This window comes from Lactuca sativa, chromosome 3 (genome assembly GCF_002870075.4).
Source record: "Lactuca sativa cultivar Salinas chromosome 3, Lsat_Salinas_v11, whole genome shotgun sequence".
NCBI classification, from domain to species: domain Eukaryota; kingdom Viridiplantae; phylum Streptophyta; class Magnoliopsida; order Asterales; family Asteraceae; genus Lactuca; species Lactuca sativa.
Window position 1 is genome coordinate 197,575,908 of NC_056625.2, and position 72,089 is coordinate 197,647,996.

General features: G+C 38.2%; 3 protein-coding genes across 3 annotated transcripts; all 3 read left to right on the forward strand.

The window, feature by feature from the left end:
- The first annotated feature begins 10,417 nt into the window (after nucleotides 1-10,417).
- On the forward strand, nucleotides 10,418-13,502 carry LOC111904289 (proline-rich extensin-like protein EPR1). The gene is made up of 3 exons (XM_023900059.3): nucleotides 10,418-10,671; nucleotides 11,305-13,057; nucleotides 13,155-13,502. Exons 1-3 carry the CDS (start codon nucleotides 10,621-10,623, stop codon nucleotides 13,337-13,339), a joined length of 1,989 nt encoding a protein of 662 aa, XP_023755827.1. The 5' UTR covers nucleotides 10,418-10,620; the 3' UTR covers nucleotides 13,340-13,502.
- A 3,211-nt stretch (nucleotides 13,503-16,713) lies between these two features.
- On the forward strand, nucleotides 16,714-20,222 carry LOC111904290 (peptidyl-prolyl cis-trans isomerase CYP38, chloroplastic). The gene is made up of 7 exons (XM_023900060.2): nucleotides 16,714-17,034; nucleotides 17,169-17,459; nucleotides 17,563-17,762; nucleotides 18,387-18,622; nucleotides 18,730-18,872; nucleotides 19,641-19,712; nucleotides 19,803-20,222. Exons 1-7 carry the CDS (start codon nucleotides 16,843-16,845, stop codon nucleotides 20,028-20,030), a joined length of 1,362 nt encoding a protein of 453 aa, XP_023755828.1. The 5' UTR covers nucleotides 16,714-16,842; the 3' UTR covers nucleotides 20,031-20,222.
- Nucleotides 20,223-21,059: 837 nt separating this feature from the next.
- LOC111904291 (photosystem I assembly factor PSA3, chloroplastic) lies at nucleotides 21,060-22,269 on the forward strand. The gene is made up of 3 exons (XM_023900061.3): nucleotides 21,060-21,507; nucleotides 21,624-21,788; nucleotides 21,882-22,269. Exons 1-3 carry the CDS (start codon nucleotides 21,130-21,132, stop codon nucleotides 22,200-22,202), a joined length of 864 nt encoding a protein of 287 aa, XP_023755829.1. The 5' UTR covers nucleotides 21,060-21,129; the 3' UTR covers nucleotides 22,203-22,269.
- Nucleotides 22,270-72,089: the final 49,820 nt, after the last annotated feature.

The window sequence follows — 72,089 nt, forward strand, 5'->3', positions numbered from 1 at the left end:
CATACACACTAAGTTAACTATAATAGGTATAGTTAAGGCCACTACTACTCGTTATTGCTACTACTTTACATACTATAATACATACTATTACGAGACGATACACAAATAGGAGAACACACTACGAACTACATAAAAGACCACTACACTATAATACTAGAGAAAGCACTAATCAGGAAGATAACACACTAACTCACTACAAGATACTCTACTCGCTACATACTATGCCCAGAGTTTTCTGATAGGAAGACGACGCTACATGTATAGATCTATACGGGGCAGACACTATTACATCCCGACTGTTAACTTCAGTCCGAGCCGTGCAAGCCCAGGGATGACACTATTTCACTACACTGTGCATGACTGGGAAGGTCATGGGGTCCTCTATTACTCACACTATCAGTCGCATACAAGGAATACACTATATCCACACTAAAATACTAAAACTAAAGTATAAGTTAATATCCCGAAGTAAATAAGTATCTATTACTAATGGGAGTTTGCACCACTATTACTTACGTCAGGCATAACCTTTTCTTATTTACACTACGTATTGGTAAATTACTAATATACTCTTACAATAAACGGTTTTCATCAATGAAACTTACTTGCAACTTGAAGATTTTCACTCACGATGTATTTTCTGGAAAATATAGGATTTTCTAGGGTTTTTCTACTACTTTCAAACTGTAAATCACAACTTTACACACTATATGTTCTAATGCATTTTATACAAAAACTCACACTAAACTCTTATGAACTCACCAGCTTTATGCTGATACTCGTTTTCAAAATAACTTGTATCCTCAGGTCAAAAATAGACAGGTACAGGTGCAGCATTTTGGAGAAGGTGGAGCATACAAGATCCATCTCTTATTTTTGTATTACTTTTGGTGTTTGTTGAACTTTACAGAACACACTTGTAATTAAACTTACTATGAAATGAAATGGTTGTATGTTTCTTGTGTTTACTATTATGCATTGTGATAACACTGTACATGACGTCCTCCACCCCAGAACGTTTTCCGCCGTTATCGGTTTTGGGGTGTGACAAATTTCATCATCGAAAGTCTCCTGTGCAGCAAATGGTAAGCAGAAGTGATTGAGTTTTTGAACTAATTTGCAGGTAGTAAAGTTGCTTGCCTACATCAGTGATAAAGATCTATTTGCTGAATTTTAGAGGTAAACTTTTTTCTAATTCCTTGTCTAATGAATTCATATGTTTGTTGCTTTGTTTATTTTGTCGTTTTATAATATATGATATGAAATTGACATTGTACTCTGGTTGTAGGAAAAAACTTGCTAGGAGGCCTTGTTTGTACTTTGTAAAATGTAGGATTGGGCACTTGAGCTGGAAGAAGTTTTCATAGTTGAAAGACAATGAGAGTTTGATAGAACTCGAGCACCTTGTTGCTACTCACAATGAGAAAGTAGAAAACCTTACTGTTGATAATGTGAAATTCTAGGTTAGTTTTCTATCCTGTTTTGACGATTATACCCTCTTGTATTATGATTTATTGTATTTCATGGTATCTGAACACTTGCAGGAAAAGGTTAGTACACTAGAACAGGAAATTAGTGAAACACAAACGAAATTGGAAGAAACCACAAAATTGAGGGAAGATAGGTTGAAGGAAGCCATGGAAGCAGAAAATCGGATAATTGATATAAAGATTGACATGCAAAGGTTTTATTCTGATATTATTTATGTTTTTCAAGTCTTTTATTATAATAGAAAATTACAGGAAATGGCAATGTAATTTATACTTTTTCCTCTTATTTCTTTAGTCTTCAAGAAAAGATTGCTGACATGGAAGCCGAGGAAGAGATTCTTCTTTGGAATGGTATTGTAGCTTCAAACCTTTTCTATTAAGTTATATCATTCATGCAAGATGAGAAGGGCATTAATGTATTTTGCATGGATGTTAATGAAATCTATTGTTCTTAATAGGTTCTCATTTGATAAACTATGTTGGTATTTTAAGCCAATGATTGCGAATAGCTCCCCCTGAAGCTTCTGCAACCGGCTACATGGTCCTCCTCTCTTTCTCTCTCTATTAATCAATCCATTAATCTATTATATATTGATTAAGAAAGTAATCTTTTCTATGTTTGTAGTTTGGAAAAGGGATTTATTTTGCTGATTTGGTGAGCAAAAGTGCTCAATATTGTTTTACTAACAAGAAAAATCTTGTTGGCCAAGATCAGTGACAAACCTCCAAAAGGGAAGGACTCGAGCAAAGGACTTGGGAAGAAGATCCCTAATGAGTCTGAACAGATCAAGTGGAAAGATGATGTTGTTGTGCCATGTGGAAAGCATGTATCATCAAATAAGAATTAATTTTAAAAATAGAATGAAAATGACAAGTGATTTTGTGTTGTGTTTACAGGGTTGATGAAAGAAAATAGCTCTGGAGTTAAAAGAGGAAAAGAAAGCTCAAGCTGAAAGAGATAAGATGCTGCAAATGCAAGTGTTGCATTCTTCATTCCAATTGTTAGTATGAAACACATAGTAGATTAGATGAATGCAAATTTATATATTATAAGAAATAGAATTGTATGACATTAAATTTTATGCAATGGATTGTATTTTTTGTATATGGTATTTTATTTCTATTATAAATATATAAATATATTTTTTTAAACATTTAAATTTACGATACGCAAAAATGTGTGTCATCTTCATTTATGACATGGCCTTTCTTGACAGGGGTTTTAATGATACGTATTGCGTGTCATAAATGGGCGTCGTAAATGCACGTCGTCTCTCGTTATGATATGACCTTTCTTGACACGAATTTGTGTGTCGTCTGAGCGTTTTACGACGCGCATTGCGTGTCGTAAAAGACTGTTTTTCTAGTAGTGTTGATTGTTTTGGTATATATTTGCTTACATATTTTTGTATTATGCGTAAATGAGTATCGTAAAGACACGTCGTAAATGCATATCGTAAATGGTTACTGAAGTTTATGATACGCAAATGCGTGTCATCTTCCTTTATGACAGGGGCTTCCTTAATACGCATTGCGTGTCATAAACACGCACGTCGTAAGGTTATGACACACAAATGTGTGTCGTCTTCCTTTATGACAGGGCCTTCCTTGATATGCATTGCGTGTCATAACTGCGCGGTGTAAATGCGTTCGTAAATGCGCGTCGTAAATAGACGGCGCCCAAAAGCGTGTCGTATCTCGTTATGACAGGGCCTTTCTTGACACGCATTTACGTGTCATCTGAGCGTTTTACGACACACATTGCGCGTCGTAAAAGGCTGTTTTTCTAGTAGTGATAATCACAACAAATTTAAACTTTTCAAAAACAATCCATTTGCTCAAAAATTGTTTGCATAAATATTGTTTTCCAAAAAGATTACTTAAAAGAGTCTCCAAATATCCAACAACATAAAACCAAGGATGTGTACGATCACGCCTTCACCTTGCCATGCTCCTTAGAAGTACCTAAAACAAAAATAAAACAATAAGCCAACTCTTAGTGAGTTCCCCCAAAGTACCACCCCATAAACATAACAAACAACAGCATGCATACAGAGCCTTCAATATGACTGGACCGCCTCACCATGCCTTCAACTTATGTGGACCACTCTCTGGGACTTCGGCTTGACTGGTCTGCCTCGCAGGCCTTTAGTCTATCCGAACCACCCTGGCTGTCTTGGCCTTCAGTCTCAGCTGGTCCGCCTCAACCCAGTAAACCATCATATATTACATACGTCATAACAATCAATGGCTAGCAGATACATGTAGTCACACAGATCTAACATATAACTATAGCATAACAACGTCTTATATACTAGAATACAGATCTAACAGATCACTATAATATAGAAACATCCTATATATCAAGATACATATCTAACCTATCACTACAGCATAGCAACATACATCAAACCAGGATATCAATCCAATGGGTCGGCCATGGTACCTTCAACCCATAAGTATAGTGAGGAAAACTCACCTCTCAATCTGAATACAGTATGAATAACCGGTACTACTCGACTCCTAATAATCAAAACATTTCTCATTCTATATTAATAACAATTCCCAAAATACCCTTGGTCAAACTTGGTCAAACATCAAATGTCAAGTCAAACCCCAGCCGAGTCAACCTAACCGAGTACGCTGGATGCACTCCTCTATACATGGGGCGTACTTGTTGGTTGACTAGGTGATGAGGCTCTGACCATGTACGCGCGGCGTACACCTTGGTATGCCCAGCCTACAAACCCGGCCTTGCATGGCCAAAAAGTGCTTAATACTAAAGATCTCATCTACTTAACCCATTATGACCTTGTAGCACTTGCATGGAAGGGAATGAATGATCAAGTCCACATTTTTATGCCTCTAGGCACCTCAAAACGACTGAAAGGACGACTTGAATGGATTGAAGTAGCTCATACTCAAAATACCCAACTACTGGGACCAAAAGGACACAAATTCAAGGCTAACTTAGATCTATGCTCATATTTCATCATGTTCAAAGCTTTTTGCCTCGAGGTGATGACAAACGATGATGAGATTCTGGATCCAAAGAGTCTTACTCTGCCAATATGATCTTCTCTTCTTCCTGTCTCCTTCAAGGTGACCAAAACACACACTTAAAGCTCAAAATGGCTCAAAGGTTGATTCGGGTTTGTTTAGGGATGAGGGTAAGCTGGAGGCTGATGAAAGAGGGTAAGTTGGGGGACTTCAGGATGTTTAAATAGGGTCCAAACCCTAAAAATTAGGGTTTGTAGCTCACCCACATACGCTCCGCGTACTCTAGGAGTACGCGCCGCATATGTTAGTCCGCCCCATTTATTACAAAAATGCCACTATGGGAAAATTTGCAAACTTTCTCATGCAGAAGGGCCAGAATGTAATATTTCTTCATACTAGGGCTAAAAATGAAAATGCCTCATCGTTGGTATATTGCAATTCTCCCCCACTTGAACTATACTTCATCCTTGAAGTCTGTTGTTGCGAACAACTCCGGGTAATGCTCCCACATCTCTAACGCGGGTTCCCAAGTCCATTCGGAACCCTTCCAGTGATGTCATTGGACCTTGACCCGAGATACAACCTTGTTGCGAAAGGCTTTCATCTTCCAATCTAAAATCTCCATTGGTCTCTCAATGTAATTAGACGATCATCAACCTGAACATCATCCAAAGGCATAACCATTGAATCATCAGTCAGACACTTTTGCAGCTGCGAAACATGGAAGCTGTAGTGAATCTGACTGAGCTCCTTAGGAAATCCAACCTATAAGCTACCTTGTCAACCTGGCAATCACCCAAAATGACCCGATATACTGGGTCCCCAATTTTCCCCTCTTCCTGAAGTGCATTACACTGTTCCAGGGTGATACCTTCAGCAAAACCATGTCACCGACATGAAACTCCAACTTAGATCTATGCTTGTTTGCATAACTCTTCTTTCGACTATGATTTGTCTGCAATCTCTGCCTAATATGTTGGATGAGCTCTGAAGTCTGAAGGACTACCTCAGTCCTTCCCAATACTCTGTGATCAATTTCTCCCCAACATACTGGGGTATGACACTTCCTCCCATAAAGAAGCTCGAAAGGTGGCACACCATACAAGAGTGATAGTTGTTGTTGTAAGAAAACTCAGCTAAGGGAAGGTAGGAGTCCCATCCCCTACCAAAATCTATGAAACAGGCTCTCAACATGTCCTCAAGTGTCTGAATGGTCCGTTTCCTATATCTATAAGTATGTAGATGATAAGCAGTGCTACGATGCAACCTCATACCCAACTCCTCATGGAACTTTTACCAAAAACGAGACATGAACCGAACATCTTGATCTGATATAATGAAGACTGGAATACTGTGCCAAGCAACAATCTCGCGTACATAAAAATCATACAATTTCTCGGCCGAAGAACTCTCTTGAATGGCTAGAGAGTACGCGCTCTTGGTTATACGGTCCATAATAACCCATATCGGGTCGAATCCTTTAGCCGTCTAAGGCAAATTGGTGATGAAATCCATAGTGATATGTTCCCATTTCCACATGGGAACCTCCAATGGTTGCAGCTTGCCATGCGGTGTAACATCCGAAAAATATAGCCCAAAATTTTCATTTTTAAAATCATTAATTAATCCAGAATTACTAAAAATCATTATACGAAATATAAACCATAATATCTCAAATGTCAAAACAGTGTATCCATATCTATCACATGTCAAACAAATCAGAGTAAAATATCTTAGGCTAAAAGTTATGGTGTGTGCCATGCAGTCATCTCGAGCTCTTCCGCTTGCTAGTAGATGTAACATCCGGTTTCCTAGGTATATTATTTACTTATTTATTTTTGAGGATTATTGAGAAACTCGACGAGTTGGTGCTACAACTCGTCGAGTAGAGTCGGTGTGGCCATGTGGGATTAATGACCTACTCGGCGAGTCAGAGAGTCGACTCGCCGAGTAGGCACTGTGAGATGAAACCCTAAATCCCTGGGTTTAGGGCCTATATAAGGACACTTATAGCCTCATTTGTGGCTCCCTGTCTGCTTTCCTTCATTGAGAGAAACCGTAATTTCCCCTTGATCTTTTGAGAGAGTGTTGAGCTAATATTGAGAACTTTGGTGCATTTTTGGAACAGAATAGGAGGATTTCAAGCAAGGAACGAGAAGAGGTTGATAGATTTGTTGCTAATCATCCATGAGCTTCTGTTTAAGGTATAAAGTCCGTACCTTTCTCATTAGTTTGGGTAGATCTCATGTTATTAGAGTTTAGGCTTCTTTTCCCTCTTATTTTTTGGACCTTGAAGGTATTGAGCACCTTTTGAGATATGGACATCAGACCTGGACCTTGTGAGGTCCCTAGAGTCTAAAGTTCCTTGCTTTATTCAGCCCTATTAGATCCTTGAATGAGAAACCTCTAATAAAGCATGTTCTTGGCATTTCAAGCCCTAAGTGTCATGCATGAACGTAAAGCTCGCGGCTTTACATGATATTCAAGCCTTGAGAGCTTAGATCAAGAGTGTGAGAGGGTTCTCTTCCTTGAAATCGTCTGAATACGAAGAGTCTAAATGGACTCGCCGAGTTGATGAGCCGACTCGACGAGTCGGTTAGGGTTTGTCCCAATGAGCTGGACCATGCGATAGCTCGGCGAGTTAGGGGTTAACTCAACGAGCTGGACCTTCATAAGATGTTGAGAAACGTCAGGACTCAACGAGTCGCATGAATACACTCGGCGAGTCGGGTCAACTTGGGCTGTTGACTCGAGTTTGACTTCTGTTGACTTTAGGGTTTGGTCAAAATGAGAATGGATACCAGGGAGGGGTAAAAGGGTCTTTTACCCATTCCTAGGGCTAGGGTAAAAGAGAACAACCTTTGGTGTATTTGATTATGAGTAGAAGAGAACAACCAGAGTTTTATATATATACAGTTTTTGATTATGGCATTGATGATTTGACATTGTGATATTTTGGGATTTTGTTATTGTGTTAAATGTGTTTTTAAATTGAAAAAAAAAATGGTTTGAAAATTTACGTCGTTACAGCGGAAGTACCTGAAACCAAAACTAAAAACTGTAAGCACGAAACTTAGTGAGTCTCCCCAAACTACCACATACTATACACATAATCACATAATAGCATACATTGGGCCTTGCCCGGAATCAGACAAATCCGGCATCGGGCCTCGCCTGGCATCGGACCAAAGTTCGGTATATATATAACATATCAACAAGCATATAACATAAACATATAAGCTAAATCCTTCCTCGGGCTTTCCCCGACATTGGACCGAAGTCCGGAACATACAACACATAACATATAACTACCCATTCCTAGGGCTTGCCTCGGCATCGGACCGAACTCCGGAACATATAAACAAAACACATGCAAGAACCACAAAGACATCAAACATACAAATTCCCAGGCATGCCCCAACATCAGATCGAAGTCCGAAAACATATAATCTACAACGGGCTAAAATCGGCATCGGACCTAAGTCCGGCATACGCTAACATACATAAACGGGCCGGCATCGGTGCCTTTGACATGTTTCTACCGGAGGAAAACTCACCTCTCAAGTTGGCTTCGTTTAAATATTTAAAAAAACACATACCGAGAGACTACTGATTTAATTCATAATCAATTACTTAACTAAACTCAAAAGTTATTTAAGGCCAATATTTTAATAGGCCCAAACGTGAATAGGCCCAATTCTTTTACATATCATGAGCGCATCATCTTATCTAAGTCCAAAATATATCAGTAAAGCCAATGATAATGTCAATAAGTCAATTCCATCGACATATTTTTAAATGTTAAGTTGTAAAACCTTTTTTATTTTTATTTTTCACAACCACCTTATATTAAAGCTTCCAAAATTAATTCAAATTATTCATAATTAATTTAATTACAGAAAACCTAAATTGCAGAGTTTAGAGTGTGTGTATATTTATGTATATAGGTGTGTGTATTTCTTTTTTGTTAAAATTGGCCCCTCTAACATATAAATATATAATAAACCATCATGTTTTGAAAATTGGCCCATTCTATACGTAGTTTGAATTAATAAACATTTCAAACACAAGTAATTGCTTTTTATGGATTATTATTGATTTTTTTAAACTTATAAAACAGCAACATTTTTCTATGTTTATAATGGTAAGAAGCTTTAACTTTTTTATATATTACATTACATATAAAATATAAAGATTTAGTTATGATGTGTGAAATAAAATCATATTTTACGTTTATCATTAACATGTTAAAGTTATAAAATATAGTAATATATTACCTAAAATAGACAAAACGAATACATTGCCTAATCAAAATCATATACAGATCAGGTATTTACATTATGCTATATATTTAAGCCTTAAAGGTTTCATGTTATTCATGTTATTCTATTTCTTGTGGCATTAATTAAGAAATGACCTAACATTATAGTTTATTACACGTCTTATTTCCATTTTTGTGACATTAAATTAAATAAAGCAGGGTCTAGCATTGTAATTTTTTTTACATGTCATGTAAAAATAAAAGAAAGAAATAAAGACTTTTGTGACCATACCCATACGACAATAGGAGGAACATATAAGGCAGTATGTATGCCACATGCATATGGTGCATGTGATGTGCATATGCATGTGACTTGTCTCTCGTTAATTTGGGGTAAATTTTCAAAGTGTGAGTAGAAATCCATCAAAATATGGCACTTGATTATTTATTCATGTATTGTTGTTAATTCTCTGAAAATATTATTTATTCAAATCAGCTAATATATTTGAAAATACAAAAATATATAATCTGAAATGAAAAATGTAAGATTCAGACCCAATAAATGAAACAAAATTTTTTTTTTTTTTAAATTAAGGAAAGTTTAATATACTCTGATTACCTTTTATATTGGTAAATATGATAGAAATCAACTTTTCTTAATATCTTAAACCAAATAGTCAAGACCTTATGGATTTTACCATGGAACTATTGAATTTGCCTAAATAAGAAAATAACCACATTAAATTTTTTGAAGTCAAGTGAATATAACCTTTTCTATTTAGTTCACATCAAAACTATAAATGCAAGGGTTAAATATAAAAATGAGTAATATTTTCTTTTTTGCTTGATATATATTATAGATTTATATATTTTTTATTATTATTTCCTATTATAACATTTTTATTTTTATTTAATTTATAATGTCATTCCAAGACAATCTACTCTTTTTGGTACATTTTGCTAGCTTTTTCAAAATATAACAACTTAATAAAAATAGTTATCACCACGTAAATTTAAAAATACAACACCTTCATAAAAATAAAATAAAATATAGTTTTATTATGTAAATTGAAAAATACAACACCTTCATAAAAATAAAATAAAATATAGTTTTATTATGTAAATTGAAAAATACAACACCTCAATAAAATTAAATAAAACATAGTTTTATTATGTAAATTGAAAAATACAACACCTTAATAAAATAAAATAAAATTTAGTTTTATTATAGAAATAACTAATAAAATTGTTTAATGTACAGACAAAGAAAATATATCTTTATTTTCCTCATCTAATCCTACACACAATACTTGAAATTGTTTGTCTAAACCACATATAAATACATTTTAACCTCATGATAGGTTTTTATCAAAATCGTTTTGATAGTTGTAAGCTAATTCACTCTAATAGAAGGATTTTTTTCCCCAATATCAATATTTAAATGTTTACTACGTCAATTTTATGCCAATTTTTTTCCTCTAAATTTATAACAATGTGTTTACACTATCATTACTAAAACGTAAATGATGCATACATCATAACTAGATATATTCTTTATTTTTCAATTTAATAATAGTATAAAAATCTATTATCAAGCTCTGATAATATTGTTTTCTGTCGAATAAACAAAATTCATATCTTAGACTGTAATTTTTTATCGTACATTTCTTTGGTAATAACTATAGGGTATGGGAGTCTAAAAGAAAGAAAGAAAAAAAAAAATGAAATTTCAAACTTTTAGAAGTTTTAACCATTTATAACCATAGTAAATGCATTTCATTCACTTTTTTCTTGTATATATACCATCACGAAATCTCCTTCATTCGAATCATCACCATCTTCACTCACTCAAGCTTTACTTTCAAAGCCATGGAGTCTCATCGCTTCCTTTTGGTCTTCTTTCTCTTGGTTGCAACTTCTGTAAGTTTGTTTTTCCCTCTTTAATCTTTTACATTTTGCACAATTCATTAAATGCTTAGCTTAATACTTTCATAATGTACAAGTTTCAATTGCATAACATACAAGGTTCAATGCATAACGTACAAGGTTAACTGTCAAGTTTTGTTGCATAATGTATAAGTTGATTTAAATCATCGCATATCATAAACGCTATTTTGTATAATGTACAAAAGTTTAAGTTGCTAAATTAAATGTTCGTATGGATATGAGAATGTTAAGTCACGTTTGGATATTTCATTCAATAACACTATTATAATGGACAATTTTCATGCACGATGTAGAATATTAAATGCACAATATCAAGTCACTTAAAAATGATGAATTGTCATAATTTGGGCACAATAGACAAAATGATAAATAAATTTTTACTATAATTTGTAGTTTCATACATTTGGCAAAACATATTGCATACTAGCATTATTATACTTAATATTAATTACATCATGTTTGCATAACTCCATATCCGATGTTTTTAGTATGCATGGATGTTTGTACGTTATCTACATTTATATCATGTTTGCATAATAACTTCATATACGATACATTATGAAAACATGTCTATTTAAATTAAAGGGACTACTTTTTTTCTTATAGGTTACAGATGTTGGTTTTGCTGCACCACTTTTCATACCACTTCCTTTGACGCCACCAACACCACCTGTCGGTTACCCACCACCCATCACCCCTTCACCCATCTTCGTTCCAGGTGTACCATGTTCCACCCCACCTCCGCCATCACCCACAGTTTCTCCGCCAGTTTATACACCTCCACCAGTTTCAAGCCCACCTGTACCTGCTCCAGCACCATCTATTTCACCCACCCCACCCCCATCGGTGGCAGTCTGCCCACCTACAGCAACACCACCTGCTAATCCACCGACACCCGTTCCAACTCCATCGATAATCTATCCGCCACACCCTCAGCCACCCATTGTCACTCCTACTCCGAGCAACCCGCCTAGTATTGCTCCAAGTATATGCAACAGCACAACTCCACCATTGCCAGCTCCAATTCTTCCATATCCACCAACCAATCCACCTTCTAACCCACCTGTTGTAACTCCACCACCTCCATTGACACCGATACTTCCACCTTCTCCATATTCACCCACCACCCCACCTCCTAACCCAACTCCTGGTGTAGCACCGCCACCTCCAATGACACCGGTAGTTCCACCATCTCCATATTCACCAATAACCCCACCTCCCAGCCCAACTCCTGGTGTACCACCACCACCTCCGGTGTCACCGATAGTTCCACCATCCCCTTATTCACCCATCACCCCACCTCCCAGCCCAACTCCTGGTGCAACACCACCGCCTCCAATGACACCGATCATTCCACCATCTCCTTATTCACCCATCACCCCACCTCCCAACCCAGTTCCCGGTGTAGCACCACCACCTCCAGGGACGCCGATAGTTCCACCGTCTCCTTATTCACCCATCACCCCACCTCCCAACCCAACTCCCGGTGTAGCACCACCACCTCCAAGGACACCGATAGTTCCACCGTCTCCTTATTCACCCATCATCCCACCTCCCAACCCAGCTCCTGGTGCACCACCACCTCCAGTGACACCTATAGTTCCACCATCTCCTTTTTCACCCATCATCCCACCTCCTAACCCATCTCCTTATGTAGCACCAACACCTCCAACGACACCGGTAGTTCCACCATCTCCTTATTCACCAATCACCCCACCGCCTAACCCAACTCCTCGTACAACACCACCACCTCCAGTGACACCAATAATTCCACCATCTCCTTATTCACCCATCACACCACCTCCTAACCCAGCTCCTGGTACAACACCACCACCTCCACTAACACCAACAGTTCCACCATCTCCATATACACCTAACCCTCCACCTTTTCCTACACCATCTCCTGGGACACCTAGAGTTCCACCACCTCCATATACACCCAACCCTCCATCTTCACCTTCACCAACTCCTCCTCCTGGTGTACCACCAAGTCCAATGACACCGACACCTGCACCACTTCCATATCCACCCAACACTCCACCTCCAACTATTCCACTAACACCACCTTGCATCACCACACCTCCACCACCTACTAATTCAACTCCATTATCTCCTAATTCACCCAAGACACCACCACCCTTTATCCCACTGCCAATCACTCCACCATCTCCAAATTCACCCAAGACGCCACCGCCACATTTCCCACCTACAATCATTACACCATCTCCCAGTCCATCCATCTTCCCTCCGTATATTCCCTCACCAAGTATTCCTCCGTATTACCCTATCGCGGCTAGCCCCCCACCACCTTGTACCAATGCTCCACCGTTGATCGGCAAGCCACCATTAAACTCGGAAGGTACGTACTAATATAATTAACGACTAAACATTTTCATTCAATCATGAGCTATAAAACATCTGTTTAATAATTTGTAATGATGGATCATATCTTGTAGAATGTTTTACATCATGTGAGTTAAGGTGCGAGTTAGACTTGAAGCAAGATAGATGCCATCGAAGTTGCATGGCGTGTTGCCATCGTTGCAATTGTGTTCCACCGGGACAATATGGAAACAAAGAGATGTGTGGTTCGTGCTACACTGATATGAAAACTCTTGCTGGAAGACCCATGTGTCCTTGAAGTTGAAGGCCTCCTACTTTATATAATTAGTTCCCCATTCACATGCATGAGGGAATCAATAAAGTTATGTTTGCTAATTATGGAAATTAAAAATAATCTGGTTTTGGATTTGTGATATCCACTTGCGGATCAATCAAAAGCATGGGCACTTATTTTGAATGAATGCATGCGTTATTATAACAATCTTTTATTTGGTTTGAACTCAAAAGCGTACAAAATCATAATATTAGAATCAACAGTGAATTTATATATCTATCTGATTATTAGCATGTCAAGTAACATTAATCAAGTTTGAAGTAAATGTATAACACGTAGACATTAGTTGTAACTCAAAAATTATGAGCTCATAATCAGCGTCGACTTGTGAACTACACAAAAGTAAAATAGTGTATGATGTGAAACATTTGCGTTCATGGGTTCACAAACCAAAGTTGTTATATATATATATATATATATATATATATATATATATATATATATATATATATATATATATATATATATATATATATATATATATATATATATATATATATATATATAAACTTATACAAATAAAAAATAAAGAACAAATGAACTGTCACTCAAAATTTTCGGCATGAAATAGAAGGTCGTCTTTGTAATTTAGACACGAAGGGCAATGTTGTACTTTAGTTAAAACTTAAAAGTAATTAGTTAATAGTTTGTTAGAATCGTTTTATCAGTTAGTTTCATTTTAATATAAAAAGTAAGTTTCTTTGTCATTGATTCACTAATGAGAAACAGACACTTAAATCTTTCTCTTCATTTTTACTCTGAAACATCACATATTTATATAAGAAAATTTTGCTCAGATCACCAACTCGATCAAATGAAACAAAAATCCAAAGAGTAAAACGAAGAATCTAAACTTATCAAAGATAATACATAATCCTTGAATGAGAAACAAACTAAGTAAATTATGAGAGTTTATCTTCATAAATGAGACGTTAAGTAAATTATGAGAGTTTATCTTCATAAGTATTCCACTTTATTCATTTACTCCAACTATGCACAAACACACCATCTTTTATTCCTATATTTAGTTAATATATTTGTTAAAAGTGTGGAAGGTTTTATGCCAAAAAGTCCTATTATTTTGATTTTTTTTTGATAAAGTCGAAAAAAAAATCTAAATAGAAAAATCTTATTATTTTGAGAAAATCACATAATCTGTCGTTTTATTGTTCAAATATAAAAAATGATTTTTTTCGTTAATTTTGACAAAATGTTAAATAATCGAGACTTTTCTATTAAAAAAAACTTTTAGAATTTTATTAATTTTTCCCCAAAGTGATGCGCATAAAACCCAAAGTGTGAATGTGTTAAAAACCTTTGTATTTCGTATATTTTAAGGTTAAATCATGTCTTTACCAATGACAAAAGGATGTCATATAGTCGTCCCGTAGACTTTTATAATTTTCACATTTTTTACCTACGAAATATGGTGTCGTATCTATGAGGGTTTTTTTTTTTTTTTTTTTTTTTTTTTTTTTTTTTTTTAATTTCATTTTAGAATAAGGTTATTTTTTTTAAAACCATACTAAAATTTAAAATAATCTAAACTTAAAAATTACAATTTAAAAATCCTACAAATTAAATAAAAACATGAAAGTTAAAATTACAATGAAAACCTAAAAATTAAAAATAAAACATGACATTAAAATCTAAAAACCTAGAAAAAAATAAAGCATCGAATTTTTAGTTGCGTTTTAGATTATATTTTTCCCGAATCGATGCTTTCATAATTTTTGTCTCTTCCTGATCTTTGGGGTCAAGATGTCTCACGTCTTGCATTAACAACATATACTCTGTGAGTCAGACAGTTTCAACCATATGCTTCTCTAAAGTTGAATTCAATTGGGTCATTTCTGTCATCATTTCTTCCGATCTGGCTGACCACTCGGTTCCGACCGAAGAATTTGAAGAAGTCGCTTTCCCTTTTCATTTTCCTTTTGCTCGAGCTTTTGTTTTGTCCCTTCCCATTGAACGAAGAGGCGGGCGTAATTCTTCAATGTCGTCGTCATCATCGTTAAGATTAACGCCTACGTGATCATCCGATGAGACTTGTTGCGAGCTTGAATATGAAGATGTCCGGCTTCTTTTTGGCAGATTTGCAATTTCTTAATGTGTTGCAAGTTCCTTCCACCTAACGCTTCTCCTGACAACTTCTCACACATAAATAAACTTAAAAGACTTTTGCATATCATCTTGGAACGCAGCGTGTGTTTTTTTCAACAAACTTGCTTCACTTTCTCCGCTAGCTCATTGCTTCTCAAAGTTTGTGTAAATTCTATTCCAATGTGTGACGACTTTGTTTATACGATTCTATTTAGAGAACATTGGTCGGAGGTCCGATAGTATGGACTTCGACCCATTCCCCTACAAAAGCGCTCCATGGTACGTAACCAAAACCGATCACGATTTTGACCCTTTCCTATGCCACCATCTTCAGATATGTCGACCCATGCCCTTGCTAACTCATCTTCATCTTTTTGTGTTCATCTTCTCGGATCAGCCTTCCCCTTCTTTTGTTGTTGAGGTTGTTGTTGGTGTTCTTCGTGTTTGGTTGAAGGTGTGAATGGCGGTTGGGATGAAACTTAGGGTTGAGAGGGTTGGGTTTGAGGTTGAGATTGGAAATGGAATTGATGGGGCATTTGGAATTGTGAATAATAGTTAGGAACACCATTAATTTGTGGCAGGTAAGATGGTGGTGATGACGGATCGTAGCCGAAAAATGCGTAGGCGTTAATATTTTGGTTGGAAAAGTTTGGGTTGTTGGAAGAAGACATTTTGAAATAAAGAATTGTGTATATTTAGAGTGTATTGTGTGGTAAATTTTTTAATATGTGATTAAACAAGAAAAAAAATTAAATATGTCAAAATTAGCCGTTGCCAACTTTCACAAGCTCAAATCACCACAAAATTCAAATTCTTCCCATCCGTAAACGTCCATCAGCGTGCCCTTCATGGCGTAGTGTTCACCGGCGGTGAAAGAGCGCCACGGACACCACCGGTAAACCCTTTATGACAAACAGAAAAACTATTCTAGAAAGGAATATATTTTTCATGAAATCCATGAGTTACAACTTTATTTAAATTTTAAATGCTAAAAACCTTTTACGTAACATTTAGATGATATTGTTGTTTTTAAGGGATTTCGAATTTATCAATAAAAAATTGCATTTTTTGATGTGTTTGATTGATTGGTAGGATTAGACATTTAAAAAAGTATTCATTTTTTGTGATGAGTATGTTTGAAAACTTGGAAATTATTGGTCAAAGTAAATTTGGGCATATGACTGTTGATAAACCAATTACCCACCTACCTACCTTCATAGAATCCAAATGGACAGTGAAGATGATGTTCTGATCTTATCTAGATAGCCTGAGGCTGAGCATTCATCCATGTCTTCTCCTTCAAAACCTTATCCCTCCGATTTCTAAACAAAACCCTACTCACACTTTCCTCTTTTGCTTAAAAAATGGCAGCGATTTTCTCTTGCCACTCCTGTTCTTCTCTCTTCACCAATTCCAAATCGTCTCTCTTCAACAACCATAAACATTCCATTAACTACATTCGTCTATCACATTCTCCCAACAATGCTTCGATTCGGCGATTCCGACCTATTTGTTCTTCGCAAAACCCTAATCGACTTCAATCTAGCGACAAACAGGTGCGTATCGGTTTTTACCTTTTTGTTTCTTCTAATCTCTACACCTTGATTCTCAATTACTCCATAGAGAACACGAATAAATTGCATTTGGATTTTGAATGTTAATGGAGCTTTCGTCTTTTCTCGTATGGCAGATAGATAGGTTTTCTGGGATAAAAGAATGTGTGTTATCTGTAGCTTTGACAATTGGATTGATAACCGGAGTGCCATCGTTGAGCTACGCTAGTAACGCCGGTGATGTTACTCCGGCGTTGCCGGATGTAGCGGTGTTGATATCCGGACCTCCGATCAAGGATCCCGGAGCTTTACTGAGATACGCTTTGCCGATTGATAATAAAGCTATCAGGGAGGTTCAGAAGCCTCTGGAAGACATTACTGATAGTCTTAAGGTTTCTGGAGTGAAGGCGCTTGATTCAGTCGAAAGAGTGAGCATTTAATTTGTTTATATTGTTTTACCACATCCAAAGAAGAATTTTATTGGAATGATTATCAAAAGATTATGAAATTTTGTTTTGTTGTGAATTGTAGAATTTGAAGCAAGCTTCTAGGGCTCTAAAACAGGGGAAGAGCATGATTATAGAAGGTTTAGCTGAATCAAAAAAAGACCATGGAATTGAATTGATTGGAAAGCTAGAAGTTGGAATGGAAGAGCTTCAAAAAATCACAGAAGATAGAAAACGAGATGCTGTAATACCTAAACAGAAAGAGCTTTTGCAGTATGTTGGAGGGTGAGTATCACTTTTACTTTTATTATTATTCTTTTTTTTTAATACTAATTAAGACAATGAGGCAATGACTATGCAATGCATCATACATAATCATTGCATAAAATGTTGTCAAGATAAATGATGTCTAAAAATACATGAGAAAATTACTCGGACAATGGAAGATAGTGTTGAATGTATAATGTTGTATATATAAAGACTGTTTCTTTTTAAGACCGAATAAACTGTCTGAATGTGAGTAAATGTCCTTTTTAGTATTTTACTCATATAAACTAGATTCCAATGTTAAATGACATAAATGGACATTTAGATATATAATTAAAAGATAAAAAAGAATAGACATAATAATTAAGGCATATTTGGAATATTTTTGAAAAAACTCCATAAGCTTACAAAAGCTATCTCAAAGTAGCTTATCAAAAGGTAGTTTATAAGCTTAGGCGTGACAAAAAAGTACAATTTTTGTTTCATTAACATCAGTCTCAGTCCAATGCACATGAAAAGCAGTAGTAGTAGTACTACCTAACAAACATAGAAAAAAACGCGGTCTGAAAATAGTTTTTTTTTTTTTTTTTCTCATTTATACCCTTGTTTATTGACTGCAGGGGCATTATTGGGTTTCTGCAGTGTTGAAGAGGACATGGTGAGCGCGTTCCCATATGAGATCCCAGAAGAGTATCAAAACATGCCACTTTTGAAAGGAAGAGCAACCGTTGACATGAAAGTCAAAGTCAAAGACAACCCTAACCTCGAAGAATGTGTATTCAGAATTGTTCTTGATGGCTATAATGCGCCTGTGACAGCTGGCAATTTTGTAGATTTGGTGGAAAGACACTTCTATGATGGCATGGAAATCCAACGAGGCATATGATTTTTTTTTTAATCATCTCTCACTCGATCTAAATATCTCTAATAAAACATTTTCTTTTTGTACCTTTTTTTTAATTATTTTAAAATTTTATTATTTTAGCGGATGGATTTGTTGTTCAAACTGGAGATCCGGAAGGTCCTGCCGAGGGTTTTATTGATCCGAGTACTGAGAAAACAAGGACAATTCCTTTGGAAATTATGGTGGAAGGTGAAAAAGCTCCTGTTTATGGAGCAACATTGGAAGTACGTTTTATTTATTTATTTATTTATTCTTACATTTAAGATTCAAAAGCTTTAAGCTTATATTTGGCGTAGCTAGCTATTAGCTAAAAATCTAGCTGTTATATAAAAAACTGATAGCTGAAAAGCTAGTCGATAAAATCTAATGTTTGGTAAAACTAGCTGAAAGATATTTAGGTTGTGTTTGGCAGATCACAGCTAGCTGATAAAACTAACTTACTTTTCTAGCTTTTTTAAGTTGTCGTGTTTGGCAAGCCAAAAAGTAGCTTAAAAAATAGTTTATAAGATAGCTTTTTAAAAAGCTACTTAGACTAGCTTTTTAGGAGTTTTTTTAAAAATTTTCAAATATACCCCTTGATTTACTATAAAAATACAGTATTTTAAATGTCCTTTTATGTCATTTCATATTTTTCAGTTAGCTTTTCAGCTAGTTTTACTGAACTTTATTTTTAATAGTTAGCTTTTCACCTATTAACCGGCTTTTGATTTAACAACTAGCTTTTTAGCTATCAGCTAGTACGCCAAACATAGCCTAAATGACATAAAAGGCCATTTAGAAGAATATGTTTTCTATAACTAATTAAGAGGTTTATTTGGAAAATTATAAAAAAGCTCTTGAAAAGCTAGTCTAAGTAGTTTTTTAAAAAGCTAGCTTATAAGCACTTTTTGGCATGCCAAAACATGACAACTTAAAAAAACTTGAAAAATAAGCTAGTTGTTTCATGCCAAACACAACCTGAGTTTAACTGATATCATCTGCATATCATGAAGGACATTGGTCTCTACAAAGCTCAAACAAAGCTACCCTTCAATGCATTTGGAACCATGGCAATGGCTAGAGAGGTAAGTTATTATCATTACAATTATTATTCTAATAATAATAAATAAATAAATAATAAGTTTGGTTTGTTTTTTTTTTTTTTTTTGTTACAGGAATTTGAAAACAACTCGGGGTCAAGCCAAGTGTTTTGGCTATTGAAAGAGAGTGAATTGACACCAAGTAATGCGAATATATTGGATGGAAGATATGCAGTGTTTGGATATGTGACAGAAAATGAGGATTTTTTGGCCGATTTAAAAGTGGGAGATGTGATAGAATCAGTTCAAGTGGTTGCAGGATTGGATAATCTTGTTAATCCGAGTTACAAGATTGTTGGCTAATTTATTCATTTTTCTTTATTTTATGAGGATTGGTTTGGGAAGTATGAGTGTAATGGATTACATTTCATTATGAGGGAATTGTTGTAAGGTGTAACAATACTTATATTTATTTATGTTGTTTTCATAAGTTATGTAATGAATTCTTGTACAAGTTTTTGGAATAAAATTTGGTTGTAATAATGGTTGAGATGATTTAAGTGTTTTTTGTGACAACTTTCTTAAAATGTAGCTATGAAAAATGGAATACCATTTTAAGTAAATGCAAATATTACTATCATCTTTGAAACTAGTCAAATTACGAACATGACCATTTTAAGAAAATGCAAATATTAATATCATCTTTGAAACTAGTTAAATTAAGAACATGTTTTTTGTCAGAGAAAAGCAAAACCATGTTTGATATGTTTTTGTTGACAAAAAGTACTACAAAGCTTGAAAGTTTTGAACAATTTTCGAATATGTTGAGTAGTTTCAAGCTTGTTCATTTGTATGTATAGTTTTTGTTTCCAACTTGTTCTTTCTGTTAGATCTCCGCTGAAAGGATACAAAAAGAAAGAAGTCTAAAGAGAAAAAAGAATGGAGGAGAGAATGAAAATGGATGATGGAAGAAGAGATAATGATAATGAATACTGATCATTGTATAAAGATAGAAAAATAAGTGATTAAACGTGTAAAAAAACATAAATGACTAAATATATACAAAAATAAATATAAGTGTACATATTAATTGTTGCAAGAAAACTTACTAGAATACCATAAAACTAAATAACTATTGATAACTTATTTTAGTTAGTATTTTGATTCAGATTATCACTTTACATACATCTAAAACTCACCCCAAAAATCAAATGTACCAGTTTCAAACTCAAAAAGTGTAAAAAGCTAGAAACTTAGGATGTTTAGAGCGTCACAGGGTATGAAATACAAAAGACAAGAAAGTGGGGGGAGCAAAATGTTTGAATGAAAAGTAGAGGGGGTTAAATGTAGAAAACTTAAAAGACAAATGCAGAGGATAAAACCGCCCAACCACTGATATCCAACGGATGAGGCAAGATATCAAAAGGAAATATTCAAACTCCGACACACTCCACCGTCAGACATGGTGGTTATCACCTCCATCACCACCACAACCAACACCAGTCTCACACATATCTACACCCTAACCTGCAACCCTTCAACAACCTCTCTTCGTTACTTCCGCCACCTCCCCAAAACAGCGAACTCCACCATTTCCAGATCATCCAATGGAGTCGTGGTTATTAAGTCTTACATGGAAGACTCCAACACCATCTCCGGCTTCGCCAACAAAGTCATCGGCGCCTTGCCTGTAATCGGCCTCGTCGCCAGAATTCTAACTGACACCGGTGGCGTCGGCGGCGATTTCATTGATTTCGCCGAGTTTCGGAGAAGAGTCGGGAGGAATGCTTCCGTGAATGATTCTAGAGCTTTCATCGATTTCCAGGATCGAAGAGGAAAGGTACCTACTTCTCCATCACTCCATTCCTAATCCATCGCGAACAAATAATTCAAAATTCATCGTAATCTAGGGTTTCTCGAACTTACGATTTTGTTTCTGATTTAATCGCGAAATAGGCAGGGGATCCTCTATACGTGTTGATGTGCTGTTGGCTAGCTGCATTAGGAGCAGGATTGCTAAAATCTGAAGAAATTCTCGAAGGAGTTACGAGACTTCGGATCTCGAACGACATTGAATTCGAAGAAGAAACTTTCATCGCGATGATGAATGAAGCAAGAGAGGTTCGTTTAATCGTTTATGATTTTCGAAAACTTATGAACATCAAATTAAACGTTTCATGAATCGTAAATTGTGATATAACTGTTGAAATACAGAGAAGATTGAAGTCAAAAGTACCTGCACCGACGATTCCAATGGAGGCGAGAGCTGAGAAGGCGTTGGATGCGATATACGTGTGTTGTTTTGGAAGAGATGTGATTGATGAAGAAGATGAGAGGCAATTGCGTATAATGTTGAAAGTAGTTTTTCCTTCTGTTGGACAAAATGAGATCGATAGGATTGTGAAGGCGAAGGCTAAAAAAGTAGCGGAAGGAGGGGAAGAAGACAGGTTCCCGGAGCCGAAGCCGTTGTCTAAAGAAGCTGTGCAGCTGCAAATGAAAGATCTCCAGTTTCTCCAACAAAATAACGATAGTTAAATTTGTAGTTTCGTTTACGTTATGGCACAGATCTGAGTTATATATATGAGTAATTATTTTTGTGACTTGATACGGAAAGAAAGGGTAAAATCTGGATAATTTAGTGTAAATTTTGGGGAAATCTTCATAAACTTCCAATATTATAGAATTTTTTTTAACAGAAAAACCAGGATATAGGATAAATTGAACATGTGGGCCCATTTCTTCCGGTGACCCTAAGCAACACTTGGTGATGTGGCATCAAGTGGCTTTTGTGGAATCATACTCAAAGTCGTCTCTTATTTCATCCTTACTCACTTTCTCATTTTCTCATTTCACCGTTCTCAATAAATTAGGGTTTTATCCTTCTTGAAGACCTACATATTGATGTGGAGTTTGATGAGTATTTTAAAAGGAAACCAATTTCTTGATGTGAAGACAAGTTTCTCAATATTCTTTGTGAAGAAGATGATGATGCAAATGATGGTGTTGAACCTCAAAACAATGAAAAAGAATCGGACAAAGACTATGTGGAAGGTAGTGACGATGAAGATAGTGAATATGATTTCGAGTGTTCCACCCACAACCTAAAGGCAAAATGGAACTTAATGAAACCAATGTGTTGTGAAATGTATGAACCCTCACATGAATTGAATTTGTGTTGAACCAACTATGCCATTAATAAGGGTTATCAAATTCGTTTTCAATAAGTATGATAATGTTAGACTAATGGTAATATGTGGCAGTGATGCAAATAAGTGCCCATTCATAATTAGGACTTCTTGGATGAGTACCGAAAGATCATTCCAAGTAAAAAAGATTGTAGACCTACATACACGTGTTAGGAATTTTAACAATTCAAAGTTTATGAATCCTACCTGGTTAGCAAGACAATTTGGGAAAGAGTTAATGGGCACAAAATACTACACCCTAATCACAAAACAACATTCGATACATTCGTACTAGCCTAACAATCCTTAGTCATAATCGAAACAAACATAGCCAAAACACATTAAAATTACTTTCAATCCGTATTGTGTCTGTCCTACCAATCCTTCAACATAACAAACACAAACACAAAAGAAACAAAAAAAATAAAAAATAAAACACTACTTAAGCATTCGAAGAAAGTCGGTCTTACTCAACAAACACATTTCTTAGCTTAGTAAGGTTTCCATCTTCCACCTTGATTTCCATGTTGAATGCCCACTTCTTCCACCTGTTGTTGTTGTTGTAAATGTTGTTGTCCACAAAGTCTCTAAATATTCTAGGGTTCCCCATTGGTTGTTGTTGCAGAAACTCTCCAAATATTACATGGTTCTCCAAATTGACATTGTTGTGAAATTCTAGTAACAAGTTTGCATACTACTGGTTTTGTTAGGGAGGATCGATCCAAAGAAAGTACTTGCAGTCTTTGAGTTCATCCTGGTAATTCGGGCAGCCTATGAACCTTCTTCATGAGTTAAAGGGAGTCCATGAAGTCCATCTTCCAACAACACAACAATAGCACCTGCTTTTCAAACGATTTGGCCTTTGGCTTGCAACGGAACATAAAGACGAAATTGATCCTCCTGGTGCTGGTGTGATTTTAGGGCGAGAATGAGGGTTAATAGCCATTAAATACAATCTCAATAACCCTTATTTATTGACTCATCAACCATCTCATCAAGTCATGGCCACATTAGCAAGGGTTATCGTTTAAATGGGGTCACGCGAAGAAAGTGTTGACATGTTCAATCTATCTAGTATCCTAGGCTTTTATGTTTAATTTTTTTTGGAGTAAAACGTAAATTTTTTCAAAATATTGGGATTTTATGGTGATTTCCTTAAAAAAATTTCATTATAATAATTTGATTTTTGCATTTAAAAAGTATATATTTTATGTATTTTGTTTGATTTATATATATTTTCACTAATACTTTTACATATTTTAAGCTTTTACTATTATATATATATATATATATATATATATATATATATATATATATATATATATATATATATATATATATATATATATATATATATATATATATATATGCAACGAAGTTTTTTAAAGGTTTTTTCAAATAAAAAGCTTTTTGAAAATAAAAAAAATAACTATTGAAGATTTTAAACCAAACATTTTTCAAATGCTTTGTTAATAAGCATGAAGAAAAAAGTAATACGAATAAGCAAATTTGAAAATTTTGGTTATTCATTGCGTGTCTTATAAGTTTTCAATTAGTTGTAAATACAGGTCACATTAATAAAAAAAAATCTTTTATAATAGAGAAATAAGACTTTTCATAAAACTCTACCAAAAAAATGAAAAGCTCTCGATACTCTTAAATAGATAAACAAATTTGAAATATAAACATTAAATCAATATATCATAAATAAATGTAATTTACTTTATAATAACAAATGCAATAGCTAAATTTGTTGATTTGTCGCAAAAAACGTATTTCTAGCCACAAGACGTGCCTAGTGGAGCTCTATTTGAGAATTACATCTTCTAGGAAGACTTTGTTTTACGACGTGCAATATTATTGTGAGATACTCTAGGGTAGGCTGAGGTTACGAGTTGTATATTTACCTTTAAATGGCAGGAAAAAACCTTCGTTGTGATCTTGTGGTGACTATTTTTGGTTGTCCACATGTCGTGCACTTTATTGTGCCTTCAAACTTCATTGTAACAGGTTGGACTGTTCAGTTGTCTCCTTATAAATTAAATATGTTAAATATTGTTTGTGGTATGTATATAAGATACACGTGGTCTATCAAGTGTATATATAATTGTTGTAGATATAAATGGTGGAACTTTGATAGTGATTAAGACAAGTTTACAATATCATTAAATTAGTGACTTCAATACCGAGCCAGACGGATTAAAAGTTCAAGAGATGGGTTGTTCGTTTATAGAAGCAACTTATTTACTTTAATCATAGTGTTTGTTTTTATATCACTTTCATTGTATGTTTCTTGTTTATTCTAGAAACTATTTTATATATACTATGATCCAATAGAATGACATATCAATGAATCAACTGTATGATACGTGTCTGATTCAAAGGGGGATTCAACATCTCTGGTACTTTCCATCCAATAACCTCATCCCATTTCCACACAGCAAGCGCATGAGCACATTTGTTCCGTTTTCAAGATCTCTTAGCTTCAAAAAGTAATCAAATAAGAAACAACCGAAATTATAACAATATGTATAACTTATACGACTTAACAATATAGTTCCCTTTCCAAGTCCGATTGGTACGATTTGAAATGTTGTCCACATGTTATTATTTATAGACTAACATCATCTTTGGTAACGATGTTCCTGCATAATTGGTATGTATTTCATGTAAACAAAACAATCACTTACTAAACGTTAACTAAAATTATTACCTTTTCAAATTCATGAATAACTTCTGCTCATCAATGTATTTCAAAATCTCCTACAATATCGTTAATACAAGAACATAGATAAGTAAGACAAATGTATTAACATTAGAACAAATGTGGTCGTAAGGTGGGTGGGAGGTTGTTTCTCTCGCCTCCTTTTGACATCCTCTTTCCCTCTCACATCTCACAACCTCTCGTAATCCTTCATCGTAACTCCTTGATCTCAACAGCCATGAGTTTAATTTTGGTTCTTGGTGGGTGAAATCTCGACTCAAGGAGGTTTGCATCCATGGTTAGTGGTGGTGGTGGTGGTTGGAGGCATTTTTTCCAATGACTGAACACAAGAGGGGGATGATGTGTGGGTAGTCTAGGTTTTTCAATTAATGGGACCCACATATTTATGCAAATTATACTTTTTATAGTATATTTAATGATATTTTAAAAACCCTAAAAGAAAAAGTAATGGCAAATCAATATTTTTATATTGACTAGAGAGCAATCACACAACAAAAACATACCTTGGGGACTTTATAAGTTAATAAAAAAAGAGTTAAGGAGGAAGCTCGCAAATTACCCAAACGAGATGGACCATTCTTGTAATTTACTCTTTCATTTACGAGCAAGTGAGCAACGAAAACCCTCTTCCCGCGTACGACTCACAGGAAAGGCACATCACCCAATCCTCACATTATCTTCTACCGATTTCTTTCCCAAATTTCAAATTGGATTCAAGAGATTCTTCGTAATTGTCTCCTTGATTTACGCAACTAATTACTTAATTGTATCAATTTGTGTATTGAAAATCAATCTTCGATGCTATATGAAGCTTGCTACTTTGCTGGATTACGAAACCTGATCCTGCTCAATCCAACTTTATCGATAAATAATATTGTTTTCTCTTCTACTTAGCAAACAGAGTAAAGATTGAGGAGAAAATGAGGAAGACGAAGTTCAAGGGAGCGAATGTGTTCATGTCTAGGGATTTAGTGTCGTCTGAGATATTCGATTCTCTTCACGACGTTTTGAACGAAAATGGAGTTGAGATCTTCCTGTGTTGTGATCCTTCCAGAAATGGCCCTGATGATTACCCAGTTCCTCGTGGAACCTCTTCCAAAACAGAGAAGTGAACTAAATGTCCCGATCTTATACAATAGAAACCGGGACACCATGTCGGGCGACGATCTCGCGCACATATACATCGGCCAATTTCTCAGCCGAAGAATTATCTCAAATATCTAAGAAAGGAGCACTCTTGGTCAGATGGTCCACTATCACTGAAATCACATCAAACCCCTTAGGCATCCGAGGTAACCTGGTGATAAAATCCATGATGATCTACTCCAATTTCCACATGGGAACCTACAGAGGCTGAAGTTTTCCATGCGGCCTCTAGTTCTCAACCTTCACCACCTGTCAGGTCAAGAACCTCTAAACATAACAAGCTATCTGTCTATTCATGCATGACAACCAGTAATTGAGTTGCAAATACCGATACATCTTGGTAGCTCCAGGGTGTATCCAAAATCTGGAATTGTGTGCCTCCTCCAGCACAGTCTGTCTGATCCTAGTAAAATTCGGTACCCAAACCCGACCACACCAAGTCAGCAATCCACAAGTGTTAGTGGAAAACCTGTCAATCCCGCCCCTGATCCTTTATTGTTTCCAATGGTCATTCTTAACCCCATCGGCCTGCGCCTCCTCAAGCAAATCCAAAAGTGGCGAATCAATCGAAATCCTCATACATAAACTCCCAACCGAGGAACAAGCTGAATTGTGTCTTAAAGAATCAGCGACTACATTCACTTTTCCTGGGTGGTAAAGCATCTCACAGTCATAATCATTTACCACGTCAAGCCACCTACGATGTCTCATGTTCAAATTCGGCTGATCCATGAGATATCTCAAACTCTTGTGATCCATGTAGATAGTACACCAGATTCCATATAAATAAGGTCGCTAAATCTTGAGAGCAAACACTACTTCTTCCAACTCCAAATCATGTGTAGGATATCAAACCTCATGCGGCTTCAGCTGATAAGAAGCATAAGCAATAACCCTCCCCCACTACATAAGAACTGCCCCCATACCGGTGATGGATGCGTCACAATATTCATAATGAGTCTGAAACGTGGTCTTCTCCATTTCCTCTTCTCTAACCCTCATCTGATTATACCCCGACCTCAAATTGATCTTGGAGAACCAATATGCACCCTGCAATTAATTGAAGAGATCATCAATCCATAGAAATGGATAATGGTTCTTTACCGTCAACTTGTTCAACTCCCGATAATCAATACACATCCGGTGGGAACCATCCTTCTTCTTAACAAACAAAATCGGTGCTCCTTATGACGAACTGATCGGTCTAATAAACTGCTTACCCAACAGCTCCTGAAGTTGAGAGGATAGTTCCTGAATCTCCGGAGGTGCCAAAAGGTATGATACGTTAGCAATCAGGGCCACACCGGAGACCAAATCGATCATGAACTCAACCTATCTCTCAGCAAGAACACCTAGTAATTCCTCTGTAAACATATCTGGGAACTCCCTAACTATAGACACGTAGGAAATTAAAACCTCCTTCCCAACTTGAGTGTTAACCTCATACATGAGGTAACCCATACACCCATGTTGCATATACCGACGAGCCCTGACAGTAGAACAAAAGGTTGATCGAATCCTGGTACCCTCCCCATAAACAACCAATTCTCCCTTATTCGAGGTTCGAACTACCACCCGCTGCCTCTCACAGTCAATATTCTCACCAAACCTACTTAGCCAGTCCATCCCTACAATCACGCATACATCCCCATGGGAATAAGGATCAGGTCAATCGGATAAGACACCCTAAAAATTTCCAAGACAAAACCCCGATAAATGCTCTATGTAGAAACCTGTGTTTATTCGCGATAAAAACCCGCAACAGGCACTCCAAGTCTCCCAGGGTCATATCAAAATTGCTACTAAAAGTCTAGGACATAAAAGAAGGACTCACATCTGACTCAAAAAGCACTACAACAGGCAAGGAGTTCACTAAGAAGGTACCTAGTGTTGGATTAGTGTCTAAGTCCATAACTATTTTAGTATGTACTTGACCCGATTATGAGCATGGTCCTTTTGCGTTGCCTTCACCATAGCAATATGAAGGATGAGTTAAGGAGATAAAGGATTAATTATGATTTATTAATATATTATAAGAATAATATATTAAAGGAGAAATCATATTGTTTAATTCATATTAGTTAAGAATTAATTGATAATTAATTTTGTGGCTAAAAGAGATTAATTAAATATAGGGGACTGGCCTGCAATTATTGGATAATTGAGTTATTGGGCTAAGGAATGCTAAAGGAACAAGGGGTGAACGAAATTATGATGGGAGCCCATCATATTTTCGTCCATGGCCTTATCCTAGAAGGTTCCATGGGCTGCTTAGAGTTTAAGCTGTCCATTAGGGTTTCGACTGAAACCCTAGCAGCCCACACAAGTATATAAAGGACCCCTCAGGCCCCAAAAACGTGGCTAACTGATTACTTAGGGTTTCTAGACGTTTTTGGGTGCCTCCTCTCTTCTCCTTCTTCATCTAGTTTCTTAGTGAAGTTTGTGACTCCATTAGAGGTGCAACACTTGAGGCACTAAGCTTTTTGAAGCCAAGGATTGATTGTTATTGCTATATAACAATCAAAGGTTAGATCTAAACCCTATTTTATGTTAATATGATTAATTGTATGCTAGATATAGGGTTTATAGCTTTGGATATTCAATTGCATGCTCATTAGACAAACTAGATCCAAAAGCTATTAGGGTTTGCATGTTCAAATTACACCCTTATGGTTTTATTAATTAATTAAAGTGTATAATTAAAAGAGATTTAATAAACCCATAAAGTTTTGGTTTACATTTATATTAAAAGTATAATTTGCTAAATTAGACCACCTAGTATTTTAAAAGTGTAAAATAAACCCTATACTATATATAACATTAAAAGTCTAATATTATATATATGTATGAGTAAACAGTCAGTCTTACCGTTAGTAGGCCTCATTCACGAAGCTGTTCTATAAGGGGTGTTTAAGGAAATTGCCTATAAAATGGCGATTGAATGAGTATCCACTCTTATCCACCGCACTCTTGACTAGTGGAGGGTCGTTAGTCGAATGGGTAGGATAGGACGAAACATTCTGTTATAAGTATAATGAAGTATACAAAGTAACTAAATACTTTCATAAATTCCCAAATCATAGTTACTTTAGGCAAAATGTGAAATTGTATGCTAATCCATGGAATGACACTTTGTACCCTTGCCGAGACGTTTGTGGAGCGTGTGTGGTTAACCGACACACTAATTTGGGGTTGGAATTGGTGGCGAAGGGTGGCTCAATGTTTTTCATAGATCAATGGAGCGTGTGTGGCTAACCGACACATTGATTAAGTGATAGTAGCATTGAGTGCACCACGTATATTCGTATGGTTATTCATAACTTATTTGTGATCCTCGGTATCCCAGTCACAAATTGAAGGGCATAATCGAGATTAAACATGCCATTGAAAAGTGCAATGGATCTCAAAAGATCTAGGAGTTTCAATTCATTTAACACTTAAACTTCATTTTCGTTTTTCATGGTGGAAATTGGTAAATCGTCATTTACCTACCTTCAAATATTCTGCAACTAGATTACGACATCCCTCTTCTAGGTTGTAGAGTATTGTGTTGGATCCTAGCCTTAATAATTCATTTGGGTGTTTTATTAAGGACTCAATCAACTTAACTTGAATTTTCTCCCATTTTGTAGATGTCTGAATCTTACAATGGTCTTCCCAAATCCTTTGGAACAAGCTTTCCAAATGAAGATGACATTCCAAGATACGATCAAGGAAATGAGAGTCATGCTTCACTTCCTCCACCTCCTCCGACTGTTCTCCCTAACCTACAAGTTCGAAGGCTTGAAAAGTTCAAGCTCACTCAAGCCCTTTTGGCAAGTAAACACGAAGATGGGAAACATGTGTGTGAACACATGTTAGAGATGAAGTCACACATAGACTGGTTAAGGATGTTGGGTGTCGAGATTTCAGGTGAGTTGGCTGTTGACTGGGTTCTTCAGTCACTTCCTGAATCATATAGTGAGTTCGTAAGAGAGTACTATATGATGGAACACGACGTGACCCTAATTGATCTCACTTATTCGCTTATAGCTGTTGAATCAGTAATGATTTGGCGTGTTGGTCAAGCAAACTTGATTGGTCGATCAAACTCCCATACTTCATAAGACACTGGCAACATAGAAAGTCCAGAAAGGACTGAGCATGAGATTGTCCCATGTAATGTGCCAAGAGAGTCCATTTGCTTTTATTGCCAAGAGAAGGGGCATTGGAGACGAAGCTGCCCTGTTTACCTGAGAGATCTAAGAGATGGGAGAGTCAAGACGTATGGCTCTACTTCAGCTAAAATCCATTAACTAACTCTATAAGTTCCTATGTTTTGATTCTTAATACATGATGTGATAAGGTTACATTTTGATGTTTTGCAGGATCGAAGAAAAAGAAAGGAAGCTTAAGGAAGAAGAGTGCTGAATCTGATCATGAAGAAATGGATTTCGATCGCATGGATTCAAAGATCGGATTTTTTGAGCTGCTACTTTAGAGTTAGGGTAGATTGCTAATAAATATGAAATAGCATAGTTTTTCAGTTGAATTGCATTGTAAGGACTAGTTTTTCCGCAATAAAATAAAATTTGATTTTATCTTATTTATTTATCCTTGCACTGGCATGTATGAAAAATTGATGTTTGAAAGTTTCTATTATTAGCAATAATGGATTTGATTTTTAATTATATTATGTGTGGAAATGTCGAGAAATTTCCAAATATGGAGAGTTTCTCATCGCCCAAGTTTCAATTGGACAGAAAACTTGGAATCATACAACTTGGTTGCATGATGAATGAGAAACTTTATAATGGGAAATTCAAGACCAATTCATTGACAAAGAGTCAAGTGAAGGACTAGGAGATCGAGTTCGCAATGTTGTGCATCGATCAAGTCCACAACAAGAGTGATAAAGATATTCGTCATGATTTACTAAAGTCTAGTAAATATGATTATACTTATAAGATTAAGTGTAACTCTGAGTTAATTGAAAAGGTTTCAATGAATGGCAGAACGAATAAGAAGAATCAAGAAGGCAGAAAGATAAAAGTTTATCTGTTCTAAGAAGAAGGGAGAGTACCTTTTATTGTGTTTTATGATAAAGTCTTAATGATTAAGAACCATATCTCAATTGGTCCTCTAAGTGAGTCTTAGTACATTTGTATGTCTAAGAAGAGGAATCGGGAATTGTGGAAATGGTTAAATCAAGAAGTCAATCATACTTCATTCCAATATCAAATCTTAGCGTCATACTCCAAGATTGCGAATTGAGTGACAAATCTTAAGTAGGTTCATAACACTCATCAAATGTGGAATTTGAAAAAGGTTTTCTTATTCTTGCACATTTGAAATTGGTAAGTTGTAATGTCTTGGAAAAGACAAAGATCAACTATGACCAATTTTGTGAAGTGTTTTGTCTTGATAAAAGCTACACTAACTCTAGAAATATTTGTTTGTCAAGAAATGTTTCTTGATAAAAGAACCTTATATGTCAAGGAGTCAGTGGGAGTTTTAATGGTCTTGAAAGGTTTCAAGAACAAATTGTCACACCCCCGAACCAGACGGCGGAAACGTCCGAGGGCTATTGTGACTCACTTGAATACCCTCACAATGATTATACATGAATCATAACATCATTCATCACCATGCATTGTAATATTACAACTGATATTGTTTACATTCAGTACATTGTTTTAAACATTACATTTCCATAACTTAAACCGTTCGATACTAATTTAAACAAAACACCGTGACATCACTGGATACATATTCTTCAATTTACCTGTTACCTGAGAATACAAGTATTTTGGAAAAACGTTAACATATGAAATGTTGGTAAGTTCATAAGTCATGTTTGAAAAATAATGATTTTTGTGTAGTTTGAAAACCCAGAAAATCCGATATTTTCTGAAACGAATATTGTATGTGAGAAAAAGTGTGGAGATCCGTAGTATGCTTGTCGATTTTTGTAAACGTGTATAATTGTTAAACCTTGTATACATCACTTAGGTAAGAGTGTTGAACTTCCCGGGAAAACCTGATGTTTTCCTCATACATAAAATTTCGTGTCTTGTTTATTGTTATATCGATACGTCGATTGTTTCCGATAATTCCAGGTGACATTGGATTAATTATGGGTTGTGAGTCGTTATAATCACGCATTAATGAAGATGACTAGTTTATAACTATCAAATACAAACGATCCCTTAGGCTTCGTCCGTACTACTCACTTAATCCAACCACCCTGACTTCTCATAGCCCCACAACCGAGGAGAAAGGAAGGTACGAAGTCCCCATTATTTCCATAAGTCGTTCAAGGCTATCGGGAATGCGAAAGGCACTTGGCCCGACTCGCATTTGACTTCTCGACTTTGCTAGCAGTACCAATGGGCCCTTGGGGCCCAACAGCACAATAAAGCTATTGAAAGTCCTTTTACATGGAATTAGGTCATAGAAGGCCCAATAACATGTAAGCGCGTTCCCTTTGGGCCTAAAGATCATGTTATTGGGCTAGCTAGGCCCAACAACAATGATTTGAAACTTTCAAGCCCAAAGATTGTATATTGACCTCTCGTAAATTTCGCGTGTTTATTGAAGTACTATTGTTTATTGATTTTTGATTCGTCATTGATTCGAGACCGAATCAATTCGTTTGGTAACGATATTGGTGTTGAAAGTGAATTTGTTATTACGTTTCGCCGGTAGCCGTGGTGCTCGTATTTTATCTTAAGGGATTTATTGTTTAAAAGTAAGAGTTTACCTTTTTATGACCCTTCTTGGATAAAATTTATACTTTTAACCCTTTATATAAAAGAATTTCCATTTTAGTCCTTAAACCATTTTTCTTGACACTTTAGTATCAAAACTTATTGAAAAGACATTTTTAGCCCAGATTTACTTGTTAAACAACTTAAGTCCTTCAAAAATGAGATTTTCTCGGTCAGAACCCTCATTTTCGCAACTTTACAGTTTTGGCCCAAAATGGAAATTTTTTGCATTTTTAATCCCTTTTGACTTTGAAAAACATTTTTGACCCTTGAAATAGTTTTACTACACTTGTAATCCCCTATTTTACAGAAACTTGCATTTTCAGCCCCTCAATTTCAAAAATCTCGCAATTTGGGGCTTATTGGGCCGAAAAGCCCAATTTAGCCCATTATGTTCAAAATTTACATTTTAAGCCCCTCAAAAGTGTTGATATTCAGAAAATTTATATTAGAAACTGTTTGGACTCTTGTCAACCTCCAGAAATTATCATTTGTCATTTTGGGCCCTTAGTTTTTGTATTTTTTACAATTTGAGCCCAAAATGGGTTTTAAGTCCAAAAATGTTCACTCTAACCAAATAAAATATTTTTCTAGACTTGATTAGTGTAAAATGGTATAAGTTATGTTTAGTTCATTCCTCATATTGTAGATCTCGGTTTTTAGGTGCTTTTTGGCTAACATATTCATCACAAAACACATAAGATCATACATACAAGCATAAAAATCATACAAGGCATACATTTACTCATAGATCTACACATTTGCTTGTATTCTACCCCACAAAACTCATAAAAACCGAAAAGAGGGGGTATGAAGCTCACCTTGGGTGTGGTTTCGGTTTTGGAAGGAAAAATGAGAAAAAATTCGGCCCTAGCAACCTTCCTTGGAAGATCTCGAAATTGGATGCTTCTTAGATGCTAAATCATAAGTTTGAATGGATTAAGAGATGATTCTTGAATGCAATGAAATAACTAGCTTATGGTTCTAACATCAACTTACCTTAGATGATGTGTTTGTGGGAAAAACCTCCTTGAAAGCTTCCTAATTTTCGAACACTTGGAGAGGAGTGGAGAGAGTTTCTTTTGAGAGAGTTTGAGTGAAGTGTATGTGTGTGTGTTTGGGTTCGGCCGAGAATCAAGAAGAAAGGAGAGAAGAGAGATGTGTGAAAGGATGGTGCATGGAAGTATGAGTCCTCTTGCATGGAGGTCCCTTGAATAATGGTGAGGTGTCACACCCAAAGTCAACTCTTCCTTCCTTTGGGCTTGGCCCGAGAATGGAGAGGGAAAGAGGAGATTTTTGGGCTTTTTGCCCTTAAGCCCATATTATAGTTAAGCTAGATGATGCTTGACTCAAATAAATCAAAGTATAATTTTTATGACCTATTAGGGCTAAATTAGGTAAATTATGCCCCAAAATGGTTCATGTAATTAATTTATTTCACTTTAGGCCCAATATGGCCCAAAATATTGAAACACATAGAAGTGGGTCCAACTAGAGCCCATTTAAGAGTTCTAAGCCCAAGATGGTAAAATTGGAAGCTTATTGGTCCATTGGGCCCAATAATAAATTCCTAGTCCAAAAAGGGACTTAAACAAGAACTCCTAGGGTTTCCAATTGCTTATTGACTACTTGAAATGCTTGCATGGGGTGTTTGTTTGAAATTTTATTGTCATAGAGTATGCATCATACATGCTCTTATGTCTTTGATTCATAATTTGGCTTAAGTGTTGTAGTTACAAGGCACAAAAATTTCTAGTTGTGACATCATCCCCCCGTTAGAGGGAATTTCGTCCCGAAATTCTTTTGAAAGCTAGATTTGAGAATGCTAGAATAGGTGAGGGTACTTTTGCTTCTTTTGGTCTTCGCGTTCCCATGTGAATTCTGGCCCACGCTTCGCGTTCCACCGTACTTTCACGATCAGGATGCGACTTTGCTTAGTATGCTTTACCTCCATGTCCATGATTTCGAATGGTTCTTCGACGAACATGAGATTCTCGTTGATTTCAATCTCGTCAAGGGGAATGACGAGAGTTTCATCTGATAGGCACTTCTTTAGATTGGAAACATGGAACACGGGGTGTACATTGCTTAGCTCAGCGGGTAGCTGCAGTTTGTACGCCAATGGACCTATTTGGGCAACGATCTCGAAAGGTCCAATGTATCGTGGGTTCAGTTTTCCCCGTTTTCCAAAACGAATGACCCCCTTCCAAGGTGAAACTTTTAACAGCACTCGATCCCCGACCTGAAACTCTAAGGGCTTTTGCCGTCTATCAGCGTAGCTCTTTTGTCGGTCGCGTGATGCTTGTAGTCGAGCTCTGATTTGAACTATCTTTTCCGTGGTTTCACGAATGATCTCCGGTCCCGTTACTGCCTCGACCGATGCCAGTTTCTTTGCTAGCTAGGTGTCGCCCACCTCAGCCCAACACAACGGTGATCTACACTTAAGTCCATATAGTGCTTCGAAAGGAGCGACTTTGATGCTCGAATGATAATTGTTGTTATAGGAGAATTCAACTAAGGGTAAGTGGGTATCCCAAGACTTCCCAAAGTCTATCACACATGCGCGAAGCATGTCTTCGAGCGTCTGGATGGTTCGTTCGCTTTGACCGTCCGTTTGTGGGTGATAAGCGGTGCTCATGTCGAGATGGGTTCCAAGTGCTTTCTGAAGTGATTGCCAAAAATGTGAAGTGAATCTACTGTCTCTAGCTGAGATAATAGACACTAGTACTCCATGAAGTCTCACGATTTCTCAAATGTATAATCGTGTTAGTCTCTCCATCTTGTAGGATTCTTTTATTGGCAGGAAATGAGCGGATTTCGTCAGTCGGTCAACTATTACCCATATGGTGTCTAATCCATCTGACGTCTTGGGTAGCTTGGTCACAATGTCCATAGAAATTCCTTCCCATTTCCACTCGGGGATCACCAGTTACTGTAATAACCCCGAGGGCTTCTGGTACTCCACCTTTACTTTGGCACAATTAAGGCATTTGCTGACATAGGTGGAAATTTCTGCCTTCATGATAAGCCACCAATAATGTTGTTTAATATCCAAGTACATCTTGTCTGAACCGGGATGGATGGAGTATCGCGTCTTGTGAGCTTCATTCATGACTACCTCCCCAAATCCTCCGAGTTTAGGGAGCCAAATACGGTTCATGAAATAGTATACTCCGTTCTCCTTTACCTCTAGATTCTTCTCCATCCCGCGTAATGCTTCGCTTGCTCTATTTTTCGTCTTCATGGCATCTGACTGGGCTACCCCGATCTGAGTGGTTAGGTGAGATTGGATGGTTATTGAGAGAGTTTTTGCACGCCGATTAGTGTACTCCTTCCGGCTCAAGGCATCATCTACCACGTTGGCCTTGCCCGGGTGGTACTTGATTTCACACTCATAATCGTTTAATAGTTCAACCCATCTTCGTTGCCTCATATTCATCTCTTTTTGATTCAAGATGTGCTGGAGAGTTTTGTGGTCCGTAAAGATGGTGCACTTCGTACCATAAATGTAATGCCTCCAAATCTTCAGAGCAAAGACCACTGCTCCCAATTCCAGATCATGGGTTGTATAATTTACTTCGTGTGTTTTTAGTTGGCGGGATGCGTAAGCTATCACTCTTCCACGCTGCATGAGAACGCAACCTAAATCCTGATTCGACGCGTCACAGTAGACCACGAAATCTTCTGTTCCCTCTGGTAGAGATAGTACCGGGGCACGGCAGAGGGCTTGCTTCAGGGTTCGGAATGCAACTTCTTGTTTGTCCGTCCATTTGAATGGTACGCCCTTTTGTGTAAGCGAGGTAAGTGGCTTGGCGATCTTCGAGAAGTATTGAATGAACCTCCTATAGTAGCCTGCTAGGCCTAAGAATTAGCGGATTTCTGTTGGTGTCATCGGGACTGCCCATCCTTCGACGGCTTTGACCTTAGAAGGATCCACATGAATTCCTTCCCGACTAACAACATGACCTAAGAAGTTCACGCTACGGAGCCAGAACTCACACTTAGAGAGTTTTATGTATAGCTTTTCCATTCGCAGGGTTTCTAGGATTTGTCGAAGATGTTGGCCATGATCTTCTTCACTTCAGGAATAGACTAGAATGTCGTCAATGAAGACGATGACAAAGTTGTCGTGGAATGGTTGACAAATTCGGTTCATCAGGTCCATAAATGCGGTAGGGGAATTTGTTAGACCGAAGGGCATTACGACAAATTCATAATGTCCGTAACGAGTTCGGAAAGCGGTTTTGGGAATTTCCTCTTCCCGGACCTTGAGCTGATGGTACCCAGACCGTAGATCTATCTTAGAAAAGTAACTAGCCCCTTGGAGCTGGTCAAATAGATCGTCGATTCGTGGGAGTGGATAGCGATTTTTGACGGTGAGTTTGTTTAACTCTCTGTAATCGATGCACATTCTAAAAGATCCGTCCCTCTTTTTGACAAAGAGGACCAGAGCTCCCCATGGCGAGTAGCTGGGTCGGATGAATCCTTTGCCCATGAGTTCGCTGATTTGGCTGGACAATTCCTTCATTTCAGCAGGAGCTAGCCGGTAAGGCGATTTAGCGAGAGGGGTTGCTCCTGGAACGAGGTCAATTCGGAACTCAACTTGTCTCTCTGGGGGTACTCCAGGAAGATCTTCAGGAAATACGTCTGGGAATTCACGTGCTACTGGAATGTCTTGAATGTTAACCTCTACCTTGGTTTTATCCACTATGTGAGCCAAGAACATCAAATCTTTCTTTCGTAGATGCTTCTATGCTTGGACGCACGAGATGAGGCGAAGGCTCGTGCTGGGTTTGTCTCCGTAAATAACTAGGGTTTCGTGATTGGGAAGGCGAAGGCGAATGGCCTTCTCGTGACACATAATTTCAGCATGGTAGGGGCTTAACCAGTCCAAGCCAATAATCACATCGAAACTCCTAATGGAAACATGCATTAAGTCTATTCGAAAGACGTGTTGGTTCAGGGTTAGGGTACATCTGATGTAGATTTCCCCAGTGGATTCGGTTTTCCCATTGGCCATTTCCACCGTAAAGGTTTCATTGAGCTTCTGGGGTTGTTGTTTTAAATAATGTTTAAACTTATTGCTCACAAAGCTTCGCTCTGCTCCGGTGTCAAATAGGATGCATGCATAAGTGTGGTTTAGGGGAAACGTACCGGTAACAACAGCGGGATCCTAAATTACCTCCCCCCGACCCATGGCCAGCACCCTTCTTGTCCCTCCATTTCCGGGATTATTGTTGTTAGGAAAAGCTCGATGGAAATGCCCAGTCCTTCCACACCCATATCAGGTGTGGCTAGGTCCAGCATTGTCGCCGCCGGTGTTGGTGTTGTTGTTGTTGCAGTTGTTGTTGTTGTTGCTTCCCTGTTGTTGATTCTGAGGAGGGTAAGTCCTGCAGTACCTTGCCGTGTGCCCTTTCCGATTGCAACTAGTGCACTGCATCTCCCTGCATTCTCCATTGTGATGGAGGCTGCACTTGTTGCACTTGGGAAGATTACCGGAATAAGGTCTAGGAGCATTTGGAGCAGCTGAGGCTGGAGCATGTGGTGTGGCCGGAACTTGCGCGGTGGCAGCATTAACCGCCACTGTCTGCTGCTTCTTAGAGGTCTCGGAGCCTTGACGTCCCTTTCTCTTGTTGTTCTTCCCCTTCTTGCCATCACTTTCCTTCTTGGCCTCGGTCTCCGCTGGCTTCTCACCCTTCTTGTTGTTGTGGTCATAAAGCTTCTTGGCCAATCTCTTAGCACTTTCGAAAGTTTCAGGATTTGCAGCTATCACGTTTCCTTGGATCGGGGAGGTTAGTCCCCAGATGAATCACTCGATCTTCTTTCCTTCCAAGGTGATCATGCCAAGACACAACAGAGATAGTTCGCTAAACCTTGATATGTAGGCATCTATATCAGCATTCCGGACAGTGAGGTTCCACAACTCTTGCTCCATTTTTTGAATTTCACCGCGAGGGCAGTATTCGGCCATCAACATTTCTTTCATTTCTGTCCATGGCATGGAATTGGCTACGGGGAGTGTCATGGCTTCCACGTGTCCGTTCCACCAAGTGAGCCCTTGGTCAACAAAAGTGCATGCAGCAAACTTCACCTTCATCTATTCAGGGCAATCGCATATCTCGAACACCGATTCCACCTTTTCGATCCATCGTTTCAAGGTGATCACTCCTCCAGTGCTGTTAAAGGTTCGTGGTTTGGCTTTTGTGAAGTCTTTGTAGGTACATGTTTTGGTGGGTCCTTGATTCATTCCGGTGTTCGAACTCCCGGCCCCTTGTCCGTTGACTCCTCCGTTGTTCCCTTGGTGAATTTGTGCCATTGCTGCGGTGACCGCAGCAGATACGGCTGCCTGGAATGCAGTTGAGTCAACTTCGGGTGGGGTTGGTCCAGGATTTCCGCGAGTAGGTCGTCGAGGCATCTTTTTGTCATGAAACGGAAATATGTTGAGTGTATGTGGTTTCTGTGAGGTTGTTATCCTACCGACTAGGTGCATGGCACGAACTTAAGTACTTCTACAAATTAGCATACAATCATGGATTCGCAACACATAGCAGATTATAATTTCAAAATAAAACACATAAAAGTTTACTAATATTATCCGCATTTGATACATGACAATTTTGCTCGTAAGAGCATACATGAGTGATATTAGTTCGACAACATAATGGCTCTATGAGTAGTGTAGTCATTTAAACATAGAGTCGGGTACATAGCATAGATCCTAATGACCTAGTAAGATAAGTCCATCCCTAATCGCAATGAGCTGTGCTCGGGGGTGGTGCTGAGGAAGTGGATGCTCCCTGAAGGCGAGCCATCAGTCGTTTTGCGTCCTGGAGTCGAGACTCTTACCTCACCTGCCTCATATGGAACTCTCGAAGAACGTCATGTGTCTCCTACTCTGCACGCTCGACCCTAGTCCACAGTTGGCGTACCTGGTCGACGGTGCTCTGAGCGAGGTCGCCGGTGTTCCGTAACCGTCTCACCATGACTGGAAGGGCTCGATCGGCCGGTCCTCCGTCCCTTAGGTCAAAGAACTCGCGTGACATGCCGAACGGTGGTCGCTGTCCCTGCTGTCTGCTCCATCTCCAAAGATCAATACCCCAGGGAGGTGTAGGACCAGTGGGGCCTACCTTGTAAGAGGGCACCTTAATCGGGTAAGGGGGGTTGATGACTTCGGACTCCGCATCTGAATCACCCCCTTCGCCGTCGTCGGGTTCCTCCTCAAAGCTTTCTTCATCTTCTTCCTCCTCCTGCTCTTCTTCTGGTTCGGCAGGTTCGCCCTCGACTCCTGCCTCTTCCCGTCAGATTCCTCCTCGGGGTCTTCCTCAGGCTCCTCGTCTAACCATCCGTTATTTCCCTGGTTAGGGAAGTAAGGATCTCCGGGGTGATGGAAACCAGCCATGCTGTCTGTGAGAGTGTATAAATATGCTAACATTATTCCTAGGATGCTACAACTATTGTACGGACTAAACGGATGTTCTCTTTTTGGTGATAAAGGGGTATGTTTTTAGGTTCCATAGCTACCACGATCTCCTCATGACGTGTGATAGTTATACCTTGGAAGGAATGTAGTTGATCAGGCTACATCCGCTCCTTGATACAACTAAGAACAGTCCTGGATTAACCGGGATACTAGCATTATCTTGTTTAGTTCGGTGTTATGTTCTTTTTCTTAATACAAGCAAGGGTGTTTTTGTTGTTATGTTTTACTCGTTTTGTTCAGAGTTGTGTTAGTCCCTCTTTTGGTTTATAGTTGCATATCAATGTGTGGTTAGATATGCTAGTTCACTTAAAACAGTGCTCTGATACCAACCTGTCACACCCCCGAACCAGACGGCGGAAACGTCCGAGGGCTATTGTGACTCACTTGAATACCCTCACAATGATTATACATGAATCATAACATCATTCATCACCATGCATTGTAATATTACAACTGATATTGTTTACATTCAGTACATTGTTTTAAACATTACATTTCCATAACTTAAACCGTTCGATACTAATTTAAACAAAACACCGTGACATCACTGGATACATATTCTTCAATTTACCTGTTACCTGAGAATACAAGTATTTTGGAAAAACGTTAACATATGAAATGTTGGTAAGTTCATAAGTCATGTTTGAAAAATAATGATTTTTGTGTAGTTTGAAAACCCAGAAAATCCGATATTTTCTGAAACGAATATTGTATGTGAGAAAAAGTGTGGAGATCCGTAGTATGCTTGTCGATTTTTGTAAACGTGTATAATTGTTAAACCTTGTATACATCACTTAGGTAAGAGTGTTGAACTTCCCGGGAAAACCTGATGTTTTCCTCATACATAAAATTTCGTGTCTTGTTTATTGTTATATCGATACGTCGATTGTTTCCGATAATTCCAGGTGACATTGGATTAATTATGGGTTGTGAGTCGTTATAATCACGCATTAATGAAGATGACTAGTTTATAACTATCAAATACAAACGATCCCTTAGGCTTCGTCCGTACTACTCACTTAATCCAACCACCCTGACTTCTCATAGCCCCACAACCGAGGAGAAAGGAAGGTACGAAGTCCCCATTATTTCCATAAGTCGTTCAAGGCTATCGGAAATGCGAAAGGCACTTGGCCCGACTCGCATTTGACTTCTCGACTTTGCTAGCAGTACCAATGGGCCCTTGGGGCCCAACAGCACAATAAAGCTATTGAAAGTCCTTTTACATGGAATTAGGTCATAGAAGGCCCAATAACATGTAAGCGCGTTCCCTTTGGGCCTAAAGATCATGTTATTGGGCTAGCTAGGCCCAACAAGAATGATTTGAAACTTTCAAGCCCAAAGATTGTATATTGACCTCTCGTAAATTTCGCGTGTTTATTGAAGTACTATTGTTTATTGATTTTTGATTCGTCATTGATTCGAGACCGAATCAATTCGTTTGGTAACGATATTGGTGTTGAAAGTGAATTTGTTATTACGTTTCGCCGGTAGCCGTGGTGCTCGTATTTTATCTTAAGGGATTTATTGTTTAAAAGTAAGAGTTTACCTTTTTATGACCCTTCTTGGATAAAATTTATACTTTTAACCCTTTATATAAAAGAATTTCCATTTTAGTCCTTAAACCATTTTTTTTGACACTTTAGTATCAAAACTTATTGAAAAGACATTTTTAGCCCAGATTTACTTGTTAAACAACTTAAGTCCTTCAAAAATGAGATTTTCTCGGTCAGAACCCTCATTTTCGCAACTTTACAGTTTTGGCCCAAAATGGAAATTTTTTGCATTTTTAATCCCTTTTGACTTTGAAAAACATTTTTGACCCTTGAAATAGTTTTACTACACTTGTAATCCCCTATTTTACAGAAACTTGCATTTTCAGCCCCTCAATTTCAAAAATCTCGCAATTTGGGGCTTATTGGGCCGAAAAGCCCAATTTAGCCCATTATGTTCAAAATTTACATTTTAAGCCCCTCAAAAGTGTTGATATTCAGAAAATTTATATTAGAAACTGTTTGGACTCTTTTCAACCTCCAGAAATCATCATTTGTCATTTTGGGCCCTTTGTTTTTGTATTTTTGACAATTTGAGCCCAGAAATGTTCATTCTAACCAAATAAACTATTTTTCTAGACTTGATTAGTGTAAAATGGTATAAGTTATGTTTAGTTCATTCCTCATATTGTAGATCTCGGTTTTTAGGTGCTTTTTGGCTAACATATTCATCACAAAACACATAAGATCATACATACAAGCATAAAAATCATACAAGGCATACATTTACTCATAGATCTACACATTTTCTTGTATTCTACCCCACAAAACTCATAAAAACCGAAAAGAGGGGGTATGAAGCTCACCTTGGGTGTGGTTTCGGTTTTGGAAGGAAAAATGAGAAAAAATTCGGCCCTAGCAACCTTCCTTGGAAGATCTCGAAATTGGATGCTTCTTAGATGCTAAATCATAAGTTTGAATGGATTAAGAAATGATTCTTGAATGCAATGAAATAACTAGCTTATGGTTCTAACATCAACTTACCTTAGATGATGTGTTTGTGGGAAAAACCTCCTTGAAAGCTTCCTAATTTTCGAACACTTGGAGAGGAGTGGAGAGAGTTTCTTTTGAGAGAGTTTGAGTGAAGTGTATGTGTGTGTGTGTTTGGGTTCGGCCGAGAATCAAGAAGAAAGGAGAGAAGAGAGATGTGTGAAAGGATGGTGCATGGAAGTATGAGTCCTCTTGCATGGAGGTCCCTTGAATAATGGTGAGGTGTCACACCCAAAGTCAACTCTTCCTTCCTTTGGGCTTGGCCCGAGAATGGAGAGGGAAAGAGGAGATTTTTGGGCTTTTTGCCCTTAAGCCCATATTATAGTTAAGCTAGATGATGCTTGACTCAAATAAATCAAAGTATAATTTTTATGACCTATTAGGGCTAAATTAGGTAAATTATGCCCCAAAATGGTTCATGTAATTAATTTATTTCACTTTAGGCCCAATATGGCCCAAAATATTGAAACACATAGAAGTGGGTCCAACTAGAGCCCATTTAAGAGTTCTAAGCCCAAGATGGTAAAATTGGAAGCTTATTGGTCCATTGGGCCCAATAATAAATTCCTAGTCCAAAAAGGGACTTAAACAAGAACTCCTAGGGTTTCCAATTGCTTATTGACTACTTGAAATGCTTGCATGGGGTGTTTGTTTGAAATTTTATTGTCATAGAGTATGCATCATACATGCTCTTATGTCTTTGATTCATAATTTGGCTTAAGTCTTTGATTCATAATTTGGCTTAAGTGTTGTAGTTGATCATCACTAGCACACGGCTTGAGGTTTACAACCTATCGTGTTGACATTGTTTTGTTTCTGTGCCATTCCAATTAAGTTAATTATGTATGTGAGTTCTATGAGTTCTCATTTGAATGCATAAAGACAAAGCACCTTGATCGATGGAAAGTACATTGATATGTAAGGATAAGTTGCTAAACTACTTGGAAGACATGGTGGGCACTCGTGTTACCATAAGGCTTGAAATCAAGAAAGTTCAATCCATATGAGTTTTGGATTTGTCACAAACTTGGTTTTGGAAAATTCACATGGATAGGAACTCATACACCATAAAATCTAAGTGTCATAAGATTCCCTCCTTTATGAAAATGACTGTGAAGAAATGCTTTCACTAAGAGAGATTTTAAGAAGATAGCAATTGTGAAGATTGTATTCTCAAATTTGATTATGGTTACGGCATCCCTTTCCATAGTTCGAATTGTGAGATTTGGCAATTAGTCTAACATTTGGGACTTATTGATATAAGTTCTGAATTGTTTAGACACACATATGAGCTATCTAAGGCAAATGTGTATAAGTTTAAGAAGCTTAGATAAAGGCTTATCGAAGCATCTGGTATTAGAAATATGAACTTCAGAAATTCAATAGGCATTGTTTTCTGGAAGTTCAGCTGTTTTCTGAATACATCTCAAAGCTAGTGGGAGCATAAGTGTTATTATTATATGATAATAATCATCATGATAGTGGGAGCATAAGTGTTATGTTTGTATGATTATTATGGCAAGTATTTCAAGATAGCAATATTAATTATAGAAAAACAAAGATTCAATTTGCAAAGTTGCGTGAGTTGAAAAGTTGTTTTTGTTGTAATTAAGGGAGATAATATTATACTTTGTTTCAAAATCTAAAGCTTAGATTGAGAAATTTTAATAAATTTAGTCAAAGGATACATAGTGTGTTCTTAAATTTCGATTATGATTACGACATCCCTCTTCATAGTTCGAATTGTGAGAACGTGACACATAAAATATTATGGCAGAAGATTGATAAAGTATCATATCTTTATGTAAGACTTTATGCATCGTGTCCCATACGCTTCGGGTATAGGATCGATTGCAAATGCTATAATATTTGACCAGTCTAAAATTTTCCAAATTTCTAGTGCATTAAGAGGGAAAAAGGACTAGAATCGGTTTTGACTAAAATAATTAAATAACTATCAAAGGAAAATCCAAAGTTCGCTGAGGATTGGTCACTTGTGAGTAGTTGGAAGTATGGTATTGGATGGGCCTTATCGATATTATTATGAATAGACAAGATTCTATTAAGAATGAGTTGTCATATGGAAAATATGGAAATGTTTCCATATTGGGAGTTGGATATTGAGAGTCTATGTCTAGATTAGAAAATTTTATGCAAGAAGGATGTTCAAAGGAATGTACTTTGAATGTGAGACTTCACGTCTATGGAATTGTCTTGTAACAATTTCTGATAGAGTACTTTGTAATTTCATTGGCCAAGTCTTGGTGACTTTTGTGCTATGACTTTGCAAAAGGATCGTTGCATAAAATGTTAGAATCTAGCATATTCTAGTAGTGGCAAGAACCTTTTGTTCTAACACTAATGATAAGAGTTGGGAATTGTGAAATGAGCATCATTGGAATAGTTTTTCAATTGATCTATTTCACAAAGTAAGGACCATAGGAAATATAGTGTGCATGCTTTATGCATGAGACAACTATTGTTGTAATTTGAGTAATAAGTTGATTTTTCGAAACAGTAAACAACGAATAATGAGTAATCAATATGGTGTTTAAACAAAATTGTTTTATTACTCCCACAAGTTTGGAGCCATATAGGATTAAGTATTATTGTTGTGTTTCAGTTTGCATGTTTTGACTTCCAGAATAACCGGGTTAGTCGAACCTTCACAGTCGGTCATACGTTGGAAGTAGGTATGAAGGAAGATTGTCATGAAGAGTCTGTAGATTGTCTGAAGATTTTAGACATAGCACAAGTTTGCTGCAGGGTTCATGAGTGCTATGATAAGATTAGAGTATTGGATTAAACCCACGCTCACAAGAATCATTTCATAGATTTCATCACGAGTGATTGTGAGTCGATAATATTATATATTCTGGAAACCGAGACGTGTGAGTTGTTATTTGCTGGTCGGTTGCACATTGATGATAAGTAAACGCACCAGTAACTTGGTCTTATAAAACTTATTGTTGTGTGTGATTCGATGAGTGAGTACAAGCGAGCATTTGAGTCAAAGTTTATCCATTCCTTTTACCCAAAGTAGGATAAAAGCGATACCTGTGGGCCCTTCGATGATTTAGTGAAGACACCTAAGCGCTTGGCCAAGCCGGGACTAAGTTGATGTGTTCAATTGTAGTCTGTTGTCAGTCGTCATAAATCGAAAGTCGGGAAACAATATAGAGAGAATGTTTAAAATTCATGTCTTAAGTCTATACGATATCTTGAGAATGGAGGAATATATGATCCCTTATCTAAAGGACACGCATATCTGATAAGATCAGAGTTGACAGCAGCTTTTAAAAGATACAATTGCTGATCAGGTTCTGAAGTTATGCAAAATAGTTATTAGACTTATCCAAGTGGGAGACTGTTGGATTAATGTCTAAGTCCATAACTATTTTGGTATGTACTTGACCCGATTATGAGCATGGTCCTTTTGGGTTGCCTTCACCATAACAATATGAAGGATGAATTAAGGAGAGAAAGGATTAATTATGATTTATTAATATATTATAAGAATATTAAAGGAGAAATCATATTGTTTAATTAATATTAGTCAAGAATTAATTGATAATTAATTTTGTGGCTAAAAGAGATTAATTAAATATAGGGGACTAGACTGCAAATATTGGATAATTGAGTTATTGGGCTAAGGAATGCTAAAGGAACAAGGGGTGAATGAAATTATGATGGGAGCCGATCATATTTTTGTCCATGGCCTTATCCCAGAAGGTTCCATGGGCTGCTTAGAGTTTAAGCTGTCCATTAGGGTTTTGACTAAAACCCTAGCAGTCCACACAAGTATATAAAGGACCCCTTAGGCCCCAAAAACGTGGCTAACTGATTCCTTAGGGTTTCTAGATGTTTTTGGGTGCCTCCTCTCTTCTCCTTCTTCATCTAGTTGCTTAGTGAAGTTTGTGACTCCATTAGAGGTGCAACACTTGAGGCACTAAGCTTTTTGAAGCCAAGGATTGATTGTTATTGCTATATAACAACCAAAGGTTAGATCTAAACCCTATTTTATGTTAATATGATTAATTGTATGCTAGATATAGGGTTTATAGCTTTGGATATTCAATTGCATGTTCATTAGACAAACTAGATCCAAAAGCTATTAGGGTTTGCATGTACACCATATGAATGATGTATTGCTCGAGACCCATCACCTCGCAGAGTCGCAAACATAAGCGTACCATAAAAATAATTGAAAAAATAATAAATGAAAACATACCAGTAAGGACATCCAGCGCCACCCTGGCCTCATCCATAGTGAGCTGGAAAGCAAGACCTCGAGCCCTCGGGGGCTTCGCCCTACCCTGGCGTCCATTCGTGATCCTCAAAGTGGCCAGTTTCGGAGCATGTCCTGGCATTTTAGTAAGTATGGGATAGTTGTCCTCCATATAGCAAGCCTGATCATAGTGATAACAAATCCTAGTGCTCGATATTGGGCCTGCTGTAAGGGTCGAAGTCTTGTAAAGAGTCGAATAGTGTTTAGTCTACTTTCGTATGTAATGTATTTACTAAGTCACTTTTGTACGAAGCGTAATAGTTCCAGACTTAGTATTTTTTGTACTCTCATGTTCCTTATAAATAGGGACTAAGCTTTGGTTTAGACTAAGAAGTTTTTACTAGATTTCAGATTCTATTTTTGTAACTCAGCTTATTGAGAGTAATAAAACTTCAAAGACTCATTTACTTTCTAAGTTCATTACATTGATCATACTTGTTCTTAAACGATTTCTCATATACAATTCTTCTACAATTGGTATCAAAGTAGGAATCAAACTGCTTTGATCTGATTTTCTTTCTGAATCATTTGTTTTTGAGTCATATTTTTTTGTCTCAAAAGTTTCTGCACTTTTGGTTCTGAAAATCACGTCTGATCTACAAATTTATTTAGATTATGTATTCAAATTGTATAATCGAGTGATCAATTATAAGTTTCCGATCAATTCGTTTGATCAAATATCAAATTCATCAAGTTTTCTGTGATTTCTGAATTTTTCTCGTGTGTTCATCAATGGCGAACTTCAACATGAACACAATGACTTCGTATTCTCATCTGCTCGGTTCATCAACCAAAATTCTAATGCTGATTCCCGAATACTATGATCAGTGGGCTGATCGTATGGAAGACTACCTGAATGGTCTGGATGAAGAGTTGTGGAATTGCATCAAAGGAACAGTTCAACCTCCATCAAATGTTCAAAATATTGGTTTATCTGGAACTACTTCTACTGTTGGAGAACAACAAACAAGACTAGAGAAACATGAAAATCGATGTATGAGATAATTGAGAGGTGCTTTTCCACCTGTTGTTTATAACTACATTCGTGGTTGTAAAACTGCAAAGGATATCTGGAGTACTCTCAAGGAAAAGTATCAAGGAAGTGAGAAGGCTAAGATCAATTCTGTTAAGCAATGTTTGGTTGAGCTGAAAGAATTCAAACAGAAGGAAACTAAAACAATTGAAGTTTACTATGATCGTATGAATGAGTTGATCTACAGATGTAATCACTATGGAATCACAAGGTCTCTAATGGAGTATAATCTTACTTTTGTCATGGAACTTAGGAAGGAATGGAGGAGTGTTAGTATGATGATCAAAAATCAACAGAGCTTTGATATTTCTTCTTTGAATGATGTTTACAATCAGCTGAAGACACACGAAAGTGAAGTGTCTAAGATAATGGAAGAAGCGAAACAGAGTTTAGGAGGACCACTAGCTTTGGTTTCGAAAGTGTCTGAAGTGGAATTTGTTGAAAAGGAGATTTCCGATGAAGAAGTTTCCTCTTGAATTCGGATGATGAAGCTATTGCTTTTTTTTTCGAATAATCGAGTTAAGAAGTTTTTCAAAAAGCCTTTTAATTCTAAGGGAAAGCAAAGTGAGATGAAAGGAAATCTTACGAATTCTGGTGTGGAAGAGAAAAAGAAATTTGAAAAGCCTGAGAAGAATGATGATAAGGTGAAAGAGTTGAAGGCAGAAAAGAAATTGAAAGGAGATTCTGGTGTAGATTGTCATTACTGTAATGGTGCAAATCACTTTGCAATTGATTGTATGCTTCGAAAGAAAGAGGAGAAGAAGAATAGAGTGAACAACGAAGCATACTATGCTGAAAAACTGGAGGAAGTTCGTGAAATGGCAAAGAGTTTGTCTCTTGTGGCAAGAGGAGAGAATGAAGAAGAAGAAAGTGGTACTTATCAGATTTGGTCATCTGGGTCTGATGATGAGGAGATGAGACATCCTACTCATGGTGCCATGTTTGCAGAATTCGAGGAGGGAGAAGAAGAAGAGATATATGTACATTTCTTCGTTTCGAAGCCAAGTGACAAATATCCAATGACTACAAAGGTACGCTCTATAATCGAATCTTTCAATATTCCTTTACATGCATATGATTCTGAAATAATTTCTTTTGATGATACTATTGCTTACTTTGATGCTGTTGTTGTGTCTGCTAGTAACGTGGCAAAGAAACTTAACAATCAATTGCTTGAGACTCAAAAGTTGCTAGACACGAAACGTTGCAGGATAGAGTATCTAGAGTTGCAATTAGGAAATGTCAATAATGATAGAGAGAATCTAGATAAAGATGTATAAATGTTGTTGGCTCAATGTAACATCTATTGTAATTCTGCAAAACGCTTGTATGCCAAATTAACTGCTTTACATCATTCGTCTGAAATTAGAAAAGAACAACATCGTAAACTATTGCCTTTTCTTGCATTCGAAAGAGAAAAAGTTGATGTAATGTCATATGATTGTGAAAACACAATAGCTGATTTTAACAAAGTACCAGACGATAGGTTTGCATATGGTGTTGTTAAGATAGATGAGTTTTTAAATGCTAATGAATTGGTTAATATTGTTAATGAAAGTTTAACAAAAGATGAACAAGTGAAAATTTTGAAAAGAACTGAACATTCGAAACTTGATTCACAAATCAATTTTGCTGATGTCGATGAGAATTCGGATAATCATAGCGAAATTAGTGAAATTGAAGAAGAAGAAAGTATTGATTGTTCTCAATTGTCTATCATTAACATTACATCTAAGGCTAAAGGTAAAGAAATTTTAAATGATTCGATGGTTGAGGATGACATTGGAAAACCCTCTACTTCGAAATCTTTTGACTTTAATGATGTGGAAGTTCGAAACAGCCAGACAGATAGTAGTGATGATGAGGAGGACGAAATCAAAGCTTCGAATGTTCCTAAAACAGGAAAGAAAGGTTCAACTGAAACTTCAATTCCAAGAGTGGTTGTTGAACAAGTTTATGGAGAAACTGAAAAATTTTACAAGGTGATGAGTGAAAAAGGTGCTCATTATTTGGAAACTCATACTGTCGTGTATCCGAATTTTACATGCAATGATGATGTAGTTTTTCCAAATCAAGTATTTGTCACAACTGGTAATGTTGAGAACGTAAAGCCCAAATTCAACAAATTGGTTGAAGAAGACAATAAACGTTCAACTGATGAAGGATTCTTTTCAAATCAAACACAGTTGAAAACAATCTCACTAAGAATTCGTATGTTTTTCAAAAACAAAACTTAAAACAAAAATGGGTTGTTAAATCAGAAAAAGAAAAAGATGTTGTTACAAAAGAAGTTGTTTATACAACTCTAATTGTGAAACTCAATTCAAACGAATTCAAAGTGCTAGTTAAGAATTTTTTGAAAGAACACAAAGTTTCAAAAAGAAAGGCACAAAAAGTAATTTTTTGGCAAGTAGTGTCTAAAGAAGAACCCGCTCTGACTAAATCCAAAGTTTCGTATATGACAGTCAGTGTTTCAAAGTCTAAATTCTCAAATTTTTCAAAAACTAAGAGTTCTCAAAAACCATTTGTCACGGAAAAACAAAAATACACGTCTTTTCATCATCCAATGAGTGTAATAGACAAACTTCCAATAAATAGAAAGGTTGAACATATTTGAAAATTTGATAACATTTGAAAGTATGAGAAATCACAACAGGTTGTGAATGATCAAAAACTTAACAATGTTCGAAAATCAATGAATAGTCAACAAGTTCCAAACAAAACTTTCAAATCAAAAGTTACATTTACTCCACAAAAGACAAATTTTCCAAATCCTTCAATCACAAAACCAACAAAAGTTTCGTGTTCAAATGAAAAATCAGAAATTCATTCTATCAATAATTGGCTTGAAGGACAAGGCAAAAGGTATCACTTTGGGAGGTTTTCTCATGTTCAGATCAAAACTGCTTATGAAATGTATTTGAATGAGTCAACCATTAGAAGTTTATCTTCTCAAGATTCAGATATTCCAGTACAAAGATGGAAACCTATCAACAAATTAACAAGAATTGAGAAGCCTGAGGTGCAATCTAATGATAATCCGAAACTATCAAAAAAATTTATTTCAATATCTTTAGATAATGATGTTGATTTAATTGATAGTATAACTGCAAAAATTCGAACTTGGGCTTTTAGTTCTAAAATTCACTCCTTGTTTCAAACTAATAACCAAGGACCCAAAATGCCTTGGGTACCTAAATTCTTTAATTAAATGCAGGTACTTTGCGACGAGCAATATGATACGAAGTGGTATATTGATAGTGGTTTCTCACATCACATGACTGGAAGGAAGGAGAACTTAAGAGATTTTTGAAGCATTGAAAATGCTGGAGTAATGAAATTTGGAAATAATAAAAAATGTCAAGTGAAAGGATATGGCAAAGTAACGAATGGGCAATTCACAGTAAATCGAGTTGCATATGTGGAAGGTCTTCAACATAACCTGATTAGTGTTTCACAATTAGTTGTGGGCACTGGAAATCAAGTGGTGTTTAATGAAGAAGGGAGTATAATCTCAAAAGTCGAGACAAATGAAGTATTGCTAAAATCGAAACGATATGGCGATATGTTCACATTGGATGTTAAACCAATAGTGGGCAAACCATCTGTTTGTCTAGTTTCAAAAGCTTCAAGTGATGTCAGTTGGTTATGGCATAAACGTTTATCTCAGTTAAACTTTCGAAATTTAAACAAGCTGGTTACAGGAAATTTAGTTCGTGGACTTCCTGTGTTAAAATTTGATAGTAATACTCTTTGTGCAGCTTGCGAACATGGAAAACAACATCGCAAAGGACATCCTATTGTGATAGATTCAAAAATTGTTGAACCATTGGAACTTCTTCATATTGACCTTTGTGGTCCTTCGATTGTTGAAACAATTAACAAGAAACGGTACATTTTGGTTATAGTTGATGATTTTCACGTTTCACATGGGTATTTTTCTCAGGTTAAAATTTGAATTAGTTCAAACAATGATTGATTTTATCAAGAAGATAGAGATGAGTCTGAAAACGAATGTTCGTAGAATAAAGAGTGATAATGGGTCTGAGTTTAAGAGCAAGATGTTGGATTCGTTCTTAACTAAAAAAAGAATTTCGCATAATTTCTCATCACCATATACACCACAACAAAATGGTGTTGTTGAAAGAAGGAACATATCATTGTGCGAGGCTGCGAGAACAATGTTGACATATGCGAATCTTCCTCAGAATCTATGGGCCGAAGCCGTTTCAACAGCATGTTTCACTCAGAATTTTTCTTTTATTCATAAAAGATTTAATATCACTCCTTATTGAATAATAAATAATCGGAAACCTAATGTCAATTTTTTCCATGCTTTTGGTTGCAGATGTGTCATCATGAATCTTAAAGACAATCTTTCAAAGTTTGCAGCTAAAGTTGATGAAGGCATATTTTTGGGATATTCACATACTTCAGTTTCATATCGAGTGTTGAACAACGAACTCGCAAAGTTGAAGAAACTTTTAATCTTACCTTTGATGATTACTATGTTAGAGAAGTTGCAAGAAAGTTTTAACAAAAACCAATTCTTGATGAATCAAACTATCAAACTGAGATTGATAATTCAATTGATTTTGATTATGATCTCATTTTTGGTGTTCCAGATAGGGTAATTGATGCTGAAGTTCATGCTGATGATAATCAAACACCCGAATCATCAAAACATATTGATGAATCAACAATCACTTCAGATACTACTGAAAATGGTGAAGAGTATGCTAGATGTTCATATGGAAGGGGAGCATACATCTATTCCTCTAAATGTTGAGGGGGAGAATCCTTTCGAGGGGGAAAAGAGTAGTATGAATCATGAAATTGAGGGGGAGCATCAAAATGATAATCATGTTGAGGGGGAGCATGATGATACAGATGCGATTAATATTAATCAAAATGATAGTCATGTTGAGGGGAGCATGATGATACAGATGCGATTAATATTGATCTAAATGATGAATTTCATGATAATATTTCTGTGGCAGGTACTGAAAATGAAGAAATGTATGAAGATGCACCATTGGAATTTGATCCTACATATCCACCACTTGAGAAATGGACGAAGAATCATCCAAAAGAGCAAGTTATAGGAAATCCACAAGATGGAGTTTTAACAAGAGCTCAAATTCGTACGAAAAATGAGGTACTAAATACGAATCAAGAATTTTGCATGTTTAATGTTTTTATTTCGAAAATAGAGCCAAAAACAATTAAGGTTTCTATGGAACACTCGGATTAGGTTGTTGCTATGCAATCTAAACTTGCTGAATTCGAACGAAGCAAGGTTTGGAGACTTGTTCCAAAAACCTAATGATGTTTTGATTGTCGGGTTAAAATGGATTTTCAAAAATAAAACCGACAAAGAGGGCAATATTATTTGAAACAAAGCTAGGCTTGTAGTTAAAGGTTATTCGCAACAAGAAGGTATCGACTATGAAGAAACCTTTGCCCCCGACGCCAGACTTGAGGCTGTTCGTATATTTTTAGCCTATGCAGCACACAAAGATTTTGATGTTTATCAAATGAATGTCAAATGTGCATTCTTGAATGGAGAGCTTGAAGAAACATTATATGTTGAACAACCACCAGGTTTCGTTAATGAATAATATCCTAATTATTTGTACATTTTAGATAAGGCTATGTATGGGTTAAAACAAGCACCAAGAGCATGGTATGCAACTCTTACCAATTTCTTAAAACAGTCAAAATTTAAACAAGGATCAGTTGATCCCACATTATTTCGTAAGAAAGTTGGGGATCATCTAATGCTTGTTCAAATTTATGTTGATGATATTATTTTTGGCCCTACTGACCCAGCTTTGTCTTGTGAATTTGAGAATTTGATGAAGAGTAAATTCGAAATGAGCATGATAGGTAAAATCAACAATTTTCTTGGGTTAAATATACGACAAAGCAGAGAAGGAATTTTCATCAACCAAGAAAAATACACGAAGAATTTGCTTGAAAAGTTTGGTATGACTAACAGCACGAAGCTACGTGTGCCAATGACTGTCGGAACGAACTTAACACCTTCGTTAGAATCACCTGCTGTTGATCTTACTTTGTTTCGAAGCATGATTGGTTCTCTACTTTAATTAACTGCAAGTAGACCTGATATCATGTTTTCTGTGTACAATTGGGAAAGGTATCAAGCAAATCCAAGAGAACCACATTTAACAGTTGTGAAGAATATTTTTCGTTATCCCAAAGGAACAGTTTCGTTGGGATTGTGGTATCCTTTGAAATCTGGATTTTTCATTCAATCCTTTTCGGATTCAGACCTTGGTAGATGTACTCTCAATAGAAAAAGTACAAGTGGAGGATGTCAATTACTGTATGGGAAGTTGGTAAGTTGGCAGTCAAAGAAACAAACTTGTGTAGCAATTTCTACTGCTGAAGCTGAATACATTTTTGTTGCTGCTTGCACTTCTCAAATCATTTTGATTCAAAGCCAATTGTGTGATTATGCAATTAATATGAAAAATATTCCTTTGTATTGTGATTCACAAAGTGCTATTCGCATTTGTCATAATCCAGTACAACATTCGAAAACAAAACACATTGCTCTTCGTTATCATTTTATAAAAGATCATGTGGAAGATGGAAACATTGAAGTTCATTTTGTGAAAACTACTAATCAACTTGCTGATATTTTCAATAAACCACTTGATGAAAATCTTTTGTGAGAATTTTAGCAGGTTTGGGAATGTTAGATGCGAATTTGGTACTAGTATCAAATACTCAAAATTAAAGAAATGTTGTTGGTGAAAAAGGTGTCGATACAGAGGTTACTGTGCGTTAAGAGGCTTCTACACGCTTCGTTTTCATATTTTGATAGTAAAACTCTTCACGTGTTTGGTTTTCAAGAACGTTTTGACAACAATTCATCAAACAATCATTCTTGTGTTTCTATGGGAAGGTATTATCTTAAATCTTTGTACTAGTTAAGATGTCCCTAGAAGCATACTGCTGCATGTCGACTCAAGCCTCAACTGACTCTATGTGTGTTACGAAAGCCTTAATGAAAATTTTCATACGAAAATTTCTTCCAAATTAGGCTTACATTCGTATTAGTCCAATGAGCTACCTTACTCTTCTCAAATGAGTTAAGAGTTGTCTGTTTGGTCCATATATAACAGAGGTACATTCCAATCTTAACCAATCTTTATCATCACAAAATTACTTTACACATTTCACACACAAAGACACATGTTCAAGAGGTCATTGATTAAACCAATTGTGACTTAAACATGTCAAAAATCTGTATTAATGATCTTAAATCATGAGATCGTGATGCAAGTGAAACCCAAATATCCAAACTTAATAAGGAATTAACGGGGAACTTTGTTCCAGATTTTTACGAAACTCTTGTTTTTGTACCATAGTTTCGTATACTCCAATTCACATTTTATCGTATGAGTGATGTAACATCCCGAAATATCAAGAGTAGAGTTGAAGGGCTAAAAGAGTAAATTGGGAAAGAGCGACTCGGCGAGTCGATGGGTGGACTCGGCGAGTAGAGTCGCGACTTGGTCGCGTGTTAAGTAGCCAACTTGGCGAGTCAGTAAGGTGGACTCGGCGAGTAGGCGCTGAGTGGAGAAAACCCTAATTCTCGTGGTTGAGCCCTATATAAAGAACATAACATTCATTCCCCCAGCCACTTTACTCATCATCAAGTCCAGAAACCCTTAGCCTTCGTGTGTGAGTGATCATATTGCATTGGGAAGCTTGGAGAAGCAATTGTTGAGGAAATCTTGAAGGGTAGGAGGCTTGGAGCAAGGGGCTTTGCTTGGATTCGAGTTCCATTGCAGTTGGGGCGTTATTTTGAGGTAATATCTCGTCCTTGGGCTGTTATTCTTATGGATTCATCATTTTGGGGTTTGTGGGGAGCTTATCTTTTGGTGTTTTGGAGTTTAGAGGTTAGATCTGAGGTTGCTACCTCAGATCTGGAATGGAGAAGGGTTGGAATGCCTGAAAGTCCCTGTGTTTGAGTGTGTAGTGAAGCTATCATGTCCCAAACCGTAGCCCTAAGGTGTTAAAGGCCTAGATCTCTTTGGATTCACGTAAAGTTTGCCACTTTACGTGATGGATGGGTTGTAGGAGGCTAGATCTATGTTTTGGATCAATTGCATGGCCTGGAGTGCTTCTGTATGGATTCAGACCGGTGGTACTCGGCGAGTCACATGGGTGGACTCGACGAGTTGCTTGAAGATGAGCTGGAACTCGACGAGTTGGAAGAACAACTTGGCGAGTTGGATGAAGATGGCCTGGAACTCGGCAATCTGTATGAACAACTCGGCGAGTAGGTTGAAGATAGCCTTAGACTCGGCGAGTCTGTTCTTGGACTCGGCGAGTCTTGTCGAAAGTCCCAATATTTTCTGGTGGAGTCGAGAATCGGCGAGTCGAGGGATGACTCGGTGAGTTGTGGGCGAGTGGACTCAGTGTTGTTGGACTCGATGAGTCTCGGGGTGACTCGGCGAGTTAGGTCGCAGATTGAGGGAAGTTCTGAGTATGGGGACTCGGCGAGTTAGGTCGCAGATTGAGGGAAGTTCTGAGTATGGGGACTCGGCGAGTCATCGGGTTGACTCGGCGAGTAGATTCAGTCAGGGGTTGACTTTGACCTTGTCCAAAGGTTGACCAGTTGTCTTCCAGGGGTATTTTGGTAATTAAGAGTATGTATTGAGATAAGTGTTTTGGTGTTCAGTGAAGGAGTTCGTGTCGGAGTTTGGAGCAGCGGGATCTTATCCTTTTAGCCGACAGTTTCGAGGTGAGTTATCCTCACTATATCAACAGGGTCTAAGGCACCAAGGCCGACCCTTATCGGATTGAGATCCGGGTAGTTGTTGTTATGTTATTTCTTTGATATGTTTGCATCCTGAGAGCTAGGATGGTATATGTTAGAGACCCGATTGAGATTGGTATCTTGAGAGATAGGGAGATGCTATGCTAGTGACCTGTTAGGTCGGTATCCTGGTTAGGATGATGATATGTTATGTGATCTGTTTGATCTGCTTGTTGACTGTGAATTGCTATATGATTGTATGTATATGTGCACATGGTTGTTTGGGCTGGAGTTGGGTTGAGGTGGGTCCTGCTTTGCGCTGTAGGCCAAGATACCCAATGCGGACCTGTTGTTCCGAAGGCCCAGTGAGCAGTCCGGATAGGCTGTAGGCCCCAAGAGGGCGGACCAGACGTGCCGAGGCTCGGAGAGTGGACCAGGCCGACTGAAGGCCTGGTGCGGGCGGACCAGTCATACTGTCGACTCAAAGAGTGGACCAGGTGGATTGAAGGCCCGGTACGGGCGGACCAATCACACTGCAGACTCGATGTATGTGGTTAGATTCGGAGAGTGGACCAGGTGGATTGAAGGCCCGGTGCGGGCATGCCAATCACACTGTAGACTCGAGGTTTATGGCTAGACTCAGAGGGTGGACCAGGTGGACTGTAGGCCGGTGCGGCGGACCAGTCTCACAGTAGACCCGAAGTGCATGACTGTTCTGTGATCAGATATGTTGTGGCATGTTATGCGTGTATGGTATAAGTGGTTGGTATTTTGGGGATATCTCACTAAGCTTTCGGGCTTACAGTTGTGGTTTTATGTTTTTCTGGTTCTTCAGGAGACCGTAGCAAGGCGAAGGCGTGATCGTACCGCTCCTCATGATTTTGTAGTAATGTGATTCTGGGAATACGCTAAATGTTTTGTATTGAAAAACTTTTTGTAATGATTTAATGGAATCGAGTTGTTTTTGAAAAATTTAAAATTGGTTGTATTTTTCGGTTGTTACAAGTTGGTATCAGAGCCTTGGTTTGAGTGAATTGGAGAAACACTCGTGTGACTCCAATCTCAAATCGAGGAGAGTTTTCAAAACAGAGTTTAAAATGGTTTTCAAATGAGTAAAGGAGGACGCGGAGGTACGATCAGCCGGAGCTAGTAAGTAACCCCAAAATACCATGCATGTTATTTGTTTTTGAGCTTTGATAGAACAACATGCTAGTGTTAGGCTAGGGATCTTCAGGATTTCATGATAATGTTGCCTGATTTGTGATGCATGTAGCCTAGGGTTTCCTTGTGGGAGATTTTCAGAGTTCCTCTAGTGGTGAGGGTTGAGAGTTATTATGCATGTGGTAGTACTTCATACAAATATGGGTAGGTGTGGAAGGTAGTATGGGCCCGTACTACTGAAAGCACATGACCCATACGCTTATCAGGGAAACCATGACCTCTAGGGTTGGGTTGAGAGAGTTGGATCCCAGGTTGATGGGAAGAGTCTGAGATTTTGTGTGGTGTTTTTCAGTATGGAGATTCCGAGGCATGATGAGAGTGGATCCGGATCAGGATCGGGAGCAGGAGAGGGAGTTCCGGGCGGGTCAGTACCGCCCGAGGTTATCGGTCAGATGAGCACGTGTGAGTTGGATGCGAGGATTCGTGAGATCCTGCGTGATGAGATTGCTGAGTTGTTCCGGGCTGAGTTGCCGGAGCTGTTTGGGTCGATCAAGACCGCCATGGTTGAGTATTTTGATGAGCGCTATGCAGTTCTCACAGAGACGGCTGCCGCGGCGGCTACAGCAGCTGTAGCAGCGGCAGGGGGAGGAGCTGGTCGGGGATTTCAGTATCGGGACTTCGACAATACGAAGCCTCCTACCTTTGATGGAGTTCAGGACCCGATTGTTGCTATGAGGTGGTTATCGGACGTGGAGGGGTGTTTCTTCACGTGTTCATGCCCTGCTGATCAGAGGGTGAGGTGTGCTCTGAACCTGTTGAGGCTCGGGGGGAAGGATTGGTGGAGATTGACCACGGGGTCATATTCAGATGCGCAGAGGGCTGCGGTTTCATGGGATCAGTTCAGAGAGATGTTCAGTACTCGTTATGTTCCGCAAGTTGAGAGGGAGAGATTGGCTCAGGAGTTCCTTGAGCTGAAGCAGGGTTCGGAGTCGGCGACTGAGATCACCAGGATGTTCACTGAGAGGGCAATGTTTTGCCCAGAGTTCGCTTCGGAGCAGGCTCAGATGTCTCGATATCTGAGCATGCTCAAGAGGGATATAAGACAGTTTGTGTCTACCCAGAGGTGCGAGACCTTGTTGGAGTTGCAGGAGGCCGCTAGGAGGCGTGAGTTAGAGATTGAGTTGCAGTTGCGTGAGCTAAGGCAGGCTCCGGTGCAGTCGCAGCCGGCGCCGAAACGGTCCAAGACCGTTGATGTTAGAGTGGGGGATCTGAGCAGCCACACTTGTGGGAAGTGTGGGAGGGGTCACACCGGAGTTTGTAGGTCTGGTGGTGCATGCCGCAAGTGCGGAAAGGAGGGGCACTATGCGAGGGATTGTTAGCAGTCAGCGCCGGTTCGGGATTTGAGGATTTATTATCATTGTCATCAGGTTGGACATTTGAGGGTCAATTGTCCACAGCTTGCTGCAGGACCGGTGCAGGCTCTAGCACCGGCCACTTTGAGGATCACAGGTGGAGGTCAGGGTGGAGCGGAGCCCCCAAGGGCTCAGGGTCGTGCTTATCAGCTTGCGGCAGAGGAGGTCAGAGCAGTACCGGATGCAGCTGCGGGTATGTTTCTTTCTTGATATCTTGTTATCTTGTGATTATTTGTGGTGTATTGTTTATGTGTTGGTATCTTTGTGTGGTTTTCGACGCGGTATTCGTCGTTTTGAGGGTTGTGGTTTGGTTATGGGTTATTGTATTGGGAATTTCGTTGGTTATCATTCATGAGGGTTATTAGTGGAAACCTGGCATTGGTTTGAAGGTCGGGTAGCATCTGCTTTCTGAGGAGCGGTTAGATGCAGGTTGAAATTCTTTCGAGCAGGATAATCGGTGTTGATGTGGGATGTTGATTAAGTTGTTTATGCTTGTGGGAATCAGTCCGCGTGTAAGTATTGGTTTTGTGCAGAGTTATTCTGGGAGGTCGGTGATGGTGACCGGTGGTTGTTAATCAGTGCTACAAGTGGGGGAGAATTGGAAAATTATCCGGGAGATCGATGAGTATTTAAGGGTGCTTAGCTGCTTGGGTTTCAGCAGTGGTTCTGCCAGTCAAGAGTATAGGCTGGTACGAGTAAGTGGCAGGCATGCGGGGCGGGATACAGACCTAGGGCATTCGATTGTGGAGGGCCTGGGAGCAGGCCGGGATCGAGCATGTGTGATTGAGACAGAGTTCGAAACCCTTAAAGGGTTAGAACAATATGCATGGGAGGATTTTCGGGAGAGATAGCTCGGAATGATGAATGCTAGTTGAGCGGTCTGGATAGACTGAAGGCCGGTAGGCGTACCAGTCAGGCCGAAGGCTCGGAGAACGGTCCAGCCAAACTGAAGGCACTGAGATCGGTCCAAATTGGCTGAAGGTTCTGAGAGTGGTCCAGATTGGCTGAAGGCCTGGTGAGGCGGTCCAGTCATGCTGAAGACTCTGCAGGTATTGGTTGTCTGGTTGAGGAGATGGATTGAGTATGTTGCGATGTGTTAGCATCAGGAGGTCTGGCCCCGGGTATTTATCTTGATTAGTGGAGATGGTGCATGGACTCGAGAGTCCTTGCAAGCAGATTCAGAGCATGTGTGTTGCATGGATAGCGGTTATGCTATAAAGGGGTGGTGCAGCGTTGGGTGAGCACCGTGGCACTTGTTGTGGTGACAAGGCAGCCAAGTGGATTTCCTTGGTAAGGAATGAGAGAGGAGTGTAACTCAGAGAGGGAGTGCAAGTTCATGGAAGTGAAAGCGGCAGAGCAGAGTTATGATTAGAGTAATTCGTGTATCGTTATTGAGCAGCGTGGTTGCGGCAGTGGAATAGAAGCACTTCCGGTTTGGGATGTCTACTGAGGTCACCTAGGGAATTCCGCAGGTGTAGAGCCAAGAGGATCGGAAGGGATGCAGGGAGAGAGTCTTGGGCTCTCAGTGTGATTCTGATCAGGGAATTGGATATGTATTAGTGGTTCATCTGGAGGGATGTTTGAGGATATCATCAGTGTATCGGGTTTTCCTAACCTGAGGGTGCTAGAGCTAGTTCAGCATGTGTATGTGATTGCAAGAGGAGAACTCGTGGGAGTTGCTCTGAGATTGAAGAATGGGTCTTTTCGTCAGCATGGAATGGATAGAGTGGGATTCGGATCGGGGATCCTATGGTTCATGGTTTTCTAGCTCATATGGGTCAAGTGATGGTTGTGATTTGGTGCAGTGATGCATCTTGGGTAATTCTTGATTGTTGAGTGTGATTATCAGAGGGTACAGCCGGTGCCTGGTTTGAGACGGTGGTCAGGACACCGCAAGGAAAGGGGAAATGAGTTCGAGTTTCGATGGTTATGCCTTGAGGAACCTGGTCCGGTTAGGGCCAGGTGGCGCGTCGTGGGAGTATTTTGGAGTTGAGTTGCCGTAGGCTTCGAGGACGAAGCCTAATTTAAGTGGGGGAGAATTGTAACATCCCGAAATATCAAGAGTAGAGTTGAAGGGCTAAAAGAGTAAATTGGGAAAGAGCGACTCGGCGAGTCCATGGGTGGACTCGGCGAGTAGAGTCGCGACTTGGCCGTGTGTTAAGTAGCCGACTCGGCGAGTCAGTAAGGTGGACTCGGCGAGTAGGCACTGAGTGGAGAAAACCCTAATTCTCGGGGTTGAGCCCTATATAAAGAACATAACATTCATTCCCCCAGCCTCTTTACTCATCCTCAAGTCCAGAAACCCTTAGCCTTCGTGTGTGAGTGATCATATTGCATTAGGAAGCTTGGAGAAGCAATTGTTGAGGAAATCTTGAAGGGTAGGAGGCTTGGAGCAAGGGGCTTTGCTTGGATTCGAGTTCCATTGCAGTTGGGGCGTTCTTTTGAGGTAATATCTCGTCCTTGGGCTGTTATTCTTATGGATTCATCATTTTGGGGTTTGTGGGGAGTTTATCGTTTGGTGTTTTGGAGTTTAGAGGTTAGATCTGAGGTTGCTACCTCAGATCTGGAATGGAGAAGGGTTGGAATGCCTGAAAGTCCCTGTGTTTGAGTGTGTAGTGAAGCTATCATGTCCCAAACCCTAGCCCTAAAGTGTTAAAGGCCTAGATCTCTTTGGATTCACGTAAAGTTTGCCACTTTACGTGATGGATGGGTTGTAGGAGGCTAGATCTATGTTTTGGATCAATTGCATGGCCTGGAGTGCTTCTGTATGGATTCAGACCGGTGGTACTTGGCGAGTCACATGGGTGGACTCGACGAGTTGCTTGAAGATAAGCTGGAACTCGACGAGTTGGAAGAACAACTCGGCGAGTTGGATGAAGATGGCCTGGAACTCGGCGAGTTGTATGAACAACTCGACGAGTAGGTTGAAGATAGCCTTAGACTCGGCGAGTCTATTCTTGGACTCGGCGAGTCTTGTCGAAGAGTCCCAATATTTTCTGGTTGAGTCGAAAATCGGCGAGTCGAGGGATGACTAGGTGAGTTGTGGGCGAGTGGACTCAGTGTTGTTGGACTCGATGAGTCTTGGGGTGACTCGGCGAGTTAGGTTGCGGATTGAGGGAAGTTCTGAGTATGGGGACTCGGCGAGTCATCGGGTTGACTCGGCAAGTAGAGTCAGTCAGGGGTTGACTTTGACCTTGTCCAAAGGTTGACCAGTTGTCTTCCAGGGGTATTTTGGTAATTAAGAGTATGTATTGAGATAAGTGTTTTGGTGTTCAGTGAAGGAGTTCGTGTCGGAGTTTGGAGCAGCGGGATCTTATCCTTTCAGCCGACAGTTTCGAGGTGAGTTATCCTCACTATATCAACAGGGTCTAAGGCACCAAGGCCGGCCCTTATCGGATTGAGATCCGGGTAGTTGTTGTTATGTTATTGCTTTGATATGTTTGCATCTTGAGAGCTAGGATGGTATATGTTAGAGACCTGATTGAGATCGGTATCTTGAGAGATAGGGAGATGCTATGCTAGTGACCTGTTAGGTCGGTATCCTGGTTAGGATGATGATATGTTATGTGATCTATTTGATCTGCTTGTTGACTGTGAATTGCTATATGATTGTATGTATATGTGCACATGGTTGTTTGGGCTGGAGTTGGGTTGAGGTGGGTCCTGCTTTGCGCTGTAGGCCAAGATACCCAGGGCGGACCGGTTGTTCCGAAGGCCCAGTGAGCGGTCCGGATAGGCTGTAGGCCCCAAGAGGGCGGACCAGACGTGTCGAGGCTCGGAGAGTGGACCAGGCCGACTGAAGGCCCGGTGCGGGCGGACCAGTCATACTATCGACTCAGAGAGTGGACCAGGTGGATTGAAGGCCCGGTGCGGGCGGACTAATCACACTGCAGACTTGATGTATGTGGTTAGATTCGGAGAGTGGACCAGGTGGATTGAAGGCCCGGTGCGGGCATACCAATCACACTGTAGACTCGAGGTTTATGGCTAGACTCAGAGGGTGGACCAGGTGGACTGTAGGCCGGTGCGGCGGACCAGTCTCATAGTAGACCCGAAGTGCATGGCTGTTCTGTGATCAGATATGTTGTGGCATGTTATGCGTGTATGGTATAAGTGGTTGGTATGTTGGGGATATATCACTAAGCTTTCGGGCTTACAGTTGTGGTTTTATGTTTTTCAGGTTCTTCAGGAGACCGTGGCAAGGCGAAGGCGTGATCGTACCGCTCCTCATGATTTTGTAGTAATGTGATTCTGGGAATACGCTAAATGTTTTGTATTGAAAACCTTTTTGTAATGATTTAATGGAATCAAGTTGTTTTTGAAAAATTTAAAATTGGTTGTATTTTTCGGTTGTTACAAGTGATTTTGATAAAATGTTTGAAACCCACGACATTTGTTTCCCAACAAAATCCAGCTTAACTATTTTTCCATGAATGTGATTTCAGTGTGAGCATCAATTCTTTTCTCTATTCACTTTCACAAATTTGACAAAGCCACTTGTCACTGACTACATTGGTAAATGACTTCGTTTCGAATCCCAAAAACGAATGATCCCAACTTCAAATCCGAAACTTTTGTTCTTATCCACAAGTACTAATGAACAGTCTCAAAGTAACTGTTTGGTAACTTGGCCCTAGTTTCAAGGAACTTTATCTGACATAGCTACAACAACGGCTATTGGTGCGCGTTTCAAGAGATGACGTGATCTTCTTCTTAATGACAAACGGTTCAAATTATTTTGGGTTACTTATAAAAGGAAAATCTTCTTTCCTTTTGAAATCACGCGTTCAAGAACTCACAAAAGATCAAAAAGCCCTAATTTTTCCCAGAAAGCTTTCAATCAACTTACAAATGGCTGTTGTTCTGAATTCCACTACCAAAGAAATTGCATCCCAACCTCTGATGAAGATACAAAGCAACAACTATCAGGTTGAATCAAATGTCTCGTTGTATCCTGATGATCTGAAGATGCTGATAGTTGCATTGAAAAGATCAGTTCTAGCCGCTGCCATGTTCAAGTCCTTTGTTGTGCCACTAACTTGGTTGTCTATGGCTGCATCTACTGCTTCATACAATAAAGGAACATATATTATCACTTTCAACTTAGTAAATGAAAGACGAATCCGTCTCACCAAGAAGATGTTCTCACAGTTCTTGGAGTTACCCAATTCACCTCCCTTTTTCAAACCTTCTAACCTTCATATTATGCATATGTTCAACGAGATGGGTCACTAGCCACCACTCGAAAAGATAAGTGATTTCAAAAAGTCAGGGCTTCCCTGCATATGGAATTTCTTGTTTGGGATTTTTCTATGGTGCTTAACAGGAAGAAAAGTAGGTCTTAACAAGGGAAGACAAGAAGTATATGCTATGGTCATGGGTTTGTATTACGACTTGAGTGTGGATTATGCCACTCAGTTGTGGAAAGAATTTACGAAAAGCTTGGAAAGTACAAGTGTAGCTAAGGGAATTTCTTCTGCTAGATACTGGAGTTTGCTTTTGGAGAAAGTGTATGAGAAAGAGGGAATTCAAGTTCCTCAGGGTGAAGACTTTGTTGAGTTTACAAAGTATCAATTCCCAAAGAATGTTAAAGATGATGAGCACATTTTTACAAGTGTTGCAAGAATTCCAGATGCAATGCTAAAGAAGGTGAATCCTACACACAAGATTCTTGTTAAGTATTTGCAGACGGTAAACCCTAATTTCGAAACTGGAGTGTTGCTTGCAATCGAAGCTGGTTCTTCTAAACCATCTAAGAAAACGAAGTCTGATGAGGACAATGTGAAAGCTACAAAGTCAAAATCTTCACCCAATACTATTGAGGGTGATGATACGAATATCGTTGAGGGTGAAGATCAGCCTTCGAAAGAAGTTGTTCTGTCAAAGTCAGGAATTCTTAAACGAATTCAAAGGAAATCATCTAAACGAATTTCGTCTGATGATTCTCTGATTGTTCATAATACTTAAGTTAGCAGTAAAGGAGTGGTAATTCGTGAAATAGCTGCTCCTGTTTCACCGTTATCCAAAAAGAGGCATGCGCATGATGTTGCGAAGCACATTACAGAAAAACGGTACAAGCGAAATCTTGTCATCAGAGATGATTCTTCCGACAATGAAGTTGTTCCTGATACTCCCGTTGCTTCGACTTCTCCTATGGTAACTTCTTTACCTATCATATCTTCGGTTTCGCATGTTTCGACTATTTCTCCTACTTCAACCATTCCACTCGGAATAGTGATTACTAAATCAGTCACCGAGGAGGTTCCTATTTCTAACATCACTGCTAACGTATCTGATACGGGAGCAAATGTTACAATGAGTGTCGATGTTTCAAAGCCAATTGTTCTTTCTTCTTCACTACCACCTATCATTTCCACTCCATTTGTTTCATTACCACCACCATTATCGACTTCTACTTCATCTCCATTGTTTGCAACTATTCTTCAACAACCAATTACTACTCTTTTTCTATCACAATCCACTGACACACCCAAACCTCATTCCCATGATGAAACCGAAAGAGGAGGTTTTGGAGGTACTTTCGAAGACTTGCAATTTGATTCGGAAGAGGAGGAAATTCCTGATCATATGTTAATGTCAGGAAAATAGTTTGAAATCTTGAACATAAAGTTAAACTCACTTCTTCAGTCCTAAGCTGATTCTGGAGCAAAGCATTCGGTTTCGGGTCTTGAGGTTGAATTAATGATCAAGGCAGCTGAACGAAGACTTCATGAGAAGATAGATCTTTTTGATCAAAATATTGAGCTTCGTATCAAGACTCATGCAGGAAATTTTGAAGGGGACTTAAAAGATTTGAAGTCTGTTACGAAGGAACATCATATTCTATTTGTATAAGATGTTAAAAAGGTTCGAGAAGATGTCAGCCTGAAAGTGGAAGAACTGAAGAAGGAAGTATCTTAGGAAATTGGGAATATAAATTCTCAGTAAAATTCAATTCAAGAAAAGGTTGATATAATTGTTGGGGCAGTTACAAATTTTGTCAAAATCTTTCAAGACACAATTCCGAAGTTAGAAACAAAAGCAATTGAAGACAACAATCGTCTTGCGAAATTGCAGACTCTTCTTGAGGAGTTAAAAGCAGTTGTTTTGAAGCCTACTCCAACTTTGTTTTTAACTCCTGAGTTCCTTACTCAGAAGTTGAACTTACTTGATCTGGTTATTCAGAAGGCGGTTGCTCCTATTTCCAAATTTGCTCAAATGTTGCCACCAAATGCCCCACATGTTGTCACAGGGGTGCAAAGGGGAGAATGGAAGGTGAGCAAAGGAGATTCGAAAGTTGTTGGAAAAGTGTTTTCTACACAAATTCCAGTTACAATTCTGATGAAGTCTAATACAATCTCAACAACTATTTTTACTACAAAACCGATTACAAAAGGGATTGTGATTGGCTCAGCTAAAGAAGGGGGTAGTTCAAGTTTAGTGAAATCAAATCAAGATTCGAAAGACAAAGGGAAGGGTGTGCTAATCGAAAAGACTAAAGAAGAAAAGAAAGTAGAGGTGTAGGCTGAAATCGAACTTCAAAGGCATATACAAAGTATTCTGAGGTTGAGAGAAAGTGATCCACCAGGTATGGAAAAAGGTGATCCCAAAAAGTTGTATTCGTATGAATCAATCGAATCGAGAGTTTCATTCAATCACATGTATTCTTTCGAAAAGAAGCCAAGGAAAATTTATTCGATTGCTAACACTAATTTTTGTTAGTTGGACTTTCCGATAAACGAAATGATGTTTATCACTGCTCAATACAAGGTTAGTGAGAAATTCGAAGACCTAGATGATTATACACACATGAAAATTCGTTTTCATGTTGTACTTGGAAAACAACAAGATGAAGTTTGGTCTTTGATCAAGATCAAGAAAGTAGTTGCTATCAAGAAAGATGTCTTGTTCGAAAACATGATACAAAATTTCAGGTATCATGTAGTTCGTGCAAACAATCAAGCAGTCAATTTCAGTGCTGCAGACTTCCCTCTAATGAACTTGAATGATCTTATTCAAGTTGCATTACTTTTAAAAGAAATGGAGGCATCACAACTCAAGGGTACAGAAAAAGAAGTGTTCAGACTAGGTCTTTCTCACATAAAAATCTTAATTGACAATTATTATGATTGTCTTTCCGTGACTGACGAAGAGTTGGCTTCGAGTATGGATAGGAAAGTATCTGTTGCAATGGAACTTTCGAAGACACAGGCTGAGTTAAAAAAGTATGTTGATGGAGAAATTTGTTTAAAACCATTTGGTTTGGTTTTTGCTGGGAAGGACACTAAAGGGAAGGCTAAGAGATTTCTCTTTCAAGTTGCTGAGATCGAAAGATATACAACGTCACAATATACGAACTTTATTGTTCGTATGAAAAACTACAAGAAAAACAATGATGGTGACAAGAAGGAGTTAAAGAAGGTTTTAATGTGGTATTCCGAGATACGAAGGATGATGTACTTAGCTGCTCAGATTCTCACGAATTGAGTAGTTCGACTCATTTACAAAAGGGGGAGATTGTAAGGGTCGAAGTCTTATAAAGAGTCGAATAGTGTTTAGTCTATTTTCGTATGTAATGTATTTACTAAGTCACTTTTGTACGAAGCGTAATAGTTCCAGACTTAGTATTTTTTGTACTCACATGTTCTCAATAATAGGGACTTAGCTTTGGTTTAGACTAAGAAGTTTTTACTAGATTTCGGAGTCTATTTTTGTAACTGAGCTTATTAAGAGTAATAAAACTTAAAAGACTTATTTACTTTCTGAGTTCATTACATTGATCATACTTGTTCTTAATCGATTTCTCATATACAATTCTTCTACACCTGTTGACGACAATCCCTCACATAATGCCCCATCTTTCCATAATTGTGCCACCTAGAAGAATAAGACCGACAAACACCTCAAGAACCTTACCTCACTTCCCACAAGTTTGTCCCCTCTATCCCCCAGAGTACAAATCAGCAAGCTTAAATGTTCATTGCTGGCTGTGACTGAATGGGAGCCTGCTTCTGCTCCCTCTTCTGTATCTCCATCTCGATCTATCGCCTCCTCACTACATCCTGAAGCTCAGCGAGGGTACTATAACATTGGATGGAGACGAACTATCGGATACCCATGTTGAGTACACTCAAGTACTGATTCATCTGAGCCTGCTACAAAGCAGCAAACTCAGAGCATAAATGTGCCCTCTCCGTGAACATCTTGGTGATCACTGTCACCGTCTTAATCGTCTGTCTCAGATCAATTTACTCTGAGCCAATCTATCCCTCTCCACTAAGAGAACATATCTCAAATGGAACATCTTCGTGAAATGCTCTTAAGTAACAGCAACCCTCTACTCAAGAGTGTACGAACTGGTCACCAATCTCCGCTAATCATTTGCCACTAACCGGAGAAGGTTCAGGGTGCACTTGACCTTCTTGTCATCCGACCAATGACATGTGAAGAAACTACCCTCCACAAAATAAAACCACCTTATAGCCACAATCAGGTCCTTTACCCTATTAAACTGTGGGAGATTCATGTTGTCGAAATCCCAATACTAGAATGATCTCTCCCTCGAATCCCCGTAGCAGCAACAGCCGTGGTAGCTACAACAGCAGCAACCTCAGCCAAAGCAACATAGAGATCATCAAAAGGTTGAATTATAACTGTCTTGATAGACCCAAATAGCTCCGAAATAGAACTCCAAATAGCAGCAACTACCTCAGTAGCGATCAACTCATGAATATCATCATCAGTCAATCCCGACCTATCCTGGCCACCAGCTCCCGATCCAGAACCTCTCGTCACCACCATATTGAAAAAAATAAACCAAGATATACATCATAAAGGCCATAATTCATACTGTTATAACCATCATGACAAGTCTAACCCCATATATTTATGATTTCCTTGTTATGCGTATGGGTCCTATGCTTTCAGTAGTACATGCCCATAATACCTTGCACACCTACCCGTATTTGTCTCAATGGATCATCACAAATTACTAGAAAAAAACCTACAACTAGAATACTCATAAATCATGTCCTCACTCTCTCGATAGTGGAAAATCCTTCCTTAATTGGCCTGCTACGCCCACATACTCACTTATGAAACTTGCACCAACCCTACATCCATTCATGCATGCTAATCATACATAACGTTGGATCTTATAGACAGTCGAATACTTGATTCTATCCTAAGACCTTCATTAAACAAGAACAGGAAATAAGGCTAAATCAAACAGTCTTAGGCTATAGGTTCTTATTTATGTACAACTATGATGCACACACTAAGAAATTATAGTAATGATTTCAATTTCATATAACATAATAGAAGTCCTCCTAGGCTATCAGGCATCATACATCAGCCAATTCTATCATGAAATCCCTGAAGATCCCTAGCCTACCACTAGCATGCAGTTCTATCACAAAATTCATCAAACGTAACATAACAAAAGTCATACAAAAAGTCATCAAACCTAACATCCAAAAGTTATGTAACAAAGAACTAGTAAAATGTGACAACCATATATTTTTCCAAAAGCAGTGTAATGCTCAAATGTCAAATACAACGAAAATTATTTGGAATCAACTAAATTAACCTAAAAAATAAAGTGTTTAAATATCTAAGTTGGGATGCATCACATATTAGATATCGTGCGAAGGTTTCCAAAAATATAAAGAATGTTCAAAACCGGGTTATATTGAAGAAATTAAAATCACTCGTATATTTACGACACACCGTTAAAACGCTATTTAACGTAAAAAGTAAAATTCCAATAAAATGCATTTTAGCCTTAAGTATCTAAACAAAATATGTAGAGTTCGTTAAACTATAAACATACATAAAAAGATCACCCAATTTGGACTTCGTATGAAGAAGTTACGAATTTCCAAAGTTTCGTAACAGTAGTAGAGGGCTAAAAACTCGAATTGAAGATCGAGTGTTATTTAGCTAACGCAACCTAAATGAGAGTTGAAGATCTCCACAATAGGAGTAAAATGATAAAAAGACAAACGAAAACTGACGTCGAATAAAGAAACTATGAATTTTTAACGGAGTTTAGGAGTCTCGGCCTATTAAAAATATATCATTTAAAATAAAGTCAAAACTAGCCGACGGAGTCTAAATGAAAGTTGTAGAGCGTAATCTCACCTACGCGTGGATATAAAGAACGCAAAAAACGGATCCCGTACGCGAAAGTTACGAAATTTAGAAGATGAGAGACTGGAGTACGCCCAGCGTAATCCCAGATTATGCCTAGCGTACTAGACCCAGAGTCGAGTCCCATCGGCTGCAACTCTACGCTTAGCTATACCGAAGTCGTAAGCCGTGACACATTTTTACGCCCCGCGTAACCTAAGTACGCCCCGCGTACCGCGTACGCCCAACGTACTCCGGAGGTACGCCCCGCGTACGCCATCCTCCAGCCCTATAAATAGAAGGTTTGAGCTACGGGTTTTGCACACTTTCTCAAACACTCTCTCATACTTCCAAGCTCCAGAGATCATCCCGACACCCTCGATTTCCGCACCCGAGCCCCCAACGAAAGATCTACGCTACCGAGACCCCCGAAGAGTCCGAAGGCGCAGCTTTCTGCAGTCGAAGTTCTGCTAAACTCTAGCCTCTCTCTCTCTTCAAACCAAACGAGTGAGTTCATACCCCTACCTTTCAATTCTTTTCATGTTTTAGGGGGGAAATACAAGTACATTACAAGTCAAAGTATTGTTTTATAAACATAATTATAATGTCTATCTTATAGAGTATTGATACAAACATCTTTATGTTTAAAGGGCTATTATATCACCAAGTTATTCTTACTAAATGGAAACATACTTTTTGAGAAACTATAATGAGTATAGTTGACAAGTTATTCATACATTTTACATATACATCTTGACAAACGAAATACTTTC

Excerpts from the sequence above, each read along its gene's own strand:
- LOC111904290 (XM_023900060.2), top strand. The coding sequence starts at position 16,843 with ATGGCAGCGATTTTCTCTTGCCACTCCTGTTCTTCTCTCTTCACCAAT. Across the intron at positions 17,460-17,562 it reads CGCTTGATTCAGTCGAAAGA|AATTTGAAGCAAGCTTCTAG; the intron begins GTGAGCATTTAA and ends TGTGAATTGTAG. Across the intron at positions 18,873-19,640 it reads TTTATGGAGCAACATTGGAA|GACATTGGTCTCTACAAAGC; the intron begins GTACGTTTTATT and ends CATATCATGAAG.
- LOC111904291 (XM_023900061.3), top strand. The coding sequence starts at position 21,130 with ATGGTGGTTATCACCTCCATCACCACCACAACCAACACCAGTCTCACA. Across the intron at positions 21,508-21,623 it reads TCCAGGATCGAAGAGGAAAG|GCAGGGGATCCTCTATACGT; the intron begins GTACCTACTTCT and ends ATCGCGAAATAG. Across the intron at positions 21,789-21,881 it reads TGATGAATGAAGCAAGAGAG|AGAAGATTGAAGTCAAAAGT; the intron begins GTTCGTTTAATC and ends GTTGAAATACAG.
- LOC111904289 (XM_023900059.3), top strand. The coding sequence starts at position 10,621 with ATGGAGTCTCATCGCTTCCTTTTGGTCTTCTTTCTCTTGGTTGCAACT. Across the intron at positions 10,672-11,304 it reads TTCTCTTGGTTGCAACTTCT|GTTACAGATGTTGGTTTTGC; the intron begins GTAAGTTTGTTT and ends TTTTTCTTATAG. Across the intron at positions 13,058-13,154 it reads GCCACCATTAAACTCGGAAG|AATGTTTTACATCATGTGAG; the intron begins GTACGTACTAAT and ends CATATCTTGTAG.